This window comes from Xenopus laevis, chromosome 1L (genome assembly GCF_017654675.1).
Source record: "Xenopus laevis strain J_2021 chromosome 1L, Xenopus_laevis_v10.1, whole genome shotgun sequence".
Taxonomy (NCBI): domain Eukaryota; kingdom Metazoa; phylum Chordata; class Amphibia; order Anura; family Pipidae; genus Xenopus; species Xenopus laevis.
The window spans coordinates 3896816-3968904 of record NC_054371.1 but is presented as its reverse complement, the minus strand read 5'-3'; the positions used below and the strand labels follow the sequence as shown (position 1 = coordinate 3968904).

Sequence of the window (72089 nt, the reverse complement as noted above, 5' to 3'; positions counted from 1 at the left end):
TGCCACATTTAAACCATGGCCATCACACTATTACTTATGTAATTTTCATTGTAACCGTAAATATTTTAAATATTGTAAATAAGTATTTATGGCATTAGAAAACAAGCTCACAGGCACATCAGGCCTCTCCTTAGATTACTGGTTCTGCAGCTGTATAAGGGGACAGCGCCCCATAGGTATCCAGAAAACAATATATGACCAGCACACGAATATGTTGCAAAGTGAGGAAGAGTCTTTTGTTTATCTCAATAAACACAGTGACTTGCCCCCACTTTGCAGCATATCTGTGTTCCATCTGTTTATTGTTTTCTCTTTACAACATGACTAGTTACCAGTTAAGTTGGAGATCTCCCCCTCTGAGCATCTGGCACAGTCATAGCAGCAGGGCGGCGCTCTTTCCCTTGTGACTTTTCTGTAGCCGGGAGGACATTTTGGAGAACACTGGGACTTTAGAATCTACAAATCAGAATACAAATAGTGTTACCTGTATTATTGAGTATTCAGTTCTTTGTATTTAAACATTCAAAAAGTAGGTTCAGGGGTTCATTTTAATTTTTGTTCATCAAGTTTAAACTTAAAAACATTTTACTCCTTAACACCTTAAACATTTGGAATTACATGCTTCCAATCACAATGGCTTCACCGAACTTATAGTATTTAGGTAGCTGTTAACTAAAATTCATTTTGGTTTTGAAAATATGATGAAGTTACAATGGTACAATGAATCATATTTCTGCAAGTTACATAATTGGAAATGTTAATAAGTTGCTAGGGTAATGATAGCAGCAGTCCTGTATAGTGAAGGCTACACACATTGGGGTGAGTAAGCAATCACGCAGTAAACATGGATTAGCTCCATACAACTTTACATTTCCTGCTCTATGCAAATTGACCTGAGCAGAAGATCCCTAGCGAAGTTTTGCTACACAGAAGTTCTAGCGTATCTTCACTATCAAATTCTTGTATTGCCGAAGTAACACTAGCGAAAAGTCGCCAGCACTCGGTGCCCGCGACGAAACTCCGCATTTTAGTGAATTAGCATAGTCTGAGAGAATTTTCGCCTTACAAAGTGTTGTGCTGGGTGCAAAGTGAACGCTGGCGACTTTTCGCCGGTTAGTATATCCGCCCCTCTGTAATTTGGAGCTTTCTGGATGATGGATCCCATACCTGTACAACTATGACTGGATGACAGGCACAGGTCTGACAACAAGTGGGAGATAAGATTTTCTCAAGTAATAGTTTTTAGTCAATTTTAATACATTTCTTTTTACTTTAAAATGTATCTTTACTAATGATTTGTAGTTTACTAGTTTGGGTTAATAATAAATTGTTACTGATCTTATATTTGTGAAAAAGTATGCATTCAGTAGAACACACATGAAGTAGTAACTAACCATGAGGCATGCACATTTATATGTTTTTACTTTTAAAGGGATGTCCTAGCTGTCCTACAGTATATTTTCCATACAGTGTATCATATCTAATACAACTCCTTTGGACTTGCTGGTAGTTTAAAGGGAGTAAGAAGTAAAAGTGTTTAAAATACATGTCAGACTTCAGTATAAAAATAAAAACTGGGTAAATAGACTGTGCAAAAAAAAAAAATCTAATATAGTTAGTTAGCCAAAAATGTAATATATAAAGGCTGGAGTGACTGGATGTGTAACATAATAGCCAGAACACTACTTCCTGCTTTTCATGTCTCGTATTGGTTATCAGTAAGTAACCAATCAGAATAGAGGGGGGCACATGGGTCATAGCTATTTGCTTTTGAATATGTCACTAAGGATCAATTGCAAACTCACTGAACAATTATGTCCCATGTGGCCCCCCTTAAAGCCGCTGACAAAACTGAGAGTTAGAGATGTGCAAAGCAGGAAGTTGGATTCTCTTCTGGTAGACATCCAGTCAATCCAACCATTATACATTACATTTTTGTCTGACTAATTATATTAGAAACAGTTTGCACAGCCTATCTATTTTCCCAGTTTTTACTTTTACAATGAACTGTTCATTTAAAATATACATTTTTCAGAACTTCTCTCCTAGAAACCTTCATCGTTATGTACTTGAAATGAAACCAAAAAAGAAGTGTGTCCATATGAAAGAAATTCATGGCATTTGTTATAAAACCAACAAAAAAGCTATAAACGGTGTAAAATATGTAATCAGAGTCTCTTTTAGTTAAATGCACATTAAGAAGCCTCTATATTTATGTGACCATTTGTCCTTAATTTCTATTGAGTTAGGGTTCCTAACTTCCTTACAATCATTTGCTACAAGTCTGGTGCTCTGATTGGCACAACTCACCACAAAAATTGGAATTATTTCCATGTTAAGTGTGACAGTAGCTCCAGGGTTCCCCAGCACTTATAGGGGCACTTACATATGAGCTGAAGAGGCAAAACAGAGGAAATGGCACCTATACAGAAATGAAATGTAAAAGATGATTTGACTGATTAGATAAGGAGCCAATTGTATACAAATTGCCATTCCAGTGTTCAGAATTACAAATGTATATGAGGTAATGGCACAACTATCATTGTGTCAGGAGCACTCCCAGCACTTTGTCACTGCCAGGTTCAAAATGGTGACAGTCATGGTTGTGGCATCATTATATCATCATGTGAGCCCTTAAAATCAGAGAACCTTGAAATTCAGTAAACATAGATACCAAGATAGATGCCAAGATAGATGCCTGATCTTAATTATAAGTTCCTGTAGTTCACTTATTTATAGTCTGTAACGTTTTATCATTAGTTACTCATGCAGTTTCAATACAATATCATTGTGGAGGAAATGTGATGTTGCTGATGAGTAATTTTATAACAATTTCAATTTAATCAGCTATAATGCTGATGATGTCATTTTCCATTAATTTTGCATGAAGAATGGCATCCAAACACCTTAGTTGATGGGACCCCTAGTTGGTTGAGTTTCTGTTTCTTTTTAGCATAATACAGTAATACATTTGCTCTTCAAAATGTTTTTCTTTAATCCTAAACAGCATATGAAATTGTTCCTACCTGGTTATTGGTGTTTTTCTTCCAAAATATGTTTTGGATATCGATCTTTAGAGAACTTCCAGAATCTGACCAAAGATATTCACCGACTGGTATTTGTTTGATTTTTGAGTTGAAATAAATAGGCCAAGTTACAATTCTGTACTTCACAGGAGATTTGTTGAGCTCATTGAAATTAATTTCTGTTCCACAAGGTTCAGTGAAGCGCACATTTCTTAGATATCGGTGTAACTGTACAATAAGATTATTACTGTTAACACCTATTTATAAACCACCAACATAATCCACAGTTTGGAACAAGAATGTTATAGAACAAACATACAAATACATTGAAGTGGGTACAGCTCATTAGAGCTTACAGTTAATAAACTATACTGAGATATATAAGATGTGAATTAATATTCTCTCTACAATGGAGTGTGACAGGATAGAACAAGAATGAGATTCTCATGAATGAAGCTTTGTGCACTTACGTCTGAGATTGTGTGAAGAATTGTAATACCTTTTTAATGTGCGTTGTGCACATTACAGTAGATATAAATAAAAATATTATGATGTTTGGGTTCTCTGATCCTTTTAATATCTGTGGAAATTACAGATCTCATTTACTGCTGAGATAGTTCTCATCCTCACAGGCCAAACATAGACTTGATTCAGTTTTCCTGTTTGGTTTATTTAACTCATGGAATAACAATAATCATACATTTTTCTTGATTAAAACAAGGAAAACATATGTGTGTACATGTGCATTTATTTTTGTTTTGTTTTCTCAAATGACAGAAGTGGCAAAACGTTTTTTTTTTATAAGAAGAAACAGTAACTCAGTGTAACTTCAAGCAGGTATGTGCCTGTGTTTGAGAGCCGGGCCAGACCAAGCAGGCACCCTAGGTAACCTGCCTGGCCACAGCACTGGCAGAGTTGTGTGCATGAGCAAGTTGGCGCACATCGGCGTGCACAGAAGAGCAAACCGGCATGCACACCTGCGCGGAAGCGCAAATTGGAGTCTGCACATTTGCGGTAGCGCACGAAGATGCCAAAATGCCACACATAGTCGGGAGAGAGGGGATTGGAGTGTGCGCATGCGTGGTAGCGCACGAAGATGATGAAATGCCACACTAAGTTGGGGAGAGAGGGGACTGGACATGGGTAAGGCGACGGAGCAGGTATGTGCCTGGCGCCCCCCCCAGCTTTGTGCCCTAGACATGTGCCTACTCTGCCTACCCCTAGTTCCGACACTGCTGTGTTTTATTTACCGCAGGATTGTCCATAAGATGGGGCACTTGTTTAAGTCAATACAATATACAAATATGAAACATTTGAAATGATTCAAAGACCAACCTACTAAAACCAATATGGACTGGTTCACCAGCAATCTGAATATCAATAAGCCACACGTGTGATCATGCTTAATGGATGCACACTTTGTGTATATTGATACCAGTCATTATAGGTACTTGTGCCTAAAGGTGCTTCTTATACCTCTGTGTAGTTGTGCTAAGCATTAATGTGTCAACAAGTCTTCTCTGAAGAATAACATACAAGCAAGTCTATTGACACCAGGGAACACTGGGGCTGTAACAACTCTAAGCATGGAGGTAATGCCAAGATTTCCACAATCTAAGATTTCTAAGATAATATGCACACACATGCCAAAATAATTACATATTCATGGTATTTTAACACTGGAAATGGAGTAATTCCCAAACTGTGTCCTATACACAAAAACACCACAGACAAAATTGCATTCAATTTGCATATATGCATAATGAAGTAAATGTGCCAGACAACACACTAAAAAACTCATTATGTCCTATGGGAAAAAGAGAAGACGATTTTTATCCAAAATATGCACTTTGCACATGGTGATGCATTTGAAAATAACTATTTTCCTTTTTGAAAGTGTCCGAGCCTCTGTTGGTTCCACTCAATCCAGTAAAGTAAAATACCCCACTCATTATCTTTTATGTTTCTCCTCTGCTTTCTAAGCTGCACCAACTTGCATAGACTTTCTGGTCACAGAGAGATCACCCCAAGCCCAACCCCTTTTTCACAGACGAGGACCAATGAGTCCCAACATCTGTACTGGCTTATCAATAAATTAATTAATAAAGCGCTTGTTTTATTTACCATTTGTTCTGCCTCATAGAGCATTTTTTGACCTTATTGCAATTATTTTTAGAAAATGTCATAGAAATGTGTTTCTGATTTTTATGAATCATATTTGTTACCTGTTTTCTGTGAATGTATTTGTGGATATCTTTATTATAGGATTTTCCAGATGAGGAGAGCATGAGATGTTCTGCATGTGCCAATCCGGTTGCTGCTCTGTACACTTGGTAATTAGGATTGTGTGACCAAAATGGTATTTTTAAACTAGAACAATTATAAAAAACTGTTCCATAAACCTGCTGAAATAAATCATCCTTCTCTTTATCATGTGTCACACATCTATATGAAAATAAAAATAGGTCTTTAAATAAAATGTCTTCTTTAACAGTCAATTCATAGGGTATGGATTCATTTCTCTCATAACACCAGTTGTTTTCATTATAGAAAAGGAGACTGCCATTAAATAGCAGGTAGGAATAAATGTGCAGCCACGTTTGTGGAATGACCAGAGTCTTGTCTTTTATCATTGTCTCTACAAGGGAAATTAAAGATTCAGTAGGAAAAAGCCTCCCACACAAGACAACAATCTCTGCAGTAGATGTTTGTATCCTTTCTAATGTTCTTATATTTGTGTTTGTATCTTCAGTTAGAGTCCCAATGAAGTCAACACATGCTCCATGTTTATTGATCTCATTCCTGAGGTTCTTACTCTCTCTCTCTCCATGGTCATCACCAGGTGCCAGAATGACCACCCAGGTCCAACCCAGACGTTCCACCAGTTCTGCTATAGCAATGTGCTGAACATCATCATTTAGTCCTGTACTAAAATGGTATGGATATAGTGTTCTGTCATTCAGTACTGGGTCTGTGGCCCCATAACTGATCTGAAACATAGGAACATGGCTTTAAAATATTACAGAGACAAATATAAAGAAAAGCCAATTTTGAAAAATTAACAAAATATACCTAATTCTCTTAATCTATTGTGAATAATGACCTGATATTTCTATATAATATGAGGCAGTATGGTGCCTGTGTGGGTAGCGAACCCCCCCCCGAAAACAATAATAAATAGTCTTTCTAAAAACAATGCTAATTGTTTATTGTAATTAAAAGGACTAAGCAACTGTCAACCCATTTGTATCCCATACTTCATGAATACTTAACTTTGAAGTGATTCAGACATTAAAATGGTGGAAAATTTTTAACTTTTTCACAAAAGTATAAAGCCCCAAGAGCTTAAGAAAAACCATGGGAGTTGAAACACCTTGAATAACCAATTTGACTGAACTGTGCCCCCATATCTGTAAACTACAACATCAGGAAAGCAAATTAAATCAAGCAGCTCCAGGCAGTATTTTTAAACTGCAATGTGTTTATTTAGCAGTGTTGCTAGTGAAAATACTGGAGTACATGTAATTAACAATACTATCTAATAAGTTATCTTACCTGTGAGAATCCATATGAGCTCAGAAATTGTGCTAATGGCAAGGTTGTAACAAGTGACCGATCTGCAATAAAACCAATAACTTTTCCATAGTCTCCACAGGAGTAATTAGGAACCATTTCCCCTGGACCTGATAATATCTGCAGTATATTACGTATAGCAAGACTTGGCTCCATACATGAATCATATACTTGATATCCCACAGTGATGTTGGGCAGCAGATCAGGGTTCTTGTTGATATCATCAATGGCCAACAACAAGGAAATTATGTCCTGGTAGTAATTGGGATTAGGACTGGGAAAATATTGTGTTTGTTAATGTGGAATTATGTAGAAAGAATTTCCAAACTGTGCCAAATTATCTACTGATTAACTGTAAACCCCAATAATGACCTTGGGAAGACTAGTGACTAGCAATTCCATTTAAATGATTAAAGCCACCTACAATCTTGATGATTTATTAAAATTTTCAATTACATGAAAATGTTGTACATGTAGAATTCCTCGTGAAATTCATTTGTAAACAGGAAAGTTTTATTTGATTTGTTGATAAATTAGCATTGCTGATTAAACTATATTTTAAATATGTTAAACAAAAAAAAGTTAAATAAAGGGGGATCAACAATTACATTGTAACCGAGTACCTCCAAAAACGTATTTAAATTCTTTTTAGGAGAAAGAAGGATAAATATGTTGAGAACACAGAACCTGCTGTTAAGAGATTAGATAGGTGTGGATTGAAATGCATATCTGGTTTATTTAGAAGTGGAAGAATTAAATGTTCTTTAAAAGCTGTATATCAAGCAAGTAACTCATGGGTAAATAAAATAAACATCCTGTAGCTCTTGAGTTTTATACTTTATGGATCTTTTAATTGAACATAGAATAGAACATGGTGCCCCGATAGCCAAGGTTTATTGACAATATATTCCTGTTACGATAGGGGCCTTTATCAGACCTTCAGGCATTTATGGATACGCAATAGTTATAATATATTATTTATATGCATATATGAAAAGATACAGACAATTAAAAAACAGAAAATGAATTTGTTGAATAATTCCAGAAGAGTTATATGGGAAGTCTACATCAACCAGTTCTATTCTGTGGGCAGGTAGTATACATATATGTACAGACTTATCTATACATTCACATATATAAACTATATACCAAGACCTGTGCTATAAATGTAGATCAAGAAATCATCCAAGCACATCTTAAAGGGGTTAATAGAATCTGCCCACAAAACATAATCCGTCAGGGCATTCCATAATCTCACTGATTCTGTGCAGAGGAAACTTTTCAAGCTGAAAGAGGAAATGTCCTTCTCAAACCATCCTCAACTCATTCACCTACATGAACTATTTTAAGATATCAGATTTTAAGGAAAACAGTAAAATATCAACTTAGCAAGTCTGTGGAGGCAACTTCGTCACATACAGTCTGAGATATGATGGACTCAAACCCAAACCACAGCACTAACCTTGAAGAAACTAGGAGAGAAACTTCAGAATCTAAATTATGATGATATATGTATTTTCTAATGTGATTCTTCCTTAATGATGTTGATTAGTGCCTTAGAGTGAAAACTCCCATCTTATTCATAATAAATGGCTTATCAAAGCCACACCCAAAAAACTATTGATATTCAAATTCTATAAACTAATTAACAGTCCCTTTACTACCCAAGGATATTAACACTCATATTTGCAAAAATGGGAAGATATTAATTGGAAAGGGAATTACAAGGAAGGATTCAAATCTGGTGCAATGGAAGGGTGGTCACTTTAACCTAACAAAAAGAATACGCATTGTGGGGGTTCACTCGCTGGTAGGCTGCAAAAGAGGCAACTTTACACACCAGGATCAGATTTAGGGCTTCCTGCCCGCATTTATTTTTCAGCGGTTCAAAAACTTCCACTCGCAGGTGGAAGGTAACCTTCTGATTAATACAAAATAAATGCTTTGCTTTCCTTCTCACTAAGCAATCCAGCAGTCTTTCTCTCACACACATTCAGCAATGCTGCTCAACATCAGGTGTATTAAATAGGCCTAAGGCCTTTTGAAAAACCTGGCCTACGGATTTGGGAATCCGTCCCTCCCTACTCTTGCGGATTCCCAGTAAGACCAGTCCCGGATGATCAATTACAAAAACCTTGCAGAGAGACATAGTGTTTCTCTGCTAACAGCACTACTGGTCTCACCTCAGTAACAATATCTGAGAATCCGTGGCCCAACATACATTCCATCAATCACTTTTCCCCAGGAAACTGGGGACCTTTTTGTCACCATACCACAGCATGTCTAAAAATACTAATGCTTGGGTGCATCACCACAGTCAGATAGATTATGTTATTTCAAGATATTTCACAAGCATGTTGACTATACAAAACATTTAAAAAGTAATGCTTATTACATCTGTTTCATTATTCTCTTTTCTAAAATTAACAAAAAATGTAAGGGCGTGATTTACTAATATTTTTCCAACAAATTGTATTTTTTCTCTAAATTTATTAAGTGTAGAAACTATGGCAACTCTAACACTAAACTTCACTAAGTAAAAGTAGTCAAGGTCCCATAGAATTTAATGGGAGCTGGCCAGATCCTTTTGGACCTTTTGTTTGTCCATTCAGACTTTTAGAGGATTTTTTACTAGTAATTATCTCATGCTCAACTTTTAAGAGGTTTTAGAGACATTTGTATGTTTTAGTGCATCATTCAGCATTTTTTTGCCATTCATATGGATATTTTAATAACTTTCATGGCATTTTTGGTTTAGAGACATATTGGGTTATGTAATGAAAGGCACTAAGTTTGCACAGGAGCAGTTGCCCATTACAACTAATCAGCAGGTACAATTTAATAGCCACCTGTTTAAAAGCAAACATCTTATTGGTTGCTATGGGCTACTGCTCCTGGGCAAACTTAGTGCCTTTTATTACATATACTGGATAGATTTTATTTGTGGTTTCAAAAAGCTCCAATATCACTAAAATTCAACCTCAAATAAATAGGCCTTCACATTACAAAAATATTGCATTGGGTGAGGCCACATTGGCATTTAAATGCAGTCCTTGCCTAGTGGGCAAAAGAGGGCAACTGCTTATCTGATTGTTAGCTCCTGGGCCAATGATCAGACTAGCCTAATTTAGTCCATATTGGCTACAGATTAACTTGTTTGGTGATCATGCTAAATCTTTAAAGGAGAAGGAAAGTCTAAATCCATGTAACTGACTGGGGGAATACTTGATGTTACCCTGGTATAAGTTTTAAAAATGTCTATGTATAACATTACTGCACAGCTCAGCGCATGTAGTGCTTTTCAAAGAGCTCCACATGACAGAGAAATGTGCTAAAACTACTTTAAATAAAATAAATATATTAAAATAATAAACACACACACACACACATATATATATATATCTTGTGGAATACAGATGAACTTTTACCTTATACAGAGAGGAATATATTTTCCAGTGATATCTGGTATATAATACACCATCCTGTGTACAGATTGGACTCCTCCAATGATGATGTCTCCATTCTGAAAGTATTTGTATTCATACTTAGGCTTGGTGAGGTGAATACGACACTGTAAGTCTGACCCACTCAGCTCAGTACTGCAGGGTGTTACCCATATCACTGCCAGGCAGAATATCACTCTCAGTTGAACCAATGAAAGATCTCTGGTTATAGACCATGAAACACTTCTCATTTCTTTTGTACAGAGACACAATCATTACATTTTTTCTCAAGTACTGATACATCTATTGCTCTTATCTTTGAGAGTGGACTGTACATCAGTCTCCTTATATATATTCTCTGTCTGGTGATATTTCTCTTGAGCTCTATGTAGAACCTGCAATTAAACTATTCCTAACCCCCCACATGTCCATTTATGTTTCCTACAAATAAACTCTGTAGTTGTCTCATTTTGATATATTATTAAAATTTTCTATTTTATTTCCTAACTATAATAAATATCAATTTCTGAAACAGACTTTTATTACATTATTTTATTCTTAACTTATAAAACATCCAGTACTAAAGTAATTTCTATTGTTAAGAGAACACATGATATGGAAAAATAATTATACTAAAAATGAAGTGATATACCAAAATCTGAAAAAGTTTTTAATCATGAAAATTAAATCTACAGATAATGTGCATCTTCTCTATAATGTCCATGCAAATCATACTTGTGTATCAGTGACGTTACATTTACTTTCATCCATGTTACTGCCTCTCAGTACCCATTTCTCTTTATTATTATTATTACTACATTATTTTACAATGTGATATGATGCTATTGATCTATTGGTGCCTGTAAAGTGCCCACAGGTAGGGATGTAGCGAACCGCCGCCGATGTGTTCGCGAACGCCGTTCGCGAACACCGGCATAATTTGCGAACTGTTCGCGAACTGTTCGCGAACTTCGATCATCCGAAAATCGTTCGATTCGAACGATCGAAGGATTTTAATCGTTCGATCGAACGATTTTCGTTCGAATCGAACGAAAATCGTTCGATTTTAGCGATCGAATGGTCGAATGGGCGACCGATTTTGACGCGAACGCCTATTGGCGAACGTCGCGCGACGTTCGCGAACTTGCGGCGGACGCGAACAGTCGAAGTTCGCGCGAACTAGTTCGCCGGCGAACAGTTCGCTACATCCCTACCCACAGGGAATAAGGGAGCAGTCTATGCAACAAGTCGTTCAAGAGTCTACAACTCCCATTTGTAATAAAAGGCATCAAGCTTAATTTTAGAACCTCAAATCAGCTGTGCATCAAACCCCATTCATTTAATATACTCGCATGAACAGAAGGATTAAATCATCTGCATATTTGGATCAATTATTTTCTCTAATAACTTGTGGCTTTCTTTTTATTTCTCTAAAACTCTGAAAATTCAGGATTTATAAAGTGTAAAAACATTATACAAAATGTTAAACTTCCTATAGAAGTCAATGGGAGCTGCACTGATCCTATTTGTCGTTTTTTAGCAATTCAGGCAAGAAAAACTTGAATGTTTAGAGGTTTTCATACATTTTCGATCTTTCAGCATTTTATTTCATTTGTGCTTTATACTGTATATTCAGATATTTTAATAGACTACATGGCATTTGTGGTTTTAGAGAAAATATGTTTATTTGTGGTTTGAAAAACCTCTAAAATGAGAATGTTGATAAATCGGTCTCCCCTTTCTTCCCAAAAGTCTCCATTTAAATATCAATGGTAACAGCCTTATCTTGTTCCAATTTTTTTTATAGCAACTGGTAGTGATAAAGTTCCTTTGACTCAAATTGTAACTGTTGGGTTTTAATATACTGTATGTTGTGTATGAATAATAAACAATGAATAATAAGCTTTTTACAATTTGGGTATTGTGATTATGTGTGATCCTGGCTTTTTGTGTTTTTGTGGTTTCCAAATGTATTTACCAAGTGTGCTATATAGTTTTTCAGATGTGACATTTGTTCACTAGGAACTTTATGTTGTAAAATCATCTGTGTGGGGGGCTTCCCTTATGTTAGTTATTGTATTATGTGTAATATATTTAGTGTGTAATTTCAAATTCAAGGAATTTTTAATTTTATCTTTAATTCCATCTTTATAAAAGATCTCCTCACTGATTTCTCCAAGATCACACATAAAATGGGACCTACCACCCAGTCTCACAGTTTCCATGGTATATGTTCTAATGATGTATATCATCCAGGATTAAAAAAATTAACATTTTATTATTAACATTTTATTATGTGGGCTTGTGTATTGGGATTCACATCCCAAAACACAATCACCTGACACGTTTCATGCCTCTTTTTGTCACTTCATCAAAGGTAGAGTTATGACCCTCCATGTACCTTCATAACAGTGTACAAACATGATTAAAAACAGCCAATATAATCAAATACATGTTCACCACAGCATCTACTCAAAAATTGCACTCACCGTGTACCAGCATTAAGGGGTCGATTTATGATTGTTGAGCCTTTAGTTCAAGCCAAAAGTCTTAGTAGACTTTGTAGAAACAGTAAGGTGCAAAATGTGCGATAACAAAGCACCAAAAAACACAATCACAAATATTCTTGTACAATTTTTAAGGAACAAAATATGGCAAATTGTGCCCCAAATTGTACATTAATTGCAAGTTAATGAGCCCTATATTTTGTATTATAATACAAATGCGATCACATCCCTCTCTCAGGTTTTTATCATTTTTATCCTATTAATACATTTTACAAATCCAACACTTTAGCCATTTCAGTATATTTTTCATAAGAAGAGAAAAAGACTTTGAAACAAATGTAACCCTTAAAATTGAAGAGAAAAAAAATCTGAATTATCTAGGACCACCTGTTCACAGATTATGCCAAAGACTGAACTCTAAAGTGAACTCTAAAGTGGGAAAATGGAAAATGAGATATGTATCATGTAGGAAAAATGAGTTCGGCAAAAATGGTACAACATCCCAAAGTGCTATGTATTATTTCACAGTCCCCATCACACAACTAAAGATTTGAATAGCCATCTACAAGCTCTAAAGGAGAACTAACCCCCCCACAAAAGCCCCTATCCACAGCCATAAAATGAGCCCCCTCTCTGCTCCCTCCCCCACAGAGTCCATTTCAGTGAACAGTATCTCTCATAATTAAGCTGACTTATACAAGCAGAAATGCAGGGCAGAGACGATCAGTTGGGAGACATGGAGTTTGCTGGCGCATGTGCAGTTGAAGATACTCCAGGATTATCTTTATTTTTGCTTGTGCAGGTCAGCTTTACTATGAGAGACACTATTCATTGAAAAATACTCTGCAGGGGGGAGCAGAGAGGGGCTTGATTTGATGGCTGTGGATGGGGACTTTTGTCTTGGGGGTTTGATCTCCTTTAACAACTGTATCTAATTGGTAGGACATATATGTAGACTTTAGGAAAAAGAATAACCTAGAAAACTGCACCACCCCATTCGGTATTCCATGATTCCCACAAACAAAATTAAATTAAAACTTAACAGTTCAGTAAAATTTGCACTTTACTAAATTTGCAGAGTAACGACTGTTCACCAGAGTCAAAAGTCGCCTGCTGATAGAGTGTGAAGGAACACTAGCGACGGTCTCATTGCCAGCGAATTGTCCTCTATGTCTATGCGATGCCCCTGAGGCTGAGATTTCTGGCAAATTGTTGCTGCCCCACAGCAAATTATTTTTCAGGCCCCTATAATGTCTAGTTGATTTGTTTCACCAATATTTATTGAAATTGTATATGAATTGTATATTAGTTAGGCCCCTGGCGACGGTCACTTCACCCTTTAGTAAATCTGCCCCTAGTGTTTGTTGTTAATTCACTGAAGGGAAATGAAGAGTTAAAGATTGTCAGTTCCTTCAGTGGATCAGTCTGTGCCGGGAGTACTGGGAGTCCTCACTCTTTATACAGAAGAAATAGAAAAGGGAATTATATGTGTGTAACTCCCCAGGGGTCGCACTATTATCAGTTACTTTTGTCATAAAAATTACTTTTGTCATAACTTCTCCTGAAACTTTTCTTTAGAAAATAACAGTCTGGCAACTCCCGTGGGAACCGCTCCCCAAAGTCATTCCAACAGCAGCAGTGACTTACGGATCAGTTTCTCTGCACAATCCTGCAGGGACGGCCTGTAACACAGATGTAACACCTATTTGGGTTAATTCAGCAGCTAGTGCACTAGAGCATGGGTTACACGTGACTCTAACACTTCAGGTTAGGGCTTTCGCTATATGGAAGATTAAAGGTGTGGTGTAGTGTAACTACAACTCCCACAGGCTACTGTGCAATAACAAAAGACTTGGGCGCCAGGAGTTCTTGCAGTAAAACAGAACAAGGTTTATTACTGTGCACGAGGTAAGTGACATCAGGTTTGTACTCAGGCAGGAGTTGAGGCAACAGCATATAGAGAGGTCACACAGATCTGCAGGCAGCTCACCTAGAGCAGACACAGACATTTCTCACAGAGGAAAGGTCTCCATTAGGCATTTGCAGAATTCACACACATTCCCTCCTGGAAGTTGTCAGGAAGCAGCTTGTACCCTACAGTCCCTCTTCACTGAGGTCCCTGACTGGAGGCAACACACAGAGCCTCTGGGAAGCTCCTCCCTTACTGCAAATCCTTGTTGGAGCTTCAGCTGCTCTTTCTCTCTCACCTCTCTGCCTTTCTCTCCTAGAGAGACTATGACAAGTCTGCCCTAGTGCAACTATTCCTCATTCACGGGGTTACCTGCTCCCCGACTTGGACACATGACTTCTTCTGGCCTATTGCACTCAGTCCCCCTGAGCACATCCAGCTGGATCAGCCTCCAGAAGAGAAAGAGGAAGAGGCCACTCCCTACACTCACTATAGTGCAGTGTAGCAGGAAGTTGTCACACCTCGCCTGGCAGAAAACTCGAAGAAAAAGGTGGGGCCTTAAAGCTGCAAGGCAAATTAACCCATAGGGGCCCCTACACAGACTTTCTCATTCAGACGGAAAGTTCTTTGTCTTTCTTTCTAAATCAATCTCCTCATTGTGTTATGTGATACAGTAATTAAAGGGAATCTGTCGTCATTTAAAAATTTTTTTTTTTTTTTGCATTTTTATAAAAAACACACATCCATAAACACTGTCTGGCAAATAAAATGTTAATCCACAAATCCATGCATAAGTTATTTTAGTTTGTATTTTGTCATGGGGGCTTCCATTTTTGCTCATTACACATTCATCGTGTGCTGCTCTAACAGCAGGCGCAGCATTACCTGTGTGCTTGGAGGCAGCCCCTCTGTAATGAAAAGCCAGGTCCCTGCACTACCACATGAGAATCTAGCCCCTCCCCTCTCTGCCCATGTGATGTTTGGAGGAGAGAGGTCACATGGTTTGCAGGGAACCAATTCCTTTCACTTTCCTACGTCCTGCTCTACAGCTGCACTAGCTCCTCCCACAGACACTATCAAAGCTCCTCCCCTTCTGTAAGTTTGTTCTCTGCTTTCCTTTGGAGGGGGGAACTTTCTCTCCTTGTTGCCTTCCTAGTTAGTTTTACTGGTTACTAGATGAGCTAAAGGAGCTGTGAGTTCCCTCTGCTAATATCCACCTCACACACACTGCGCTCCTTTCCTGCCTGCAATACTTCTTTTTTACTTAACTACTTACTGCCTCCTTTCTCAACAGCTATTTTAACCCTTCCTAGACTTCCTCCTAAGTTTTCCTGGTTTTCAAGTATGTCCTCCTTATTTTATCCTTTTTTTCTATTCCCTGCCATCAGTCCTGGGAGTGGACTCCTGCGTTTCTGTAATTCATTTTTGTGTAAACAAATATAATAAACTATCTGTATAAAATATTTTTTCCAGTGCCCAAAATGAATTGTGTGTGTGTGTATATATATATATATATATTTATTTTTGAAACGTAAGTGGGGCAGTGATCACAGGACTATCTTATTTCAGTCCTTCTGAAGTGGTGTCAGTGGGAGCTTATCTTGATTCCTGCCTATTGTACAATTGCTCAGCAGACAAGGCTCTATTTACATTACAGCAGCTTGTAGGAGGGAGGGGTAATGACATCACTCCAACTTGCAGTGCAGCAGTAAAGTGTGCCTGAAGTTTATCAGAGCACAAGTCACATGACCTGAGGGCAGCTGGGAAATGTCAAAATGTCTAGCCCCATAGCAAATTTTAAAATTAGATATAAAAAAATCCATTTCTTGTTTTGAAAAACGGATTTCAATGCAGGATTCTGCTGTAGTAGCACTATTAACTGATACATTTTGTAAAAAACATGTTTTTCCACGACAGTATCCCTTTAACCAATCAGATCCAGCTAAAATCATTTATATTACACGTTACATCCACAAAGTACTGATATATGCATTAGCCCAATATTTCCCAAAATATAATGTGAGTATTAAACCAGCCGTGTCTATTTACTAATGTGAGTATTACCCCCAATGTTATGTGAGTGAGTATTAACCCAGTCCTGCCCAATACATAATGCGAGTATTACCCCAGCCCTGATGTTTTGAAAATGTTTCTTAAAGTCTCTGCTTCATTCAGTGTGTGCTTAATGCAAGGATTACATGTGGTAATCCATGGTAATCCAATTTTATTGATTGATTGTGTAGTTCTCACTGTAACACTACTGTTACCTTTAAAAAAAAAGAAAGCATTTACTTCAACATTAATGTATCAGAGTATCCAACAAACACATAGGGTAACAATGAAATTAATGCATATATGTGACTTAAATTATGAATAGAGATTAAATCTCTTCAATCAGTCTTGATGTAGATCACCTTGGCCTTCTTGTCAACCGTCTTGTTGAACATGGTTCCTCATTTTCCTGAGGCCCACCATCTCTCTTTGTGGGACTGAGACATCTGTGTCTTTTCCTATAGGAAATTGTTCAGTTTCTTGGAGTGGTGGAGTACACTCAGATGTTCCATTATTTGTCGAAGACATGCCCAATGGAAAGGGAACCATTGTGGGTTATGCTGTGGTGTCCATCACGGGTGGCTGTGCGCAGTGACCTGGTACAGAATGGGGTTGTATGTAGATGAGATTTTGTTATGTCTCTTTTGTAAGACAACCACAGTATCATCCTTTTGGGCAGAAGAATATTGAGCTTGGCGTCTTTGATCCGCATAGTGTTTCATTTTCTCTTTATTTTAGAAGTCTGTGTTTCTTATGTATGAGTCTCTTTGTGGTTGAGTACGTGTACCAGTAATCTCTAGAGTCAAGTGAAAGTTGGTCTGTTGAAGATAAGTTGTGCTGGAGATATATTAGTTGTTGAGTGGAGTGTGTTTCTGTAGTTATGCAAGAACATGTAAAGTGTCTGTTTTAGGGGGATTTGCTCCAGTTGGGCAGCTGGTCAATGCTACAGAATGGGTTAGACAGAGTGCTGGCAATTTCTTTCTGTGTTTTGTGTAAAAATGTTAGCCAAATATTGCTTATAGCTGCCATTCAGCATTTAAAACAGGGAATGATTTATAGGTGGGGCTTAAAAGCTCCTTGTTTTCTCACTAGAGCCTCTGAGTTAAGGATAATTGTTGGTCTTATGAGTCACACTGTTTGCTGGGGGACTTTAAATGCACTACATACATAGAATGCTAATGGACAGTTTAGTTCTCATGTACAATGAGGAGCCTTAATGTGACACGTGAGCTTACATATTTTGGCCAAAGAGTGGTACTAACACCTCATTTTTAGAAAAAATAATTATTTTTAAACTGCGTGCTGGGAATTTTTTTCTTTCTGTTTATATACAAATATTGGCTTTTTATCTTTTATAGCAGCTGGTCAACTCCAGAATGTGGGTTAGACCGAGTGCTGGTGATTTCTTTCTGTGTTCAGTCTTAACTCTTTTACCTAGACTCTAGGTGGAATTGTTGAAGAGTGATCACGAATCTCTAAACAATTCCATTGATCTTTGGTCAGAGTGGAGTTATTTTCCTTTTTGTTTGAATCCAAGGTATCTAGCAAATTGTTGAAATATACTGTATATGCATTGCATCTAGGACCATTATCTGTCCTGAGGTATGCCATTGGCTTAGAAGATACTGTCCATAGAAGGAAGTAAACTGACAGCTGATGTTGATAAAATAAATGAAATTTTTGGATAGCATGATTATGCGTCCATGACCACAAGCATATACTGACTATTTGAAAGTCGACCATAAATGTCTATTGCAATTTCATCTCATACATTAGATGGCAGCTGAGACATTTCTAGTGTTTCAGACTTGGAAGAGTTGGTTATCAGCTGGCATTTAGAACAGTGTTTTATTGTATTTTCAACACACTGATGCATGCTGGGGAACAAAGATGGAATTCATGTTTCCAATGGTTTGGAGAAGGCACATATGAACTACAAGTTTAGGTCCCTTGAGAACAAGATAGTGCTTAGTGATGGAGAGTTCCCCTCTGATAGTAGTGAAGGACTTTGGTTTACTATTATCTACTTCAGGATCTGAAAATGTGGCTCTCTGAATTTCAAGCCACTTGTGTTTTTTAATTACATAGTTACATAGTTACATAGTTAAATTGGGTTGAAAAAAGACAAAGTCCATCAAGTTCAACCCCTCCAAATGAAAACCCAGCATCCATACACACACCCCTTCCTACTTTTAATTAAATTCTATATACCCATATCTATACTAACTATAGAGTTTAGTATCACAATAGCCTTTGTATTATGTCTGTCCAAAAAATCATCCAAGCCATTCTTATAGTCATTAACTGAATCAGCCATCACAACATCACCCGGCAGTGCATTCCCCAACCTCACTGTCCTGACTGTGATGAACCCCCTACATTGCTTCAAATAAAAGTTATTTTCTTCTAGTCTAAAGGGGTGGCCTCTGGTACGTGATCCACTTTATAGGTAAAAAGGTCCCCTGCTATTTGTCTATAATGTCCTCTAATGTACTTGTAAAGTCTAATCCTGTCCCCTCACAAGTGTCTTTTTTCCAGAGAAAACAACCCCAACCTTGTCAGTCTCCCCTCATAATTTAACTCTTCCCTCCCTCTAACCAGTTTAGTTGCACTTAGTCTCTGCACTCTCTCCAGCTCATTTATATCCCTCTTAAGGACTGGAGTCCAAAACTGCCCCCATACTCCAGATGAGGCCTCACCAGGGACCTATAAAGAGACAGAATTATGTTTTCATCCCTTGAGTTAATGCCCTTTTTTATACAAGAACTTTATTTGCTTTAGTAGCCACAGAATGACACTGCCCAGAATTAGACAACGTGTTATCTACAAAGACCCCTAGATCCTTCTCATTTAAGGAAACTCCCAACACACTGACATTTAGGGGCTGATTCACTAACTTCGAATGGAATAGATGGTGGCTCAGAGTACTTTGATAAATGTTTCCAATAAAGTTTTAATCTAAAGAGGTAGGACTATTAGATGCTAGTCAAGTTTTAAGTGATTTGTTGCTGGATTTTCAGAGAACACATAAAGCAGTGTTACAAAGATGTGATATAATTGATTATTAACTGTTGGTGCATAATAATGGGTGACAGGATTTTGAAGGAATGTGTTGCCTTAACTTGAATGACCACTCTAAGGGACTGATTCACTAACTTCAAGTGAAGGATTCGAAGTAAAAAAACTTAAAATTTCGAAGGTTTTTTGGGCTACTTCGACCATCGAATTGGCTACTTCGACCTTCGACTCCAACTATGACTTCGAATCAAAGGATTCGAAGTCAAAATCTTTTGACTATTCGACCATTCAACCATTCGATAGTCGAAGTACTGTCTCTTTAAAAAAAACTTCGACCCCCTAGTTCGCCATCTAAAAGCTACCGAAGTCAATGTTAGCCTATGGGGAAGGTCCCCATAGGCTTGGCTAACTTTTTTTGATCGAAGGATATTCCTTCGATCGTTGGATTTAAATCCTTCGAATCATTCGATTCAAAGGATTTAATGGTTCGATCGAAGGAATAATACTTCAATCGTTCGATCGAACTATCTGCGCTAAATCCTTCGACTTTGATATTCGAAGTTGAAGGATTTCAATTCCTAGTCGAATACCGAGGGTTAATTAACCCTCGATATTGGACCCTTAGTGAATCAGCCCCTAAGTAGATACAAACAAGGGTGGTTGATTCATTATTTGAAAGGTTACCTGACTTTGGGGAGTTAAGATACGTTTTTGGAATTTGTATTTGTATATTTATCCTATTGCTCATACTTATGTGGTGTATGCCAGCCCTGTCATATATATTCAGGGAATGTTCTATTAATATCCAAGCAATGCCTGTCTCTTATAATGGCAGCCCACTAATGTCTAATAATAGCCAAGAAAATGTGTCTACTATGACAAGTCAATAATGCCTGTGTATAATAACTGTCATACTCAAGATACTTATTTCCAAACACATTATCCACAGCCAACAGGTGGAATAAGAGAAGTTTTTGTATAACAATAATAATAACCAAAACATGTTTTGTCATGTGTATTACCTAGAGCAAAGGGATGAATGTAATGAGAGAAGTTTTATCAAGAGAGTCAAGAGTCAAGTCAAGAGTGAGTTTATTGTCATTTCATCCATATACGTTTGTAACTACTTTCCTCTAGGACCATGGTGCTACACACAACATAGATGTACCAGACAACAGACAAAGTGCAAAAACATGCAACTCCTGCAAGACAGGACAGCACAGTGTCCTGATGTCTTGGGGTAATACTTTGTTAAAATAACTTATATATGTTTGAGGCAGCTCTATAATAAAGAAACTTTTCAACTTAATTTGTCAATGACCAAATATTGTAAGGACTCCTATTACTTCTTAATATGTTTTTGACTTCTAAAATATCTTATAGAATCCTCCTTCATTATAGCCGGGGGCAGAATATGTACAAATAACCAATAAGATGAGATCTCTGCTTCGTGTGTTGGAAACCTGGCCAACTCCTGATGAGCACCTGGGAAGTAAGATCTGTTATTGACCAAGTGGTTTAATCTCTGAGCTCATTTTTTATTTGAGCAAATAATAACAGCGTCCCTATTTTGATGGCTGAGACCTCTCTTGTGGAGTAAACTAGCTTGCTGCCCAGAGCCCTTGGTTTCCACTTGTGACTTCTCTGTCAACTGAAATGGGATCTCCCAGTCGCTTGGTACAGATGATGATGCGGACTCAAACATTGATGCATTCTTGATTATTTTACTGATTGTATTGCTGATTGAAAAGGTTGTGTATTCTTAATTGTTTTACTAACTTTATTGGGAATAAAGTTTGCTTAATATACTAGGGGGCACTTTTACTAAGGGTCAAATTTCGAAGTTAAAAAACTAAATTTGAGTACTTCGATAGTCAAAGTATTTTTTCCAGCGAAAACTGACATTTCTGATCAAAGTAAAATTATACGATCGAACAATGTAACCCTTCGATCGAAGGAATAGCGCCTTTGATTCGAAGGTTTTGGTCATTGCGTATAGTTGAAGAGGATCGAAGTGAACCTTGCACCACTTGTATTTGAATCAATCGATTCAAAGTTTTATGTCCCACTTCCTTTCTGCCATTTTTTTCACACAGGAAGCCCTCCAGTGGCATTTTCAGACTGATTGCGCACTTGCTATTTAGACTTCACAGGTGGAGGAGGTGTCTGAAGGCAGGCTTGGACATTTTCCAAAAAAATAGCTGCAAGGAGGAGGATTGAGGAGAAGGAGGAGGGGGGATGTCTCTACAGCCCTGGGGAGGTGCCAACGGTGGCTGGAGCACACACTACGTGGGATCTTAGTCGTTGCAGGAGGGGGAAAGAGGAGGGCACAGGCTGGGGTGTCACTGGGAGGGCTTCCTGGGGGGAGGAAGAGGAGGAGGAAGAGAGTGGGGAGTCCCTTAGGGGAGGGGAAGAGAGTAGGTCAGGTGGGGGGTCCCATAGTGGGGGTGAGAGTAAGGCAGGAGAGTCCTGTAGCGGGGGTGAGAGTAGGGCAGGGGGGTCCCATAGAGAGGGGGAGCATAGTGCAGGGGGGTCCCATAGAGAGGAGGAGCGTAGGGTCCCAAAGAGAGGGGGAATGTAGGGCAGGGGGGACTCAGAGGGGAGGAGCATAAGGCAGGGGGGACCCATAGATGGGAGGAGAGTAGGGCAGGGGGGTCCTGTAGAGGGAGGGAGGAGTGTAGGGCAGGGGGGCAAGAGCGTAATGTAGGGAGGGTGTCCCCCAGCCCACGCAGTGAGTCCCCCAGGGCACGATGCATGTCTAACTCACCATCTGGGGCATGCACCATTTCACGCACCCCACTCAGGGCTCAGAGAGGCTCCCCATGGAGGAGACCATGGAGGCTGCCCAGCAGTGAGGTGGAGATGGAGGCACGACCAACTGCCTCAAAGAGGAGAGAGAAGAAGGATGACAAAGGAGAGGAGGGCCCCACCACCAAAATGGCCCAAAGATTTACCAGTGACAAGAATGGAGCACTGGTGGACGAGGTGGTAGCGCAATGGGATGTGCTGTTTGGGTGTCGGTCCCATCGTATCAGGGCTATCAGATGCCAACAACTCTGGCAGCAGGTAACCGACAAAGTGAACACTGTGGGCGCTTTACACAGGGATCGCCCCACTATATACAAGTTATTTAAGTGACCTGAAGTGTTGGCTAAGGGCAAAGCTGGTGACCAGGAGAGCTAAAGCCCAGAAGACCAGCGAAGGATGTGTCCCTCCATTCAGACTGAAACCCTATGAGTGCTGGCTTCTGGACATTTTGGGCAAAAAGGGCTGTGAAGGACTGGACACAGACTGGAGAATAAGTTGACTTTTATAGAAACAAATATCTGACTCCTTTTTTTCCACATTCCCATCATTTAGATAAATGTCTAATTTCCCCTTTAGCATTTCACTTCTTTGCTAAAATATTGCTCCTGTTTTTCATTAGAGGAGTTTCTTGTGCTTTTCTTTACAACTTTGCTGTTTGTTCATTACTAGTTATTTACGTGCAGCGGTAACATAGACAAAATGGCAGCCATTTCTTTATTAACCATTTCTCCACTATACCACAAATGTTTAGAAACTGCATTAAAGGGGTGGTTCACCTTTACATTAACTTTTAAGTATATAATAGAATGGCCAAGTTTAAGCAACTTTTCAGTTGGCCTTCATTGTTTATTTAGTATATTTTTAAAATGAAATGACTTTTGTCTAAAAAAAAAAAAGTTTTCATAGCTACAGACTGGCGTGAAATTTCCACTCTAATGTTGTGTTTATGTCACCCCCCCTCAAACAAAAACACCACCCCCAATCTAACTTGGAACCTTTTCTAACCTTTTGTTTGTGGGTTATGCACATGTCCAATATATATATATATATTTATATTTGATTTTTCTTGTAGGTCGTGCTGCTGCAGAAATTGGGGTACCACCACAGGAGGAAGGACGGTTACTGGGTGATCAACCTGCGGCACAACCGGGGCTCGTCAACGCGATGGTGGCTGCCATGAAACTTCATCAGCAGCGCTGCCAGGAACTCTGGATGAGGCGGTGGATGGCCCAAATCCATGCTGACATTCAGCAGACCCGGATGACCATCCATCGTGGATTCCAGGACCTGGTAGCAGCCATGGCAGCCCAGCCTCACGGACCAGGGGGCTCTGCTGAGGGTGAAGTCCCTGGTCCACCTGCTGCTCCCCCTCCACCCCCTGAAGCTCCTCAACATCGGAGGGAAAGGGGGCATGGAAGGGGACACGGTCCAGCTCCAGTCTGTGTCATTTTCCAACTGACACTGGCCTCTTTGCCTATTTTCTCCTGGTAACAAACTTTGCCCTATTGACGCTTCAGGTATCACTTTGTCCGTTACCCAGCAATGGGACTGACTCCCAAACAACACATCCCATTGTTTACACTGTGCTCCATTCTCATCACTGAGGGGTGCCATTTTAAGATTTATTGGCACCCTTTCCATAAACATCTGGAAAAGCACTTCAAAACATCTAAGTGCATTTGCTCTAACATATGTATATACGTATGGTGTTATCAGCACCAAGGTGTGCCATATCTAACACCCATTGGCGCTCTTTCCATTAACATCTGGAAAAGCACTTACAAACATCAACAAGTGAATTTGCTCTAACATATTTCTATGGCGATGCTGCAGTGTTGCCCAACACATTCACTTGGCCAAAAAATTTCACATGTAAGGGTCAATGAATTCCAATCATTGCAAGCATATGACTACACTTTTTATTGTGTAAGGTAACTTGTGCTAATCAAGCTCTGTATGTTTGTGTTTTACATGTTATGTGCATTCATGTAACAATGGCCTGTGTTCTGCAACTGTCAAAGTGAAAACAGTGTACCTTATACTTTGCACTATGAAGTATTGTTGGCTACCTATGGCCTACATTGGCTACCCAGCACTCCTAATATGTGCTATTGCCTACTACTACCTCCTCCTGCTCCACCACCTCCTCCGCCTGTGGTACTTAAATAGCAAGTCAGAGATATATGATATGCCTTAAAGGAGTGATCCCCAACCAGTAGCTCGTGAGCAACAAGTTGCTCTCCAACCCCTTGGATGTTGCTCCTAGTGGCCTCAAAGCAGGTGCTTATTTTTGAATTCCAGGCTTGGAGGCAAGTTTTGGTTGTATAAAAACCAGTTGTACTGCTAAACAGAGCCTCAATGTAGGTTGACAATCCACATAGGGGCTACTAAATGGCCAATCACAGGCACTTATTTGGCACCCAGGAACAGTTTTCATGCTTGTATTGCTCCTCAACTCCTTTTACTTCTGAATGTTGCTCACGAGTTCTAAAGGTTGGGGATCCCTGCCTTAAAGGCACAAAGTGTTGGTTGTTACTTTGCACTATAAAGTATTGTTGGCTACCTATGGCCTACTTTGGCTACCCAGCACTCATAATATGTGCTATTGCCTACTACTACCTCCTCCTCCTCCACCACCTCCTCCACCTGTGGTACTTAAATAGCAAGTCAGAGGTATATGATATGCCTTAAAGGCACAAAGCATTGCTTTTTACATTGAACTTTCAACTATTCCAACAAATTACCTGGCCAGCATTAACCTCATATGTGCTGATACTTTCAAACATCCCATATTGTCATATATTGACAAGTGTCATTTGTAAATCATATTCATTGTTATATTCTTGTTTTGTACACAGGGCTACTCAAAGCCAAACCTTTTTTCCTGGCCACTCCATGTCAGCATTACTATGGGTTATCTGCCCTGCCCCCTACTAGACAAGTCCCTCCCCAATCAAATAAAAATCCCACAGCCTCCTTAACCCCTCGTCTTTTTCTTTTTGTCCTGTTTTTTCTCTTACGGACAGCAGGGGCAGCTAGCAGAAGTCCATATCCAATACGTGTAAAGATTGGGGGAAAGAAGCCTGAGGGTTATTCATTCAGTAAAAACTGTTGCATGAAGCCCCCTCAGATATGAGTTTTAAAAATCGCATAGAAAGGCGATTCCTGGTTGATGGTTTGGCAGATCGTCAGAGGGATTTGCAGAGTATACGGCTTGTTAGCTCCAGTTCGGTCGCCAGTTTCCAAAATGGCGCTTAGACGGAGGAGCAGAATGATGATGTCATCCAGCGCGACAAATTTCCGGTAATAGTCTTGTGAATTGGCGCGTGTATTCAGTACTGGCGACTATTCTTTTAGCAGACAGGAGGAAAGGTATGGCGACTATTTTTGCTGATGTGCTTGAGGTACTCAGGCTGCTGAGCAGGGTCTTTTTCACTTATGGAGGATCTTGTTAGCTTTAATGCCTTTTCTAATGTTTTTTATTGCCAGAGAAAAGGTTGTTCGTTATCTCTTGCCGTGTGCTCTGCAGCCTTATTCCTGCCAGTTGCCCTTTTTGCTTGGTATGTAATGTTTTGTTTTTCAATTTAAAATCGCATATTGCTATATATATATATATATATTTTATATATATATTTTTTGGTGCTTGATTTTCTCTCTCTTTCTCTCCCTCTTCTTTGTTCTTTCTGTGTAGCTTGCCCTGTAGAGATGACGGAGGTACAAGGCAAGAAAAGAAAATCCTCTTCTTCACTGCAGACTTGTACAGGATGTTTTGAAACGCCACTTCCTGGAAAGAAATTCTGTCGATCTTGTTTTCGTCTTCTTGGGGGGAGTTCCAGTCCCTGCAGAGAGACGCCACTCAGGTCAGAGTTTTCAGTGCCGAGAGAAGAGGAGCACACCTTTTCATCGTCAGAGGATGAGAATGTAATAGAGGCTAATGTTTCAGACATATTTTCGGATGAGGATGAAGAAGAAGGAGAATCATCATCTTTTGATCTTTCATTAGTGCATCCATTGATTAAAGCAGTAAAGTTAGTTTTGGGAGTAGAAGACTCCGAAGAGTCTCAGAAAAAATCTAAAGTACTTCCATCTTCATCAAAGCCAAAGGATTTTTTTCCTCTTTTTTCAGAAGTATCAGAGTTAATAACTACAGAGTGGGGAAAGGCAGCAAAGAAGATATCATTCTCCTCTTTGGCTACGAGATTTGCAAAGCTTTATCCTTTCAAAGAACAAGATACTAAAAGCTGGGATTCGGCGCCAGCAGTTGATTCGCCAGTGATACATTTGGCAAAGAAGACAGTGCTGCCAATAGATGATTCGTCAGTCCTAAAGGATCCTATGGATAGAAGGATTGAGTCCGAGTTACGAAAAGCGTATCAAGTAGCGGGAGCTTCCTGTAAGCCAGCAGTAGCGCTAGTGTGTGTAGCTAAGGCAGTGTCCCTCTGGATTGATAGTTTGGATAAAACTGTGACAGAGGGATCCGATAATGTGGAGATAAGTACAGGCTTGGCAGAATTGAAGATGGCCGTTGGATTCATGTCAGAAGCAGCGGTGGACCTCACACGTCTAGCTTCCAGGTCGATGGCGGTGTCTGTTTCGGCGAGACGGGCTCTTTGGCTTAGGGCATGGGGTGTGGATACGGCCTCAAAAATGAGTCTCTGCAATCTACCTTATGTAGGCGGAAGCCTGTATGGTCCGAAATTGGAGGAAGTAATTGCCAAGGCGACAGGAGGAAAAAGCTGTTTTCTTCCGCAGCAATGGAAGAAACCAAAGCAGCCATTTAAAGGTTTTCTTTTTCGAGGCTCAGGAAGAGCAAGAGCTTCCTTCGGGGGCTCTAGATATTTTTTCAAAGATACAGCCAGACAGTCATGGAGAGGAAGTCAGTCTTCGGCTAGCAGAGGAGGAAGATTTAAGCAGTCGCCCTCTGTTAAGAAACCTTCCTGACAATTATCCGACCGAGAATGTAACAGTCGGGGCAAGGCTTTCAAGGTTTATTCACATTTGGGAGGGTACAATTACAGACCAGTGGGTCTTGGCAGTCTTAAGAAGAGGGTACAGAATAGAATTTCTTTCAATCCCTTCCCAAGACAGATTTTTTGTTTCACCGATTCCTCGGTGTCAAGAAAAGAGAGGTGCATTGGAGGAATACGTGCAAATGCTTCTGGAACAAGAGCTAATTGTTCCAGTTCCCTGTTTAGAGAGAGAAAGAGGAATTTACTCTCTCCTTTTTTTAGTAAGAAAGGCCTCAGGAGGATGGAGGCCAGTACTCGATCTCAAGAAGCTGAATGCCTTGGTGCGAATACAAAAGTTCAAAATGGAGTCTATAAATACAATTATTGCCACAGTGCAGCAGGGAGATTGGCTCATGTCCATCGATTTAAAAGATGCATATCTGCACATTCCTGTGGAAAGGAGTCATCAGCGTTTTCTACGCTTTGCGGTTGGTCACAGGCATTTTCAGTTTCGGGCGTTGCCGTTCGGCCTTTCCACGTCTCCCCGAACGTTTACCAAAGTATTGATAACTTTAATTGCCGAACTGAGGAAGCAAGGTTTGGCTATTTGGCATTATCTCGACGATATTCTCATTGCCGCCAAGTCTCCAGAACTATTGATGTTACACAAACAGAGAGCAGTTTCTTTTCTACAGTCTCACGGTTGGCTAATAAACTGGGAAAAAAGTCAACTGCAACCATCCCAATCGTTACAGTATCTGGGAGCCCTTTTCGACACAAAGAAAAATCGAGTCAGTTTGCCTTCCCAAAAGGTGGAACGCTTAGTACAGTCGGTCAACAGTTTCTACTTGCAGGAGGTGGTGTCAGCCAGACGGTTCATGTCACTTCCAGGTCTCATGGCAGCTTCTCTTCCGATGACCAGGTGGGCGCATTTCCATATGCGGGAAGCGCAGCATCATTTTCTGGCTCACTGGAATCATTGGAACATGGATTGGAATCAGCAGATTCAGCTGTCTACAGAGCTCAAGAACAGTCTTCAGTGGTGGAAGAACCCCAAGAATTTGAAAAAGGGTTTTCCTCTTTCCGAGATAGAATGGAAAATTCTGTCAACAGATGCTTCCTCACAAGGCTGGGGAGCTCTTCTGGGGGGCAAGTTAGCTCAAGGCTCCTGGAAACAGAAAGATTTCAAAAAGCATGCAAATGTTTTGGAAATCAGAGCGATATATCAGGCCTTGTTGATATTTGCGTCACAAATCCAGGGAGAAGCAATAAAAGTGAAAGTAGACAATGCTACAGCAGTGGCTTATGTGAAAAGGCAAGGGGGGACGAAAAGTTCTCGTCTCATGAAGGAAGTGACTCCGATTTTGCTTTGGGCAGAGGAGAATTTGGAACATCTGACAGCAGTACATGTTCCAGGCGTGGATTATCTCAGCAGAACCATGTTGTCAAAGCATGAGTGGAGGATTCATCCACAAGTTTTTCAACTGCTGGTCAGAAAATGGGGTCTGCCAGATATGGATCTTATGACATCCCCAGAAAATGCTCATCTTCCAGTCTTCTTCACAAGGAGGTTTTGTCCGGCAGCCCTAGGGGTGGATGCTCTCCTACAATCATGGCAATATCACCTTGCTTACATTTTCCCTCCGATTCCTCTTCTCCTTCGAGTTCTAAAAAAGATTATCCAGGAGCAGGTGGAAGTAATCTTAATAGCTCCGCACTGGCCGTGGCATCCGTGGTTCCCATTGTTGAGGAGATTGGCGATAGAGGAACCATGGCCACTTCCACCAAGGAAGGATTTGCTGTTGCAGGGGCCGGTGTTACATCCGGATCCTTTTTCCCTTCATTTGATGGCATGGAGGCTGAGCACGAGAAATACTTAGCGCTAGGTTTTTCCGAATCAGTGGTGACTACGTTACTAAAGGCAAGAAAACATTCTACGTCGGCCACCTATTACAAGTTCTGGGAAAGATTTCTGCTTTGGCAGAAACAGAAGGGAATTCCTTTTCTTCCACCACCATTGTCCCAGATTCTAGATTTCCTGCAGGAAGGGTTAACGAAGGGGCTGCAGTACAGAACTCTAAAAGTTCAAGTGGCAGCTTTATCAGCTATGACAGAGATTCAGTGGGCAAAAGATCCGTTGGTAAAACGTTTCTTTACAGCAACCTTAAAGATTTGCCCTCCAAAGAGGGTTTTTTCACCTCCCTGGGATCTTCCGTTGGAAGAGGCATCATTGTGGATGGTGACATTAAAAACTGTTTATCTGATAGCTATTGTTTCGGCAGCCAGAGTAAGTCTGCTTCAAGCTTTTTCAATAAAGGATCAAGACATTGCAAAGACAAGACAAAGTTGTCTTAAGGCCTCATGATGCCTTTATTCCAAAAGTGGCTTCACTTTTTCATTTGACACGGGAAACAGTATTACCTGTTCTTCAAAAGGATTCTGTTGATTCTGGGGTTTCCCGAAAATTGGATCCAGTAAGGATGTTAAATCATTATCTGACATTGACACAGTCTGTGAGAAAGACTGATAGGCTGTTTGTAATCCCAGCAGGAGCCCGAAAAGGGGAGTCACCAGCAAAGTCTACGATTGCTAGATGGATTGTGATCCTGATTCAGAAGGCGTACAATTTGCAGGGCAAACAGGCACCAGTAGGGCTTAAAGCACATTCAACAAGGGCTGTAGCAGCTTCCTGGGCAGCAGAAGGGGATGTGTCAAAGTCAATGATCTGTGCGGACCTTCTTCAAATTCTACCAGTTGGATGTTAGGGGGGCTTCCCAGCCTACTTTTGCATCTGCAGTGTTGCGGGCTAATTCTGTTGATTAAAACTCTTTGTTTGAATCCCTCCCTGTTTGTTTTATTGCTTTGGTATGTCCCATAGTAATGCTGACATGGAGTGGCCAGGAAAAAGAGAAATTTCCTATCATACTTACCGAAAATTTATTTTCCTGGCCACTCTTCATGTCAGCAGACCCACCCATCAGAACTGAATTATAAAGACGAGGGGGTAAGGAGGCTGTGGGATTTTTATTTGATTTTGGAGGGACTTGTCTAGTAGGGGGCAGGGCAGATAACCCATAGTAATGCTGACATGAAGAGTGGCCAGGAAAATAAATTTTCAGTAATCATGATAGGAAATTTCTCTTTTTTGTCTTCTTTAATTTGTTAACTTGCCCAGCATGGACACTGGGGTGCATTATGAATCTCATGCAAGAAATGCTTGCCCGTAACTCACTAAACCTTTTGTAAAGCTCTGGCCTTTAGTTCTCAATTGGGGCTGCTATATATTGAAATGAATGTTGAGACCACATTCCTCCTGTGTGTTACAACTAGGCTTCATGTTTAATTGGTTGTACAAATGCTTATGTGGTGTTCAACAAACAAACAAACTTTTGTCACAAATCCATATTGTTATTTTATTCTTATAAAAATGTTTGAGATTTTGAACAAGATTTTGTCAGTAAACCCACAAAACCAAAAACTGTTTTTTTACTTTTGCTAAGGTGGTTTCCAAAAATGCAATACACATGGATAATGTCATTTGAAACACACAGAGCAGGTACATCATTCTCAGGGTAAATACCTAACCCCCTTTCTCTGTGGTTGGTTAGCCCTCCATCTGCCAATATACCCCACAATCCTGGAGTTGAAGATCCTCATCAATATCTTTTGTGAGGTGAGGCTGCACTGCAACATGACAAACACAATGCTGAGGTGCAAAACCAATAAAGGAAAGCACCCCAGTGACTGAGAGGCATCGTAAGTGCAATTTTATCAACAACTTGGTAGGGGACATTCCTTCCCTTCCTAATTAGTTAATTGATTAACACACTTCCAGCCTCAAAGTCAGTCAGGTGCCATTAATTACAATCCCTGCCAAAATCACTTAATTGAAGTAAAGTCCCAAGAAGCATAATGTGTGTATTGTTACAAGATTGTAGCTGGTCTATGCCAAATACATGCACATTCTTTTACAGGAATCTTTCAAATGGCTTTATAGAAAATATAACATATAACTTACCCACAAGCCAGCCCTCAGGCATTTGTTGTTGGGTGAAGAGGTGATTGGGAGCTGAGTGAGGAGGATAGTCCTGGACACTTCCAGGAAACACAGATTGCTGTCTTAGGAGCGCTTACAATGTTAGTGCTCCTGTTGATGGGGAGGTGGTGTGTGATCAATAGATGAATACAATCAATGTGTCATAAGTAATTAGGGAATTGTCCTGCTTCAATGTTATCCACTCTCCCTGGGTTGAGGGTAACATAATGAGCCTAGGTGATGGCCTTTTTTAAAGTAAAATAGCATCAGGTATAGGTTTTTATTGCTAATCCAATGTTTTCCCAGCATTCCATGGACCCATTAACCATTTACTACGGCAGGTCAAAGTTGGGGAATAAATAATGTTTAAAAAAAAATTCGAGTGAAGATTGATAAATTTTTATCCTTCGACATTCAAATTTGATGGTCAAAGTCGAATAGAAGGATCAAATAGTTGACGGAAAAAAACATTTTGACATTCGAAGTTTCCTACTTCGAATCGAAGTTGGACTATTCCCTAGTCGAAGTACACAAAAATAGCTTTAAGTTTTTTTACTTCGAACCTTCACTTCGACCTTTGATAAATCTGCCCCTAGGTGTGGTGTGTACATTATTCCAAGAGACTCATAGAACCACAATCAAAAGAATACTTTTTTGTATTCAAGATTACAGTATATGAGACTATCCTACTTTTCAATGAAATATACTTTTATTACATAGCAAATGGAGAGCCTAAAGATTAAAGATTATTACATATTAAAATGTATCAAATAAGTCACTTCTCTATTTATTATTCCCCAGTACATATTGCTTTGTATTCCTCTTTGGCTTAAATATAATAATGTAACATTTGGGTAGAAATATACAGAAGAGAAGGCCACAGCTTGATGAGATTATGGCAAATATTTCCACTGCCACCATGTATTTGCCTTTGGTGCTCAGATAGGCCGGGATCATTGTGATCCAAACACTGCAGAAGAGCAACATGCTGAAAGTGATGTACTTGGCCTCATTAAAACTGTCCGGTAATGTCCGAGCCAAGAAAGCTACAATGAAACTCACAGATGCCAACAATCCCATGTAGGAGAGGACAATATAGAAGGCAATGACAGAGCCCTCATTGCACTGAATGATGATTTTTCCAGGTTCAGAAAGGAGGTTCAATTCTACAAATGGTGGATAAAGGGCCAGCCAGATAGCACTAATTAGAAACTGAATTAATGAACAAATGACACCAATACAATGAGCCAGTTGTACTTTCAAACATTTTCTCCATGGACTGTCAGGCTTGGAGGCTTTGAAAGCAATACAAACCATAATTGTTTTTGCCAGGACAGAAGATATAGCTATGGAGAAACTGATCCCAAAAGAGGTTTGTCGGAGCATGCAGGTTATATCAGATGGGCGACCAAGGAACAAAAACACAGAGAGGAAGCTCAGCTTGATGGAGAAAAGGAGAATAAAGCTCAGATTGCGATTGTTGGCCTTCACTAATGGAGTGTCCCGATATGAAATAAAAATTCCTATTAAAACTATCACTAATAAAAGAGACACCACAGAGAGGACAATAAAGACCAGAGTTAGGGAATCACCTTCATATGAGAGGAACTCAGTTTGCTTCTCAATACACATGGTTTTCTCGTTATTTGGCCATTCATAGATGGGACATTTTAGACAATTTTCCATATCTGAAAATAATAAATCTGTTATCAAAGTTAGGGATTTGGTAACTTTACCTTTAAATATGACCTTTTACAATATAAGGTTAGTTTAATACTAGGGCTGAACCACTTTTTACCATCTAAGTCATATTAAAAAATGTTAGGTTCTCTCAAGGCTTTTATTGAGATTTTCTAATCCCACATAACATCCTCTACAAACAATGCAATTGCATTGAGAACAAAGTCGCCCCTAGATTCTGATATATTTTGCTACAAAAAAGTATTTTCTATGATATAACTTATGCAGATGTTCAATTTGACTGATAATCAGAAATCACACATAAGGACTGAATGGCACATGAGCATATTGCTTCCTGATGAAGGCAAGCCATGATTTTTTTGGGCCACCTTAAAAAAAATCCTTTTGGTTTTATTGGATTCCCATGACAAATGCAGAGGTTTTGCTTTCTTATCAACTGTGGTGATTTACAAGACTGATGTGATGATTTTCTCATCAATTGTTAAGTGTAATTATTGGTAAAACAATGTTTAAATGTGTGTTACCCTAGGGGAGCACTCTCTTCTTTTTATTTGTATTCAAAATGCTGTCATATATTTGTAAACCTTCTACATGAACATATTCAAGACAAAAATAGGATCTGAATTGCTAAGCACTGATCTACTGATGAATGATAATTTATTTCAATGCTGCTTTCTTACCTGATAATACAACACAACTAACCCCTCGTGAAGATTCTCCACACTGAATCCTCAGCCTTAAACCCCCTTTAGGACACTGCTTCAAATACTCAGAGGTAATATGTATGTTATAAAGAGGTGGCAGGTTATTTGATATCAATTTATTGATTGATTAATAAATAATTAGTTTGCTGTGGCTGGCCAGCCAACAATAAAACATACAACCATAAATTATTCCCTCGATTTCTTTTGCCTTAAAAACACATGATCAATTCATATTATTGTTCCTTCTTAAAAGACATGGAGTTGCAAATATTTGGAAAGAGTTTGGCTCATTTTTTGCCAATTTTAAACCATGGACCATCACACTATTACTTATGTAACTTTCATTGTAACCATAAATATTTTAAATATTGTAAATAAGTATTTATGGCATTAGAAAACAAGCTCACAGGCACATCAGGCCTCTCCTTAGATTACTGGTTCTGCAGCTGTATAAGGGGACAGCGCCCCCACAGGTATCCAGAAAACAATATATGACCAGCACAAGAATATGTTGCAAAGTGAGGAAGAGTCTTTTGTTTATCTCAATAAACACCGGGACTTGCCCCCACTTTGCAGCATATATGTGTTCTGGTTGTTTATTGTTTTCTCTTTACAATATGACTAGTTACCAGTTAAGTTGGAGATCTCCCCCTCTGAGCATCTGGCACAGTCATAGCAGCAGGGCGGCGCTCTTTCCCTTGTGACTTTTCTGTAGCCGGGAGGGCAGTTTGGAGAACACTGGGACTTCAGAATCTACAAATCAGAATAAAATTAAATAATTTACATTTTTGTTCATCAAGTTTAAATTTAAAGACATTTTACTCCTTAACATCTTGAACATTTGGAATTATATGCATAGAAATTGCTTAGCTGGTCTCTTTCCTTCTGTTGAATCTTGGGCTGATTATTGTGGGAAAACCATGAAACTCAGCCCTTATTCTTTCTTGAACCTTTCTGGACATTATCACACTGAATGTTTATGAAGGTTTTCGTGTATCCAGGGCTTGATTTACGGTATCTAGTGGTGATAATCTTGAAAACATTTCATCTAATCTGAGCGGATTCTTCACTTCAACTGAGTGGAAGGGAACTCCCCAGCATTTATAACCTTTAAGATTTATATTATCACCAACATCCAATCAAAATGGCTCCACTGAACTTACAGTATTTAAGTAGGTGTTAGATAAAACTCATTCTGGTTTGAGCAGAAATCACACATAAGGACTAAATGGCACATGGCACATATGGCTCCCTGATGAGGGCAAGCCATGATTCTTTTGGGCCACCTTAGTGAGAAGCTTCCGGTTTTGCTGGATTCCCATGACAAATTTAGAGGTAATTTGCTTTCTTATCAACTGTGGTGATTTAAAGCTGATTACTGTAACTGAGTGGGAGGGAACTCCCAAGCATTTATAACCTTTAAGATTTATATAACCACCAACATCCAACCAAAATAGCTATACTGAACTTACAGTATTTAGGTAGATGTTAGCTAAAACTCATTCTGGTTGGGAAATATGACCAAGTCACAATGGTACTATGGATCATATTTCTGCAAGTATTCAATTTGCAAGTTATATGATTGGAAGTGTTATAAATTGTTATAAATAAATTTCTGGGTTAATGATAGCAGCAGGCCTGTATAGTGAAGGCTGCACATATTGGGGTGAGTAAGATATCACACAGTAAGCAAGGATTAGCTCCTCAGGTCAAGCTCCCCAGTCTATCAATAAGAACCACCATATCTTCAACCATCTAGAAAAATCACCACTAAATATAAGAGGGGATCTGCTATTCATATTATCAGCAACATACAATGAACCTTAACATCTTTTCCCTCTTCTATTCTCAAGACTCCCTGTGATTCATGGTACAAGTATCGGAACTGTTATTGAGAATGCATGGGAGGTTTTCCTGAAAACAGATCTTTATGTAATTTGGGTCTACATACCCTAAGACTACTAGAAGATCATTTAAGCATTAATTAAACCTAATAGGCTGGTTTTGCTTCCAATAAGGATTAATTATATCTAAGTTGGGATCAAGTACAAGCGACTGTTTTATTATTACACAGAAAAAGGAAATCATTTTTAAGAATTTGAATTATTTAGATAAAATGGAGTCTATGGGGTCGATTTATTAAATGGCGAAGTGGCTAACGCTAGCAACAATTCACCAGCTTTACTGCCCACAGGGACATTGGCGATTTACTAATGGATGCAGGTGCCAATTCGCTACAGAAAGAGACAGGTGCTAGCGATCATTCGCACTATATCACCAGGGGCCTATTTGCTCTGGCGAATGGACATTACTCCACAATTTCACTAAAGTGCAGATTTTACTAAACGTTACTCATTTGCCAGAGTTGCATTCGCCACCTCAGACCAGGCAAAGTGCCTTAAAATAGTTAGATCTTCCTCAATCTTCTGTCACTTATATTATATTCTGTGACCCGAAAATGCATCAAAGTCCAAAAAACGCTGGTGTCTTTTACTTTTTTCAGCCGGATTGCCTGCAATAGACTTAACAAACTTGTTTTGGGTAACCGGTTTTCCCTATACATTTGCAAAAATATGGAACATTAATTTTACAGTGGGCACCTGTATAGGGCATTAGAATAACTCTATTGTCTTTATTAAGGTTCCCTGGACATGTGTTTTAAAAATTGTAATTTGTAAGTATATGCACCAACATTTAAAATAAAGACATTCATACAACTTTAAGGGGCCGATTCACTAACTTCGAGTGAAGGATTCGAAGTAAAAAAACTTCGAATATCGAAGTGTTTTTTGGGCTACTTCGACCATTGAATGGGCTACTTCGACCTTTGACTACGACTTCGACTTTGAATCGCATGATTCGAACTAAAAAACGTTTGACTATTCGACCATTCGATAGTCGAAGTACTGTCTCTTTAAGAAAACACTTCGACCCCCTAGTTCGCCATCTAAAACCTACCGAACTCAATGTTAGCCTATGGGGAAGGTCCCCAAAGTTTTTTTGATCAAAGGATATTCCTTCGATCGTTGGATTAAAATCCTTCGAATCGTTCGATTCGAAGGATTTAATCATTCGATCGAAGGAATAATCCTTCGATCGTTCCATCGAACTACTTGCGCTAAAATCCTTCGACTTCGATATTCGAAGTCGAAGGATTTTAATTCCCAGTGGAATATCGAGGGTTAATTAACCCTCGATATTCGACCCTTGGTGAATCGGCCCCTAAATCTCCCACCCTATGCAAATTGACCTGAGCACAAGATCCCTCACGAAGTTTGGCTAGGCAGAAAAGCTAGCACATTTTCACTATCAAATGCTCGCATTGCTGAAGTAACGCTGGGAAAAAGTCGACAGCAATCGCCGCCCGTGACTAAACTCCGCATTTTAGTGAATTAGTGTAGTCTGAGCAAATACTTGCCTGGTGAAATGTTGCGCTGGGTGCAAAGTGGACGCTGACAACTTTTTGGTTAGTAAATCTGCCCCTCTCGGAGATGGCCATTACATCATTTGGAGCTTTCTGGATAACGGGTATTTGGATAATGGACATAGCTGTACAACTATGACTAATTGACAGGTCTGACGACATGTGGGAGATACGATTTTCTCAAGTAATAGTTTTAGTCAACTTTAATACATTTCTTTTTACTTTAAAATCTATCTTTACTAATGATTTGTACTTTACTAGTTTGGATTAGTAATACATATTTACTCATTTTATATTTGTGAAAAAGTATGCATTCTGTAGCACACACACGAAGCAGTAACAAACCATGAGGCATGTACATTTTTTAATGTTTTTACTTTTAAAGGGATGTCCTGGTTGTCCTATATTTTCCATACATGGGGGTACAGTGTAATATATCTAATACAATTCCTTCAGACTTGCTGGTAGGTTAAAGGGAGTAAGAAGTAAAAGCATTTAAAATACATGTCAGACTTGTTCAATATAAAAATAAAACCTGGGTAAATACATTGAGCAAAATAAAAACAAAATGTTTCTAATATAGTTAGTTAGGCAAAAATGTAATGTATAAAGGCTGGAGTGACTGGATGTGTAACATAATAGCCAGAACACTACTTCCTGCTTTTCTTGTCTCTTATTGGTTATCAGTAAGTAACCAATCAGAATAGAGGGGAGCACATGGGTCATAGCTATTTGCTTTTGAATATGTCACTAAGGATCAATTACAAACTCACAGAACAGTAATGTCCCATGTGGGCCCCCTTATAGTCACTGACTAACTCAGAGTTAGAGAGCTGAAAAGCAGGAAGTTGGATTCTGATTAGGGATGGGCACATTTTTTCACCTTGTTTTGCTGCGAAAATGAGGCACATAGACTTTTATGGAATCGCATGTTAAAAAAAAAATGACTCCGTCAAAAAAAAATTTCACTGCGCGTCAAAAAAAAATGTTGACGCCCGTAGACTTTAATGGGCGTCAGCGACATTTCGCTGGAAGCAAATTTTTGATGAAGTGAAACTGGTCAAATTCGCCCTAGCCTAATTCTGTTCTGGTAGACATCCAGTCAATCCATTATACATTACATTTTGGCTGACTAATTATATTAGAAACAGTTTTTATTGTGCACAGCCTATCTATTTACCCAGTTTTTACTTTTACAATGAACTGTTCATTTAAAATATACATTTTTCAGAACTTCTCTCCAAGAAACCTTCATCATTCTGTATTTGCAATGAAACCAAAAAGAAGTTTGTCCGTATGCTAGAAATTCATGGAATTTACTTATTAATTTTTTATAAACCCAACAAAAAAGCTATAAAAGGTGTAAAATATGTAATCAGAGTCTCTTGTAGTTAAATGCACATTAAGTAGCCTCTACGTATATTTATGTGACCATTTGTCCTTAATTTCTATTGAGTTGTTGTTTCCTTCCTTACAATCATTTGCTACAAGTCTGGTGCTCTGATTGGCACAACTCACCACAAAAACTCTGGAATTATTTCCATGTTAAGTGTGACAGTAGCTCCAGGGTTCCCCAGCACTTATAGGGGCACTTACATATGAGCTGAAGAGTCTGGCACCAATACAGAAAACGAAGTGTAAAAGATGATTTAACTGACTAGATGAGGAGGCCAACTGTGGACAACTTACCATTCCAGAGTTCAGAATTACAAATGTATAGGAGGTTATGACAAAATTATCATTGTGTCAGGAGCATTGCCCAGCACTTTGTCACTGCCAGGTTCTAAATGGTGACACTCATGGTTGTGGCATCATTATATCATCATGTGAGTCCATAAAATCAGAGAACCTTGAAATTCAGTGTAGATGCCAACATTAATGCCTGATCTTAATTATAAGTTCCTGTACTTGACGTATTTATAGTCTGTAACGTTTTATCATTAGTTACTCATGTAGTTTCAATCCAATATCATTGGGGAGGAAATGTGATGTCGCTGATGAGTAATTTTATAACAATTTCAATTTAATCAGCTATAATGCTGATGATGTCATTTTCCATTAATTTTGCATGAAGAATGGCATCCAAACACCTTAGTTGATGGGACCCCCCAGTGGGTTGAGTTTCTGTTTCTTTTTAGCATAATAAAGTAATGCATTTATTCTTCAAAATGTTTTTCTTTAATCCTAAACAGCATATAAAATTGTTCCTACCTGGTTATTGGTGTTTTTCTTCCAAAATATGCTTTGGATATCGATCTTTAGAGAACTTCCAGAATCTGACCAAAAATATTCACCGACTGGTATTTGTTTGTTTTCTGAGTTGAAATAAATAGGCCAAGTGGAAATTCCGTACTTCACAGGAGATTTGTTGAGCTCATTGAAATTAATTTCTGTTCCACAAGGTTCAGTGAAGCGCACATTTCTTAGATATCGGTGTAACTGTACAATAAGATTACTGTATTACTGTTAACACCTATTTATGAACCACCAACACAATCCACAGTTTGGAACAAGAATGTTATAGAACAAACATACAAATACATTGAAGTGGGTACAGTTCATTGGAGTTTACAGTTAATAAACTAATATACTGATATATATAAGATGTGAGTTAATATCCTCTCTACAATGGAGTGTGACAGGATAGAACAAGAATGAGATTCTCATGAATGAAGCTTTGTGCACTTACGTCTGAGATTATGTGAAGAATTGTAATACCTTTTTAATGTGAGTTGTGCACATTACAGTAGATATAAATTAAAATATGATGTTTGGGTTCTCTGAACCTTTTAATATGTGTGGAAATTACAGATCTCATTTACTGCTGAGATAGTTCTCATCCTCACAGGACCAAACATAGACTTGATTCAGTTTTCCTGTTTGGTCTATTTAACTCATGGAATAACAATAATCATATATCTAGTATAGGTCAATCTAAAAACAACAGGACTTGCTGAGTAATCAATGAAGACGTTTCACTACTCATCCGAGCAGCTTCTTCAGTACAACTGACTGGTGTGGGAAGTTCTCGGCATATAAACTCTTCCACTAATCCATTTACAATGGCACATTGTAACTCTTCAAAGAGGTGACATCTGAAGAAACTCACAGAGGTGTTGATTCTGTGTAGTTGTAATAGGATTATCCAATGTGTCATGCAACTCCGGCGGATTCAGAACACTTCACACATTCATGCAACTCTCACAAGTAACACCTGTATCTAGGAGTCACATGACACATTGGATAATCCTATCACAACTACATAGAATCAACACCTCTGTGAGTTTCTTCAGATGTCACCTCTTTGAAGAGTGCCATTGTAAATGGATTAATGGAAGAGTTTATATGCCAAGTTATACTATGACCTGGATGAATGAAAATCTTCATAGTCAACAATAATCATAGATTTTTCTTGATTAAAACAAGGAAAACATATGTGTGTACATGTGCATTTGTTTGCACATGTAGGCACACTTTGTGTATATTGATACCAGTCATTATAGGTACTTGTGCCTAAAGGTGCTTCTTATACCTCTGTGTAGTTGTGCTAAGCATTAATGTGTCAACAAGTCTTCTCTGAAGAATAACATACAAGCAAGTCTATTGACACCAGGGAACACTGGGGCTGTAACAACTCTAAGCATGGAGGTAATGCCAAGATTTCCACAATCTAAGATTTCTAAGATAATATGCACACACATGCCAAAATAATTACATATTCATGGTATTTTAACACTGGAAATGGAGTAATTCCCAAACTGTGTCCTATACACAAAAACACCACAGACAAAATTGCATTCAATTTGCATGTATGCATAATGAAATAAATGTGCCAGACAACACACTAAAAAACTCATTATGCATTATGGGAAAAAGAGAAGACAATTTCCATCCAAAATATGCACTTTGCGCATGGTGATACATTTGTAAATAACTGTTTTTATTTTTGAAAGTGTCCGAGCCTCTGTTGGTTCCACTCAATCCAGTAAAGTAAAATACCCCACTCATTATCTTTTATGTTTCTCCTCTGCTTTCTAAGCTGCACCAACTTGCATAGACTTCCTGGTCACAGAGAGATCACCCCAAGCCCCACCCCTTTTTCACAGACGAGGACCAATGAGTCCCAACATCTGTACTGGCTTATCAATAAATTAATTAATAAAGCTCTTCTTTTATTTACCATTTATTCTGTCTCATAGAGCATTTTTTGACCTTATTGCTATTATTTTTAGAAAATGTCATAGAAATGTGTTTCTGATTTTTATCAATCATATTTGTTACCTGTTTTCTGTGAATGTATTTGTGGATATCTTTATGATGGGATTTTCCAGATGAGGAGAGCATGAGATGTTCTGCATGTGCCAATCCAGTTGCTGCTCTGTACACTTGGTAATTAGGAGTTAGTGGCCAAACTGATATTTCTAAACTGGAACAATTATTAAAAACTGTTCCATAAGCCTTCTGAAATAAATCATCCTTCTCTTTATCAAGTGTCACACATCTATGTGTAAATAAAAATAGGTCTTTAAATAAAATGTCTTCTTTAACAGTCAATTCATAGGGTATGGATTCATTTCTCTCATAACACCAGTTGTTTTCATTATAGAAAAGGAGACTGCCATTAAATAGCAAGTAGGAATAAATGTGCAGCCACGTTTGTGGAATGACCAACGTCTTGTCTTTTATCATTGTCTCTACAAGGGAAATTAAAAATTCAGTAGGAAAAAGCCTCCCACACAAGACAACAACCTCTGCAGTAGATTTTTGTATCCTTTCTAATGTTCTTATATTTGCAATTCTATCTCCAGTTAGAGTCCCAATGAAGTCAACGCAGGCTCCATGTTTATTGATCTCATTCCTGAGGTTCTTACTCTCACTCTCTCTCTCTTCGTGGTCATCACCAGGTGCCAGAATGATCACCCAGGTCCAACCCAGACGTTCCACCAGTTCTGCTATAGCAATGTGCTGAATATCATCATTTAGTCCTGTACTAAAATGGTATGGATATAGTGTTCTATCATTCAGTACTGGGTCTGTGGCCCCATAACTGATCTGAAACATAGGAACATGGATTTGAAATGTTAGAGAGACAAATATAAACAAAAGCCAATTTTGAAAAATGAAAAAAATATATCTAATGCTCTTAATCTATTGTGGATAATGACCATAATATTTCTATATAATATTGGCCAGTATGGTGCCTGTGTGGGGGTACATATGGCAAACAGCCCTTACAAAATGTAAAAACAATAATAAATAGTCTTCTAAAAACAATGCTAATTGTTTATTGTACTTAAAAGGACTAAGCAACTGTCAACCCATTTGTAACCCATACTTCATGAATACTTAACTTTGAAGTGATTCAGACATTAAAATGGTAGAAAAATTTAAACTTCTTCACAAAATTATAAAGCCCCAAGAGCTTAAGAAAAACCATGGGAGTTTAAACACCTTGAATAACCAATTTGACTGAACTGTACCCCCATATCTGTAAACTACAACATCCACATGATCACACATGGTTCATTTACCATATTCCTAACTTGGGTTGAGAGTACGTGCAGAGTAAAGAACTTCTGTTAACTCCCTCTGCTGCCTCACAGGTAATGGAATCTGCCTTGTGATGCCACCATTTTTCAGATAGAACACACTTAGACATAAGCCTTTTAGTGAAAAAACTGGAGTATATGTTATTAACAATACTATCTAATAAGCTTACTTACCTGTGTGTATCCATATGAGGTCAGAAATTGTGCTATAGGCAGGGTTGTAACAATTGACCGATCTGCAATAAAACCAATAACTTTTCCATAGTCTCCACAGGAGTAATTAGGAACCATTTCCCCTGGACCTGATAATATCTGCAGTATATTACGTATAGCAAGACTTGGCTCCATACATGAATCATATACTTGATATCCCACAGTGATGTTGGGCAGCAGATCAGGGTTCTTGTTGATATCATCAATGGCAAACAACAAGGAAATTATGTCCTGGTAGTAATTATAACTGGGACTGTGAAAATATTGTGTTTGTTAATGTGGAATTATGTAAAAAGAATTTCCAAACTGTGCCACATTATCTACTAATTAACTGTAATCCCCAATAATGACCTTGGGAAGACTAGTGACTAGCAATTCCATTTAAATGATTAAAGCCACCTACAATCTTGATGATTTATTAAAATTATGAATTGCATGAAAACGTTGTACATGTAGAATTCCTAGTGAAATTCATTTGTAAACAGGAAAGTTTTATTTGATTTGTTGACTAATTTGCATTGCTGATTAAACTATATTTTAAATATGTAAAACAAAAAAAGGTTAAACAAAGGGGGAATTCAACAATTACATTGTAACCGAGTACCTCCAATAACTTATTCAAATGCTTTTTAGGAGAAAGAAGGATAAATATGTTGGGATCACAGAACCTGCTGTTAAGAGATTAGATAGGTGTGGATTGAAATGCATATCTGGTTTATTTAGAAGTGGAAGAATTAAATGTTCTTTAAAAGCTGTATATCAAGCAAGTAACTCATGGGTAAATAAAATAAACATCCTGTAGCTCTTGAGTTTTGTACTTTATGGATCTTTTAATTGAAGGGGGACAAACATGGGGGGAGTCTTCTCCAGCAGTTGGAGACCATGGTGCCCCGATAGCCAAGGTTTATTGACAATATATTCCTGTTACGATAGGGGCCTTTATCAGACCTTCAGGCATTTATGGATACTTATGGATAAGTAGATCAATAGTTATAATATACTATTTATATGCATATATGAAAAGATTCAGACAATTTAAAAAATTAAGGTTGTTGAATAATTCCAGAAGAGTTATATGGGAAATCTACATCAACCAGTTATATTATGTGGCTATTTAGCATACATATATGTACAGACTTATCTATACATTCACATATATAAACTATATACCAAGACCTGTGCTATAAATGTAGATCAAGAAATCATCCAAGCACATCTTAAAGGGGTTAATAGAATCTGCCCACAAAACATAATCCATCAGGGCATTCCATAATCTCACTGATTCTGTGCAGAGGAAATTTTTTAAACTGAAAGAGGAAATGTCCTTCTTAAATTGTCCTCAACTCACCTACGTAAACAATTTTAAGATATCAGATTTTAAGGGGAACAGTAAAATATCAACTTAGCAAGTCTGTGGAGGTCACTTCATCACATTCAGTCTGAGATATGATGGACTCAAACCCCACCCAAAAATGAATCAGTTAAGTCACATGACTTGGGGCAGCTGGGAAACTGACAATATGTCTAGCCCTGTGTCAGATTTCAAAATTAAATATAAAAAAATCTGTTTGCTCTTTTGAGAAATGGATTTCAGTGCAGAATTCTGCTGGAGCAGTACTATTAAGTGATTCATTTTGAAATTTTTTTTTTTTCCCATGACAGTATCCCTTTAAGTGCCTTAGAGTGAAAACTCCCATCTTATTCATAATAAATGGCTTATCAAAGTCACGCCCAAAAAACTATTGATATTCAAATTCTATAAACTAATTAACAATCTACTTTACTAACTTTCTGAAGTGATTGCAAAATCAGATGCTACCATCCGGGTTTTGGGACAAGGACAATGGGGCTGGATCATTCAGTATGGGACTCCTCAATTACATCCAGCTCCAACATCCTTCTAATCTCCTCTGTCACTGCCTGGCGTTGTGCCTCGGGTATACTATAAGGTTTGACATTGACTTTAACTCCAAGTCCAGTTATAATGTCATGTTTAATAACATCAGTAAGACCAGGCTTGTCTGAGAATATTTGTCTATTCCGGATCAGAAACTCTTTCATCTCCTGCTTCTGACCTGAGACAACTTTACCTCAGGCACCTGTGGTATTTCTACCTCTACAGCTGCAGGACAGGTGGACAGCCCTTCAATGGCTTAATTGGGTTAACATGGTAGAGCTGCTCTTTTTTTCGCTTGTCTTGTTGGGACACCTTATAATTAACGTCCCCTATGCATTCTATAATCTCGTAGGGGCCTTACCATTTGGCCAGGAACTTACTTTCCACCGTAGGAACTAGGACTAACACCCTGTCCCCAGGATGGAAAGTTCAGACATGAGCCAACTTATTATATATGTGGCTTTGAGCTTGCTGGGCCTGAAGCATATGATCTCTCACAAGGGGCATTACTTTTGCAAGATGGTCCTGCATGTCTGCAACATGCTCTACCACACTTTGTGTGGGGTGGCTTCAGATTCCCATGTCTCCTTTGCCACGTCCAACAGCCCTAGTGGGTGGCGGCCATACAACTACTCAAAGGGTGAAAGCCCTGTAGAGGCCTGTGGGACTTCTCTAATGGCAAACATGAGATAGGGAAGTAAACAATCCCAATTTCTCCAATCTTTATCCACCACTTTTTTTAACATCCCCTTTAGGGTCTTGTTGAACCTTTCAACCAACCCGTCAGTTTGGGGATGATACACAGATGTGTGTAACTGTTTGAGTTGGAGAAACCTGCACAATTCCTTCATCGCCCTAGACATGATCCTGTAAGGATCTCTTTTGGAATTCCTGTGAGGGTGAACATGTGGAACAGCTCTCGGGCTATGGTATTTGAAGAGGTGTTCCTTAAGGGGACTACTGACTAGCGTAGTCCATGACTACCAAAATATACTGATGCCCCCTAGAAGATTTTATTAGTGGCCCTACCAAGTCCATGGCAATACGCTCAAATGGGATTTCGATTACAGGCAACGGGACTAATGGACTGCAAGAATGGGGCATTGGGGCCGATTTCTGACACTCTGGGCAGGATTCACAGTAGTTCTTTATATCTGCATGTACCCCCGGCCAAAAGAATTGCTGCAGCATTCAGTCTTTGGTTTTCTGATACGCTAGGTGGCCACCTAGTGGATGACAATGGGCCAGATTGAGAACTATTCTCCTATATGGCTGCGGGACCACTAGCTGTTCCACAATCTCTCCTTGAACCTTATCCACATGGTAAAGCAAGTCATTTTGTACAGCAAGATGGGGAAATACACATATTGGGCACAACTTGTTTGGTGAGCATGCTAAATCTTTAAAGGAGAAGGAAAGTCTAAATCCACGTAACTGACTGTGGGATACTTGATGTTACCCTGGTATAAGTTTTAAAAATGTCTATGTATAACATTACTGCACAGCTCAGCGCATATAGTGCTTTTCAAAGGGCTCCATGTGACAGAGAAATGTGCTAAAACTTCTTTAAATAAAATAATTAAATATATTAAATTAATAAACACACACACACACATATATTGGACAATACATATGGACTCTTACCTTATACAAAGAGGAATATGTTTTCCATTGATATCTGGTATATAATACACCCCAGTGTGTACAGATTGGACTCCTCCAATGATGATGTCTCCATCCTGAAAGTATTTGTATTCATACTTAGGCTTGGTGAGGTGAATACGGCACTGTAAGTCTGACCCACTCTGCCCAGTATTGCAGGGTATTACCCATATCACTGTCAGGCAGAATATCACACTCAGTTGAACCAGTGAAAGATCTCTGGTTATAGACCATGAAACACTTATCATTTCTTTTGTACAGAGACACAGTCATTACAGTTTTTTCTCAAGTACTTGCTCTTATCTTTGAGAGTGGACTGTACATCAGTCTCCTTATATATATTCTTTACCTGGTGATATTTCTCTTGTGCTCTATGTAGAACCTGCAATTAAACTATTCCTAACCTCCCCAATGTCCATTTATGTTTTCTACAAATAAACTCTGTAATTGTCTCATTTTGATATATTATTAAAATTATTTTCTATTTTATTTCCTAACTATAATAAATATCAATTTATGAAACAGACTTTTTTTTATTTATTTATTTTTCACACCAACAGCGAATAATTTGCCCTCAATGGGCCATGACATTTTTCACAGTTACAGAAGAAACAGCATGAGATGAGTTTCTGTATTACAGACATATAGAAAACAGAACTTTTCTTATGCATGATGTTAAAGTTTTTATCCTAGTGATACTGGCAAGTCACCATCATTCTGCTCCTTTACCATACATACATATTGTACCCTCAATTTTCAAACCTATGTACCTTCTTTGATTTTGTTTGACATCCCCTCCTCCATTGCTTCTCCAGTACCCTGTCATATTTCAAGTGTTTAACATGGCCTCTAGAGCATCCCAATTACCCCAGATCTTATTAAACTGATCCACCTTATCAAATTTGAGTGCCGTTAGATAATCTGATTCTTTCCAGTAATTCCTTTTCTGATGAGGGGGGGGGGGTCAATGCTTTCCAATTCTTTGCTATTAACCCCCTAGCCACTGCGAGTATGCAATCAACCATTTTTTCTAAAGGATTCCTTAGTTTGGGGATCCTATTACCCAGCACATACACCAATGTATTCAGATGCACTACAATCATAGCCACCTTCTCAACCCAACTTTTGACCATATCCCAAAACCGTTTCCGTTTATTATAGGTGCAAAACATGTGGAGGAGTGAGCCCCCATGTTCCCCACATCTCCAGCAACGAGAATCTGTGGTATCAGGAAATAATTTATGTAAAAGTTGTGGGGTGTGATACCATCCCATTATAACCTTATAAATATTTTCCTTAATGGTGGCACATACAGATGTCACCCTTGCGTTTTCCCAAATTTTGTCCCAAGTGGAGAGTGGGATCTCAGTTCCAAGCATTTTCTCCCAATGTACCATATATTTATGAGGGTGCTTTTCAATATCTGTTTCATTAATGATCAAATACCACCTCATGATCAGGCCCCTTTGTGTTGGGGATTGTTTACATAATTCAGTAAGAGGGTGTTTTTGTGGGAGACGTGCTGTTGGGAATATGGTTAGAGCATAATGTCTTAGCTGTATATACAAAAAGGGAGAAATTAGGCCTCCATCGTCTCTTTCTGTTATTTCCCTATATGTTCTGAGGGTACCGTCTGTTGTTTTAAATAGGGAGTAAAGATGGGTAATTTTGGGCAAGGTTAGCTGATCCTTGATAGTGGGCGACATCCCTGGTAGGAAGTCATAGTTATTGAGTAACAGGATCAGCTGGGATTTGTTAGGATGGAATCCCAAGTGAGAAGTCACCTTCTCCAACTTAAGGCTGTCTGTTTCATAGATTCTAAGTGTAAGATATGGATGGCCTGCTTACATCTTGTCCATAGGGTGCATGGGCGGGAACCCTTTTGTAAATAATTCCTCTCTATTTCCGCCCCTGTTGTCAATGGATATTCAGAGAACCACCCTGCTACTTGTTTTACTTTAGTCGCTAAGTAGTAGTGATATAAATTGGGTAGTGATAAGCCTCCCAATGTTTTAGGAGCCATCAAAACTTTTTGTCCTATTCTGTGTCTTTTATGATTCCATGCAAATTTTATGACTGCTCTTTGGAGGTCCTCTATGTTCCGCCTAGGAACCGCTATAGGTAAGGTATCATAAAGGTATAATAATCTGGGAAGCAAGTTCATTTTAATAGACGAAATGCGCCTGAACCATGAGAAACTGTACCGATTCCATTCCAGCAAGTCTTTCTTGAAATACATCCATCAACTTAGGGTAGTTGGCTGCATATAACGAACCATGATTTGGGGTTATTTTTATTCCCAAGTATGTAATGGATTTAAGTTGCCAATTGTATGGGAAATTCAATTTCAAAAGTTTAATCTGTGGGTCTGAAACATTAATAGGTAAGGCCTCCGATTTAGACTCATTTATTTTATACCCAGATAACATCCCATATGTTTCTAACGTGGCATATAGGTTTGGGAGGGACGTCTGGGGACGAGTGATAGAGAGAATAACGTCATCCGCATTCATAGCAATTTTGTATTGCGTCCCCTTTACATTAGGACATGTATGTCAGGGTTTTCCCTAATTTTTTGAGCTAAGGGCTTTATGCTAATAGCAAATAGGGCAGCCCTGTCGCGTGCCATTGTTGATGGGTATTGATTGAGACACTCTCTCCATTATTTTAAGTTTTGTTCCCAAATCTCTGTATAAGGAGTGCAGAATCACCATAAAATCCCAGTTAAGGTGGTCAAATGCTTTCTCCGCGTCTAGGCTCAGGAGTAGCATGGAGTCCCTTCTTTTGTTAGCTATATTGACCAGATCTATGATCCTCCTCGTATTATCCCCAGCCTTCCTACCCATTATAAAGCCCACTTGATCTATATGGATTAGTTTAGGAAGTAAGCTATTTAGCCTTAATGAAAGAATCTCAGTTAAAATTTTATAGTCTGAATTGAGTAAGGAAATTGGGTGATAGTTGCTACACCTGGTCAAATCCTTGCCTTCTTTCAGTATGAGTGTGATATATGATTCCTTGAATGTGGTGGGGACAATTTCCCCTCTCAGAAAACTGTTGAACATATCTAACAGATGTGGTGACAGGATTTCTTTGTAGGTCTTATAATAGCTAGAGGGAAGGCCGTCAGGGTTTTAGAGGTGGGCATTGTCTTCAGCACTTCCCATAATTCCTCCTCATCAATATCTATATTAAGAGTATGCAGCTCCAGCTCGGTAAATGTGAGTCCTCTAGGCAGGATTGAGTCCTATCAGTAGGTGGAGCTTTCTGTGCTCCTGTCCGATCCAGGTTATATAAATTATGATAATATTTACTAAACTCTTCCATAATTCTATGGGGGTTAGAGGTAGGGCCCGTAGGAGTATGGAGCACCTGCGGTGTGTTCATTGCCTTCCACTGACGCAGCTTTCTTGCTTACAGTGACTGGGAACAATTAGCTCTCTCATAGTATATTTGTTTCAAAGAGGTCAAACTTTTTTCTGCTTGGTGAATATTTAAATCTTTAATTTGGTTCCGTAATTGTATTATTTTAGCCATTCTAGCTCTAGTGGGAGTCCTAGCTTGTATCTCCTCAGCCTCCTTCAATAGGATCTCCTTCGATCGTATATTCATTTGTGTTGACTTCTTCAATGCTGCGCCCATCGAAATGCAATGACCCCTTTAACTGGTTTATGTGCCTCCCATAACACCCCTTGAGAGGATACTGACCCTTAGTTGCAAGATTAACGCTTCTGATAGTCTTATGAAGATACAGCAAGGATCCATTTCCACCTCCGAATATGCTGTTAACTTCTGGACCCAGGCTGCCGAGGTTTCCTGGAACAATGAGGCGCTTGTGGTAGCCTTCTGGAGGGAGATAAATGAGGATCTGAAAGATGCCACACTATAGAAGTGACTGCGCTCTGGGAGAGTGGTTTAATAGGCTTCTTCTATCTCAGTGTACACCCCCCCTCAGGTGTAGAGTAAATTAATTGAAATTGGAGTTACTGAGACAGTTACTGAAACAGCCAAGAATGCAGGCTTGCTGCTAATTGTGCTTTATTGCCACGACATGTTTCGGGCTCAAGGCCCTTTATCAAGTGTTATATAACACTTGATAAAGGGTCTTGAGCCGAAACATGTTGTGGCAATAAAGCACAATTAGCAGCAAGCCTGCATTCTTGGCTGTTTCTCTCAGTAACTCCAATTTCAAGAGGATCTGAAAGATAAGTTGATAACTTTGGATCTTCCTACTTCGTTCAAAGGATTGGCTTCTTTATCAAGATTGATTCCCCTGCTCCCTATTCTCCTCATGGAATAGAGTTTCCAGCTTCTGTTGCTCCTTCCTTACCTGTATGTGAGGAACCTATGCAGATTGGAGCTATACGCTTAACAGCTGAAGAAAGAACGTGTGCATTAGAAAATCTACTTCATCCAATGAACCTGTTTCTTTTTTGTACAGAAAAATAAGACAGTGTCAGACCCTGTATTGACTATCATGCTTTGAACAAGATAATGATTAAAAAACATTATCCCCTTCTGCTTATTCTGGAAATTTTCGATAGATTAGGGGAAGCCAAATTCTTTATCAAACTAGACTTATGTGGAGCCTATAACCTGATATTTATGCGCCATGGGGACTAATGGAAAACATCTTTCAACACCTGGGATGGCAATTATGAATATTTGGTCATGCTCTTTGGCCTATGCAATGCCCCAGCTCTTTTTCAAGATTTTATCAACAATGTTCTTCGGGATTTTTTGCAAACTTGTGTCGTCGTATATCTGGATGATATTCTGGTTTACTCATCCTCACTTTCCGATCATGTTACCCAAGTAAAAGAAGTTTTAATCAGATTTAGAGAGAATTGTCTGTATGCCGAGCTTGAGAAATGTGAATTTCTTTTTTGGGGTATATTATTTCTCCCTCAGGTTTGAGATTGGCCCCGTCAAGGTCACTGCTGTTTTAAACTGGCAAATTCCTCCAGGCTTGAAAGCCATACAATGATTCTTTGCCAATTTTTATCGTAAGTTCATAAAGAACTTCTCTCAGACCGTGGCTCCCATTACAGTGCTCATAAAAGAAACCATACAAGTCTTCATGGACTCCAGAAGCACAAAAAGTTTTCTGTAAAGCAGTTGTTCAGTTCAGCCCCTTTTCTCATTCATCCAGATCCTGGTCATCCATTTATTTTAGAGTTCGACGCCTTCAAGGTGGTTGTAGTTGCCATTCTCTCCCAAAGAATGGAATTTCCATGAACCCTTAATCCTTGTTCTTATTTTTCTCAAACACTTTCTCCAGCAGAAAGAATTGTGATGTGGGCAACTGCGAATTATTGTCTGTAAAGCTCATTCTTGAGGAATGGTGTCACTTGTTGGAAGGTGCAAAGGAACCTATTACTATTCTGAAAGATCACAAAAATCTAAAATATATTTCCTCTGCCAGAAGACTCAATCCTCGTATTGCTCGCTGAGCCCTTTTCTTTCCAGATTTAATTTCTTAAATTCTTATCAACTTGGTTCTAAGAATATAAAAGATGTCTCATGGAAAAGGAATCTGATCCCTCCCCACCCTGTACTATTATTCCATCTGAGTTAGTAGTGGCACCTTCTTCTCTATGCTTGTCTGAATTTTCCACTCTGGATTATCCTCCTGAATGTCCTTCTGGGAAGATTTTTATACCTCAACATATGGTCCCTCAAGACCTCAAGTTGGCCCATTCATATAAGATTTCTGGTCATCCTGGGGTTAAGAAGACTCATGAGTTTAAGCCAAGGTACTGTTGGTGGCCTTAACTTTCCAAAGATGTCAAGCTTTTTGTTTCACCCTGTTCTGTCTGTGCACAACATAAAACTCCTTGTTCCTTACCTTGTGGTCTTCTTCAACCTTTGTCTATACCTACTCAACCCTGGTCCTGGAGATTTTTCATTTGCACTGTGTTCCTCAATCTTTAGTAAATCTGCCCTTTAGACTTAGACAACTGAATTCTAAACTCTATATACAGTCTGTCACGGTCGGCACCCTAAATTCAGAACCAATGTCAAGCACAATGTTCTCGGCTCTTGCTTCCGCCTTTAACAGCCGCCTTTCACCTCGGGAAGGAGCCCTTGGATAATCGGATGCCGTCATAAGAAAGGTGCCAAGCGAAGGGTTCTGAATGAGCAAAGGGGCATGACAGTACAACAGAAGTCTTTTGGGCAGAAGGTCGCAGTACAAGGCGTCGATAGAAAAGTGTAGACAGATCAGGCCGGGTCAGGACAGGCAGAGTAGTAGAGGAGTCAAACAGGCAAGGGTCGAACCAGGAGATAAATCAGAAGGGATACGGATATAGAAGAGTCGGTTACAAGGGAGGGTCAGGATTACAAAAGTCAGAATCGTCCAAAAACAGGCAGGGGTCACAACAGATATCAGATCATCAAAGCTATACAGCACAGAGGCACCAGGAAACTCATGAGGAACAGATCCTATAATGGGTAGTGGTAAACTGTAATAGGGCTCTTTAAATATTTTCAAACTTTGCGCCATTGCGCGCTGACGTGTGCACCTATCAAAGGAGCGAAGGCACGCCGCGTATACCCTTACTGTTCTCAATCAGGAAGAAGATGACACACCTCGGGGAGGACCTGCCGACCCCTTCCCACTAGACCACCACGGTGTGTTACAAAGTCACTCTCTGACAAATGGAAAATGTTGTAGCTCTTTTTGGACTAAACCAAATCTAATTTATATTTGTGGTCTAGTTAAAAACTGTTAATCACTGGTTCCATACCCATTCACAGCTGTTACAATCCAGGACAGGTGTTAGGCTCCCTGGTCTCGGCTCTGCAAGCGTTACTTCGGCAGTGAGAGCATTTCATATCGAATTTTCGCTAGCGTTCATTTCTGCCTAGATAACTTTGTTAACACTCTTGCGCTTGGGTTAATTTGAATAATAGTCATATGGATGTCTTCAATAGTAATGTGGGTGCAAATGTTTGTCAGACAGACGAGATCTTTTAATGCCCTAGACATGAGCCCACCCTTATATAAATATGGCATGCCCCTCTAATAAGTTAACAAAATTTATTCACACATAAGTCTTTAATAGTTTGGCAATTCCGCTTTAAGAAAAGAAAAGTCACAGTGTTTTTGACAACTTTATTGCATTGTCGGCATAGAGGATATGATGTCACTGACATAAGATTGAGGAAGTTGTTGTTTCATTTTATCGATTTGCCTGGTCTGAGGTGGGGAAGGAAACTCTGGTGAAAGAGGTAAAGTTCAGTAAAATTTGCACTTTACTAAATTTGCAGAGTATCGACTTCACCAGAGTCAAAAGTCGTCTGCTGATAGAGTGTGAAGGAACACTAGCGACGGTCTCATTGCCAGCGAATTGTCCTCTATGTCTATGTGATGTCCCTGAGGCTGAGATTTCTGGCAAATTGTTGCAAATTATTTTTCAGGCCCCCATAATGTCTAGACGTTGATTTGTTTTACCAATATTTATTGAAATTGTATATGAATTAGGGCCTCATGGGTCCCCTGCAGCCGCAGTGTCTGCTTCTTCTTTAGTTACGCCCCTGGCGACGGTCACTTCACCCTTTAGTAAATCTGCCCCTAGTGTTTGTTGTTAATTCACTGAAGGGAAATGAAGAGTTAAAGATTGTCAGTTCCTTCAGTGGATCAGTCTGTGCCGGGAGTCCCGGGAGTCCTCACTCTTTATACAGAAGAAATAGAAAAGGGAATTATATGTGTGTAACTCCCCAGGGGTCGCACTATTATCAGTCACAGCGGCTTCTCCTCCCTGGAACACAATTACTCTTGTCACTTTCATAACTTCTCCTGAAACTTTTCTTTAGAAAATAACAGTCTGGCAACTCCCGTGGGAACCACTCCCCAAAGTCATTCCAACAGCTGCTGTGACTTACGGATCAGTTTCTCTGCACAATCCTGCAGGGACGGCCTGTAACACAGACTTTCTCATTCAGATGGAAAGTTCTTTGTCTTTCTTTCTCAATCAATTTCCTCATTGTGTTATGTGATACAGTAATTAACCAATCAGATCCAGCGAAAATCATTTATATTACGCATTACATCCACAAAGTACTGATATATGCATTAGCCCAATACTTCCCAAAATACAATGTGAGTATTAAACCAGCCGTGTCCATTTAATAATGTGAGTATTACCCCCAATGTTATGTGAGTATTAACTCAGTTCTGCCCAATACATAATGTATTACCCCAGCCTGATGTTTTGAAAATGGTTCTAAGAGTCTCTTATACAGTCTCTGCTTCATTCAGTTTGTGCTTAATGCAAGGATTACATGTGGTAATCCATGTTAATCCAATTTTATTGATTGTGTATAGATGAAGCCACTTTGGTTTGTGTGTTTGACACAGAATAACTAAACCAAGTTATCCCATTTATCTCATTTAACACAGAAAATTGCATCACAACATCCCATCTAATTAAAGCGTTCCCTATTATGAACAATGGTGCTTTGGTATGCTAATGAAAAGGTTAAATGCATGAAATGAGTTAAGATGACTTTAGATAACACAGTTGATTCAGTTAATCCTGAGTCATGACGCATTTAACTCACAAATCCAAGTGGCTTCATCTCTAGTTCTCCTTCCTTCCTCTGCTTTCTCGCCCATTTCATACTCACGCTCCCTGTTCCTGTATACTACCCAGCCTGCCTGTCTGCCTTAAAGGTACACTGTAACTTAAACACTCAGACACTACTGTTACCTTTAAAAAAAAAAGCATTAACTTCAACATTAATGTAGTAGAGTATCCAACAAACACATAGGGTAACACTGAAATTAAACAGATTTGCATATATGTGACAAATTATGAATAGAGATTAAATCTCTTAAATCAGTCTTGATGTTGGGCACCTTGGCCTTCTTGTCAACCATCTTGTTGAACGTGGTTCCTCATTTTCCTGAGGCCCCCCATCTCTCTTTGTGGGACAGAGACATCTGTGTCTTTTCCTCTAGGAAATTGTTCAGTTTCTTGAAGTGGCGGAGTACACTTAGATGTTCCATTCCTTGTCAAAGACATGCCCAATGGAAAGGGAACCATTGTGGGTTATGCTGTGTCTATCATGGGTGGCTGTGACCATGTTTTCTTTTTGCACAGTGACCTGGTACAGATAAGGGTTGTATGTAGATGACAGTATCATCCTTTTGGGCAGATGAATATTGAGCTTGGTGTCTTTGATCCACACAGTGTTTTAAATTTTCTCTTTATTTTAGAAGTCTGTGTTTCTTATGTATGAGTCTCTTTGTGGTTGAGTACGTGTACCAGTAATCTCTAGAGTCAAGTGAAAGTTGGTCTGTTGAAGAAAAGTTGTGCTGGAGATATATTAGTTGTTGAGTGGAGTGTGTTTCTGTAGTTATGCAAGAACATGTAAAGTGTCTGTTTTAGGGGGATTTGCTCCAGTTGGGCAGCTGGTCAATGCTACAGAATGGATTAGACAGAGTGCTGGCAATTTCTTTCTGTGTTTTGTGTATAAATTGTAGCCAAATATTGCTTATAGCTGCCATTCAGCATTTAAATCAAGGAATGATTTATAGGTGGGGCAGCTCCTTGTTTTCTAACTAGAGCCTCTGAGTTAAGGATAATTGTACTGTTGGTCTTATGACTCAGTCACACTGTCTGCTGGGGGACTTTAAATACACTACATACATAGAATGCTAATGGATAGTTTAGTGCTCATGTACAATGAGGAGCCTTGATATGACACGTGAGCTTACATATTTTTGCCAAAGTGTGGTACTAACAAATATTGGCTTTTTATCTTTTATAGCAGCCGGTCAACCCGGTTATACCAAGTGCTGGTGATTTCTTTCTGTGTTCAGTAGAAACTCTTTTACCTAGACTCTAGGTGGAACTGTTGAGATATTCATGATCATTCTAGGTGCTAGACTGATCATGAATATCTCAACAATTCCATTGGCCTTTGGCAAGAGTGGAGTTATTTTTCTGTGTTTGAATCCAAGGTATCCAGCAAATTGTTGAAATGTATGTCCATTGAATGTAGGACCATTATCTGTCTTAATTATCTGAAATAGAAGGAAGTAAACTGACAGCTGACATTGATTAAACAAATGCAATTTTTGGATAGCATGAATATGTGTCCATGACAACAAGGATATACTGACTGCTTGGAAGTGGACCATAAATGTGTATTGCAGGTTCATCTCAAATATTTGATGGAAGCTGAGACATTTATAGTGGTTCAGGCTTGGAAGAGTTGGTTATCAGCTGGCATGTAGAACAGAGTTTTATTGTATTTTCAACATACTGATGCATGCTGGGGTACCAAGATGACATTCATAAGCAATGTTTACAATGGTTTTGAGAAGACACATAGACGCTACAAGTTTAGTTCACTTGAGAACAAGATAGTCCTTAGTGATGGAGAGTTCCTCGCTGACAGTAAATAAGGACTTTAGTTAACTTATATCTACTTCAGGATCTGGAAAGTTGGCTCTCTGAATTCCATGCCAATTGTTAGTTTGAATTGTTTTTATTACTGCAGAACAGTTTTGTCTTGTTTTGTACTTGGTACCTTAAGCTATGAGGGAGATAAGATGGTAGAAAGCTTTGAAGGGATATTCAGCAAAACCAACAATTTTGGTCAGTAGTTTAGAGTAGGACATGGTTACCCATTTTGGATTCCTCTCAAATGTGTACTTTCCAAAAATATATGGTTTTGGGGGTTCAACATGTTTTTGTTAACCTCTTAAAAAACGCAGCAAATGTGTTGCTTATTCGGTAGTTGAAGTGACTTAAAGGGATACTGTCATGGGAAAAAAAAATTTTTCAAATGAATCAGTGCAGAATTCTGCACTGAAATACATTTCTCAAAAGAGCAAATGGATTTTTTTATATTCAGTTTTGAAATCTGACATGGGGCTAGACATATTGTCAATTTCCCAGCTGCCCCAAGTCATGTGACTTGTGCTCTGATAAACTTCAATCACTCTTTACTGCTGTACTGCAAGTTGGAGTGATATCACCCCCTCCCTTTTCCCCCCCAGCAGCCAAACAAAAGAACAATGGGAAGGTAACCAGATAACAGCTCCCTAACACAAGATAACAGCTGCCTGGTAGATCTAAGAACAGCACTCAATAGTAAAAACCCATGTCCCACTGAGACACATTCAGTTACATTGGGAAGGAAAAACAGCAGCCTGCCAGAAAGCATTTCTCTTCTAAAGTGCAGTCACAAGTTACATGACATGGGGCAGCTGGGAAATTGACAAAATGTCTAGCCCCCATGTCAGATTTCAAAATTGAATTTAAAAAAATCTGTTTGCTCTTTTGAGAAATGGATTTCAGTGCATAATTCTGCTGGAGCAGCACTATTAACTGATTCATTTTGAAAAAAAAATTTTCCCATGACAATATCCCTTTAATTTTGGGGTCTCTAAATGCCAGATACTTTGGTAATCCTATGCACAATGGGCATGAAACTTTTCAGCAGACCCCTAGCATTCATATTTAGACTATATATTTAGACTATATATATTTGGTACCTAATGCTATGTGGGAGATACAAACTTGCTAAATGTAAGTTTTGAGGTGATTTTTTTAAATTGTCACAATTCTTTTTAGAAACCAATACATTCCGAAAATGTTTCATGTTTAGTAATGAGGAGTAGAAAGACATAGTTACCCATTTTAGATTTAACAGAATCTGTACTTTTCAAAAATATATGGTTTCCCAAGGTAAACATATTTTTCAGGATGTATTGGCTTTGGAATCCAAAGTATGCCATATTTTACTGTAGCTCTTTGAAATTTACTGCTGGGAGTTTTTGATCTTTAGAAGTCAGAAATCTTCATAAAGCTATACTGTGCGTATCTGGTATTGCAACATTAAAGACACTTGAAGCTTTCAAAATCTGTTGAATTTTTGTGCATAAAATTTAATTATTTTTCTGGTATGAATGCCTATATTGTGAAAAATGGCAATGTTTTATTTTTTTTTGTATTTAGAGGTCTAAATCTTGTACCAGAAGTGGAATTACCCAAAAACTCAGGAAGATTTAGAAAGCTCGGGTTAAAAAAAAAACAATGTATAGTTTTCCTAGGTAATCTATAAATCCCCCCCAGAACCCTAAAATTAGAGAGCATAAAGGGGGTCATTTATAAAGTTTGCGCAGCGCATATTATTTCGCAAATGGTTGTATTGCCCATGTTTTTTCCTGAACGCTAATATATTGCACTGCTCTGCCCGTCTTTCTGTTTTTTGCGAATTCACATTGTGAATACATTTTCGCAAATGACAAGCAAATTAGACAGGTGTTTGCGCGAGCAATGTGCGAGGTTGTTGTGTGTGAAAATAGCATTGACAGTAACTTAAATTCGCACTTTGTGAAACTGTTTTGCAAATATTTTTTCCCACCACCAAAGTTGTGGTGTAATTCAGTCGCAGAGTGTGTGCATAAATATTCACAAATTTTGTGACTTTTTACATATCTAAAAGGCTCTTATAGACATTCGCATTGTAAAAATTCTGTTTGCACCACACTTATTCAGCTTTATAAATAAAACCATGTACAGGGAAAATATTGCCAGGGGCCTATCGGCTCCCAGCAGGGAGTAGTCAGGACCAAGGAGGAAGCTTAGGGTTCAAAGTCCAAGTTTGGCATCTTTTTATTTCAAATCTTTGCGCCTGATGGGTGACGTCATTGCACCAGCAATGAGACACCACTACCCATGTGGCAGCCATGGGAACCGCCATTTTGGGAGCAGCGCAGACAAAGACAGGAACACCATCGGGCGCTCCTCAGAAATATATTCACTTTGAGAACCAATCTGCCTTGTGCTAAGTTTATAAATGACCCCCAGTATGTTAAAAAAAGACCTGGAAATGAGTGCACATGAAATTCAGCTAGCACTTAAAGGGTTAAACTGATTTTCTAAAAGAGAGTGAATGTCTGTATATTACTATTTTGTCCTGTTCTTGTCAAGGTTTCACTCTTGTTTGAGGCAGTTTTTTAGAAAAGGAACTATTGAACTCAATTAGTCAATGACCGAATATGTTTATGACTCCTGTTAGTTCCTAATATGTTTTTGACTTCTGAAAGATCTCATAGAATCCTCCTTCATTATAGCCGGGGGCAGAATATGTACTAATAACCAATAAGATGAGATCTCTGCTTCGTGTGTTGGAAACCTGGCCAACTCCTGATGAGCACCTGGGAAGTAAGATCTGTTATTGACCAAGTGGTTTAATCTCTGAGCTCATTTTTATTTGAGCAAATAATAACAGGGTCCCTATTTTGATGGCTGAGACCTCTCCTGTGGAGTAAACAAGCTTGCTGCCCAGAGCCCTTGGTTTCCACTTGTGACTTCTCTGTCAACTGAAATGGGATCTCCCAGTTGGTTGATGCAGATGATGATGCGGACTCAAACGGTGATGCATTCTTGATTATTTTACTTATTTTATTGCTGATTGAAAAGGCGATGCATTCTTAATTGTTTTACTAACTTTATTGGTAATAAAGTTTGCTTAATATACTAGGTGTGGTGTGTAGATTATTTCCACTCATAGAACCGCAATCAAAAGAATACTAATTGGTATCCAATATTACAGTATATGAGACTATCCTACTTTTTATTGAAATATACTTTTATTACATAGCAAATGGAGAGCCTAAAGATTATTACATATTAAAATGTATCAAATAAGTCACTTCTCTATTTATTATTCCTCACTAAAAATTGCTTTGTATTCCTCTTTGGCTTAAATATAATAATGTAACATTTGGGTAGAAATATACAGAAGAGAAGGCCACAGCTTGAAGAGATTATGGCAAATATTTCCACTGCCACCATGTATTTGCCTTTGGTGCTCAGATAGGCCGGGATCATTGTGATCCAAACACTGCAGAAGAGCAACATGCTGAAAGTGATGTACTTGGCCTCATTAAAACTGTCCGGTAATGTCCGAGCCAAGAAAGCTACAATGAAACTACCAGACGCCAACAATCCCATGTAGGAGAGAACAATATAGAAGGCAACTACTGAGCCCTCGTTGCATTGAATGATGATTTTTCCAGGTTCAGAAAGAAGGTTCAGCTCCACAAATGGTGGAGAAAGGGTCAGCCAGATTACAGTAATTAGAGTCTGAATAAATGAACAAGTGACAATAATACGATGGGCCAGTTGTATTTTCAACCAGTTTCTCCAGGAACTATTAGGCTTGGTGGCTTTGAAAGCAATACAAACCATAATTGTTTTTGCCAGGACAGAAGACATAGCTATGGAGAAACTGATCCCAAAAGAGGTTTGTCGGAGGATGCAGGTTATATCAGATGGGCGACCAAGGAACAAAAACACAGAGAGGAAGCTCAGCTTGATGGAGAAAAGGAGAATAAAGCTCAGATTGCAATTGTTGGCCTTCACTAATGGAGTATCTCGAAATGAAATAAAGATTCCTAATATAACTGTCACTAATAAAATAGACACCACAGAGAGGACAATAAAGACCAGAGTTAGGGAATCACCTTCATATGAGAGGAACTCAGTTTGCTTCTCAATACACATGGTTTTCTCAATATTTGGCCATTTATAGATGGGACATTTTAGACAATTTTCCATATCTGCAAAGAATAATTAGGAATATAGTAACATTACCTTTAAACATGACATTTTACAATGTTAGATTAAGATTAGGGCTGAACCACTTTTTACCATCTAAATCATATTAAAAATTACAGGTTCTCTCAAGTCTTTTATTCAGATTTGCTAAGCATGTCCCCCATAATCTCCTCTAGAAATACCACTGCCTCACCCAATTATCACTTCCAAAGCATTACACAAGACATTAGCACATGGTCTTGGTTTCAAATTATTACAGATGGAGTCACTTTCTTTTGTATGTTAATCGCACTGTAACGCTAGTTAAGCGGAAGCAAGTGTGATGTGTCACAAAGCCTCATCGCGTTTAGCACATTTACTCACATGTTTCTGCCACTAGAGGCCACCAAGCACTAGGTAATGTGATTAGTTCCAGTATACAGTGCATGGTTTACCAAGAGAGATGAGAGAACAACACATAGTGTGTTGTAGTGGTGGCTTATCAGATTAAGTGCTTGTTTTTTTGACCAAGGGGTTCAGTGTTCAATCCCCGCTATATGTAACTTTTCTCCCCCTCTAATTTATATTAAAAAGTAAAACGATTTATATATCATCCTCCCTGACTGTTTCCCTCAGCCACCGCCATGTCTTTCTCCCTCTACCCGAATTTCCTTTGCCCAATGTGTCTCTCCCACTGATTTTTCATTTGTCCCTGTGTCTCTCCCTCTCTCACCTTGATTTTTTCTTTTTACTCTGTGTCCCTCTCAGCCTGATTTTTCATCTGCCCATCTGTCTCTCTCTCTCTCTCCCCCGATTTTTCTTTTTCCCCTGTGTCCCTCTCAGCCCGATTTTTCATCTGCCCTTCTGTCTCCCAGATTTTTTTATCTGCCTCTGTGTATCTCCTGCACCATGCAACATGCTATATCTTGATTGTAGTGTAGTGGTTAGGGTAGTGGTTTGAGAAATTAAAGGTCATAGGCTTGAATCCTGTCAGTACTTTTTTTTTTAAGCTCTATATCAATTAAATTATATTTTAATTATATGTAACTGAGCTAAAGAGAGAGGGACACAGGAAAATGAAAAATTGGGGGGAGAGAGGGGGTCAGAAGGGCAGATGAAAAATCAGACTGAGAGAGGGACACAGGGGATAAAGAGAAAATTGGGAGAGAGACAAACAAGGGAAAATGAAAAATCAGGGGGGGATAGTGAAAAAAATAAAGGTATTTTGGAAGTTGAACATGAAAACCGCTGGTTAGAGACAAGTGCTCTACCCACAATGCCACTGCTACTTCCATGTTTCCCTGCATGTAATGTGACCAGCTCATTTATCTTGATTCGTTACAGCACGCCAGATGTACAATTCTTTATGGCTTCATCTGTACATAAGTAACTGCATATGGTCGTATTAAGTGCAGATCATTAGGGAAACAATTCTGGAACAAAACATTTGTTTGTGCCTAATAACAAACTGAATAAAGCCCTATTTTAACATCCAGTATATATTAATTTAAGCAAAGCAAAATATATCATTTATGGGGTAAGACCAGTCTCAATAAGTTTTTAGTACTCTTATAAGGGACTATGGCTAGTGATGAGTGAATTTTTTGTTGGCATTCATCGATTCACAGTAAAAAACCACATGTAGACATTGCCAGATTTTTTTTTGAAAAACCAAGACAAAAATTAACTACAAAAAAACTCCATAGATTTTTTTGCAAGCATTCCATTGATTTTGATGCAGTTTCAGAGAGAAAAAATGTTGCCCCTAGACAAAAAAGTACCCCATGTGAGTAATCCTATGCAGATGGTCAATTTGACTGATAATCAGAAATCACACATAAAGACTAAATGGGTTCATGAGCCAAGCCATGATTCTTTTGGGCCTCCTTAGTGCGAAGCTACTCCTTTCCGGTTTTGTTGGATTCCCATGACAAATTCGGAGGTAATTTGCTTTCTTATCAACTGCTGTGATTTAAAGCTGATTACTGTAACTGTAAGTATGATTGTTTTCCCCTGAGGAAGTCACATTTGATAATTAAGCACATTGGTCTTTTCTTAATTAAAAGATTTTCTCATCAATTGTTAAATGTCATTTATGGAATAAAAATGTTTATATGGGTGTTACCCTAGTGGAGCACACTATTCTTTTTATTTGTTTTCAAAATTCTGTCATATGTTTGTAAACCTTCTACATGAACATATTCAAGACAAAGATAGGATCTGAATAGCTAAGCACTTATCTACTGATGAATGATAATTTATTTCAATGCTGCTTTCTTACCTGATAATACAACACAACTGACCCCTCATAAAGATTCTCTACACCGAATCCTCAGCCTTAAACCCCCTTTAGGGCACTCCTCCAAATACTCTGAGGTAATATTTATATTTTAAAGAGGTTGCATGTTATTTGATATTATTTTGTCTCTCCTTAGATTACTGGTGCTGCAGCTGTATAAAGGGACGGCACCGCCACAGGTATCCAGCACACAACTATGCTGCAAAGGGTGGAAGAGCCTTTTGTTTAACTCAGTAAACACAGTGACTTGCCCCCACTTTGCAGCATATCCACATTTTGGCTGTTTATTGTTTTCTCTTTACAACATGACTAGTTACCAGTTAAGTTGGAGATCTCCCCCTCTGAGCATCTGGCACAGTCATAGCAGCAGGGCGGCGCTCTTTCCCTTGTGACTTTTCTGTAGCCGGGAGGGCAGTTTGGAGAACACTGGGACTTCAGAATCTACAAATCAGAATAAAAATAGTGATAACTGTATTATTGAGTTTTCAGTTCTTTATATTTAAACATCCAAAAAGTAGGTTCAGGGGGTTAATTACAATTTCAATATGTATTATCAGTAACATACAATTAACCTTAACATCTTTACCCTCTTCTTTTCTCAAGACATTCAGTTATGTAACTTGAATCCTCAACTTGAACCAATGAGATTAATGGTACAACTATGACTGGAGAACATGTGGGAGATAAGATGTTCTCAAGTAATAGTTTTTAGTCAACTTCAATTCATTTCTTTTTACTTTAAAATCTATCTTTACTAATGATTTGTAGTTTATTAGTTTGGGTTAGTAATACATATTTACTTACTCTGTATTTGTGAGATGCATGGATTCTGTAGCACACACATGAAGTAGTAACTAACCATGATATATTTAAATGTTATATGTTTTTACTTTTAAAGGGATGTCCTGGCTGTCCTATATGTTCCAAACATGGTATTACAGTGTAGTTTATCTAATACAATTCATATGGACTATCTGGTATGTTAAAGGGAGTAAGAGGGGTGGAAAAAGCATTTCAAATTCAGGCTGAAAAGCATTTGCTCAGTATAAAAATAAAAACTGGGCAAAATAAAACATGTTTCTATTATACTTAGTTAGCCAAAAATGTAATGTGCAAATTCTGGAGTTAGAAGATGTCTCAAATAATAGCCATTGTCCAACTTCCTGCTTTTCAGCTCTCGTATTGATTATCAGTAAGTAACCAATTAGACTTGAGGGGGGGGGGCATATGAGTCATAACGGTTTGAATTTGTTGATCTGATGATCAATTGTAGAGTCACTAAACAGTTATGCCCAATGTGACCCTCCTTAAAGTTGTTGACTAGTTAACTAACTCAGAGTTAGAGAGCTGAAAAGCAGGAAGTTGTGTTCTATTCTGTTATGTTACACATCCACTCACTCCAGCCTTAATACATTATAATTTTGGCTTACCGACTACATTATAAATAGTTTTTTTTTTTTATTTTGCACAGCCTATTTACGTACCCAGGTTTTAATTTTACATTGATCTGTTCATTAAAAATATACATTTTTCAGAACTCTTTTCATAGAAATCTTCAATGTTCTGTACTTGCAATGAAACAAGTGTCTACATATGCAAGAAATTCTTAGGGAATTTGCTTATTAATTTGTTGTAAAACCAACAGAAAAGCTATAAGACAGATGTAAATTATTTTAGTTAAATGCACAGTAAGTAGCATTCATATCTATGTGGCCATTTGTCCTCATCTCTCACTCATGGTTGTTGAATCATTATGTCATCATGTGAGCCCATATAATCTAGGGATGCACCGAATCAACTATTTTGGATTTGGCCGAACCCCCGAATACTTTGCAAAAGATTTGGCCGGATACTGAACCGAATCCGAGGTGAGAAGGGGAAAACATTTTTTACTTCCTTGTTTTGTGACAGTCATGCGATTTCCCTCCCCATCCCTAATTTGCACATTATTGCAAATTAGAATTCGGATTCGGTTGGGCTGGGCAGAAGGATTCAGCCGAATCCGAATCCTGCTGAAAAAGGCCGAATCCTGGCCAAAATCCCGAACCGAATCCTGGATTAGGTGCATCCCTAATATAATCATAGAACCTTGAAATTCAATATACTGTAAGTAGATGCCAAGATAGATGCCAACGTTAATACCTGATTGCAAATCTTAATTTGTAAATTCCTGTACTTGAATTATTTATAATCTGTAATGTGTTATCACTGGTTACTCAAGCAGTTCCAATCCAATATCATCGAGGAGGAAATGTGATGTTACTGATGAGTAATTTTATAACAATTTCAATGTAATCAGCTATAATGCCGATGATGTCATTTTCCATTAAATTTGCATGAAGAATGGCATCAGAAAACGTTAATGGATGGGACCCCCAGTGGGTTGAGTTTCTGTTGTAATAAAGTAATTCATTTGCTTTTCAAAATGTTTTTCTTTGATTGTAAACAGCATATGAAATTGTTCCTACCTGGTTATTGGTGTTTTTCTTCCAAAATATGTTTTGGATATCGATCTTTAGAGAACTTCCAGAACCTGACCAAAAATATTCACCGACTGGTATTTGTTTGTTTTCTGAGTTGAAATAAATATGCCAAGTGGAAATTCCGTACGTCACAGGAGATTTGTTGAGCTCATTGAAATTAATTTCTGTTCCACAAGGTTCAGTGAAGCGCACATTTCTTAGATATCGGTGTAACTGTACGATAAGATTATTACTGTTAACACCTATTTATGAACCACCAACATAATCCAGAGTTTGGTACAAGAATGTTATAGAACAAACATACAAATACATTGAAGTGGGTACAGCTCATTAGAGCTTACAGTTAATAAAAAAAAAAATATATATATATATATATAGTGAATTAATATCCGCTTTATTATGGAGTCTGACAGAATATAAGAAGACTGTGATTCTTATGAATGAAGCTTTGTGCACTGAAGTCTTATACATATACATAAATGAAAATATTATAATGTTTGGGTTCTCTAAACCTTATAATATCAGTGGACCTAACAGCTCTCTGTGTCCATGTACTGCTGAGATAGTTCTCATCCTCACAGGCCAAACATAGACTTGATTCAGTTTTCCTGTCTGGTCTGTTTAAGTCATGGAATAACAAAAAACATTGATTTTTCTTGATTAAAACTAGGCAAAACATATGTGTGTGGATTTGTTTCTGGTGGATTTTCTCAAATGACAGAAGTGCCAATCCCGTTTTCATACGAAGAAAGTAACTGTTTTTGTTATGCCTCCAGCATTGTTTTATTGTTTGTGTTGCACCACCTAGTGATTTAGTTGTTGGTTTCTGCACATTGTTGTAAGAATGTCCTTCTTGGGCTACCATACCCTTACCATGTGACTATGTGTAACACCAGGAAATGATTAGTATAGCTGCCATCTTTACAGTGTGCACAGCTAGTTATCCTACCTAATCCAGTCTTGTTGTAGCATCATTGATAGGTATTAATAATCTCCAACCCTGGTTTATGAATGCAGACCTATATTTACTTATTTTGTACCTTTTGTGCAAGGTTATACAGGTATCTGTTTATGTGCAGATACCTCATGGCACTGCTACATCAGTTATTACCCCGGCATCTGGGCCTTACTCCTACATGGATGCCTCTCTTTTGTGCAGTGATACATGAGACTGTCTATTGTGTTTAATGTATGCTATGATATATTATACAGTTACACTAAGCACTGACATGTTCTACCTTCCTCAGTTTTACACCGTCCCCTTGTTAATAAAACTAAGGCTTTCTAATCTGGTCTCAGTGGATTAATGAAGGAAGGAGTTTAGCTACAGTACATGTCAAGCTACTCACTACTCCAGGGTAACACAAAGTGATGACAGAACAGTTTTATTTACTGCAGGGTTTTTCATAGATGAGACACTTGTTTAAGTCAATACAATATGCAAACTAAAATGATTTAAAGACCAACCTACTAAAATTAGAACAGACTGGTTCACCAGCAATCTGACTATCAATAAATCACAAGTGTGATCATGCTAAAAATGGATTCACGTGTTGTGTATATTGATACCAGTCATTACAGGTACTTGTGTCTAAAGGTGCTTTGTGTGTTTGTACTTAGTGTTACTGTTCCATCTTCTCTGATGAATAGCATGCAAATTAGCTTATTGATACCAGGGGACACTGGGACTGTCAGCATGGAGGCAATTCAAGGATTTCCACAAAACTCTATGTTAACATGCACACACATGCCAAAAAGAACATTCTCGTGGCACTGGAAATGGTCAAATTCCCAAACTGTGTCCTATACACAAAAAACACACAGAAGAAATTGCATATATACACAGGGAAAATTGTGGCAGGCACACTAGAATGTGAGAAAAAAAACCTCATTATGCATTATGGGAAAAAGACTGGATATATGCACTTTGGACATGGTGATACATTTGTATATACCTATTTTCCTTTTTGAAAGTGTCCGAGTCTCTATTGGGTCAACTTAATTCAGTAAAGTAAAATACCCCACTCATTATCTTTCATGTTTCAAGCACTGCGTATCTTGACAGCGCTATATAAATAAATGATGATGATGATGTTTCTCCGCTGCTTTCTAAGCTGCACCAACTTGCACACACTTCCTGGTCACAGAGAGCTCACTCCAAGCCCCACCCCTTTCTCACAGACGAGAACCAATCAGTCCCAACATCTGTACTGGCTTATCAATAAATACATTAATAAAGCTCTTGTTTTATTTACCATTTTTTCTGCCCCATAGATCATTTTGGGAGTAATACACCATTTTCCCAGTTACTGTATCACAGTATGAATATTTGTTATTTTTTTCTATTTCATATGAGATATGTCAAATATAAAGCACTCTATACTGGACAAACCTCATTAAACCAACCCCTGTATATGCTTATGGTGCTCTAATAATCAATAAATATAATAAAAATCCTCATACTGAATATTGTTCAAACACACATAGGGGCACATTTACCTAGGGTCGAATATCGAGGGTTAATTAATCCTCGATATTCAACTGGCGAATTGAAATCCATCGACTTCGAATATCGAAGTCGAAGGATTTAGTGCAATTCGTTCGATCAAAGGAATAATTGTTCGATCGAACAATTCGATGGATTTTAATCCATCGATTGAACGAAATTCCTTTGATCAAAAAAACGTTGTAAAGCCTATGGGGACCTTCCCCATAGACTAACATTGGCCTTGGTAGGTTTTAGGTGGCGAACTAGGGGGTCAAAGTTTTTTTTAAAGAGACAGTACTTCGACTATCGAATAGTCGAATAGTCAAACGATTTTTAGTTTGAATTGTTCGATTTGAAGTCGAAGGTCATAGTCGAAGGTCGAAGTAGCCAATTCGATGGTCGTAGTAGCCAAAAAAAACATTCAAAATTTGAAGTTTTTTCCCTCTATTTTCCTCTATTCCTTCACTCGAGCTTAGTGAATGGGCCCCATAAGGTTATTATTAAAGGGGTGTTCACCTTTAAGTTAACTCTAAGTATGTTATAAAATGGCTAATTCTAAGTAACTTTTCAGTTGTTCTACATTATTTTTTTTTATATAGTTTTTTAACTATTTGCCTTCATCTTCTGACTATTTCCAGCTTTCAAATGGGGGGGGGGTCACTGACTCCATCTAAAAACAAATGCTCTCAATGGCTGCAAATTTGTTGCTATTGCTACTTTTTATTCCTCATATTCTATTCAGGCCTCTCCTCTTCATATTCTAGTCTCTCATTCAAATCAATGCATGGTTGCTAAGGTAATTTGGACTCTAGCAACCAGATTGCTGAAATTGACAACTAGAGAGCTGCTGAATGAAAAACAAAATAACTCAAAACCACATATGATATAAAAGGAAAGCCATTTGCAAATTGTCTCAGAATATCCCTCTCTACATCATACTAACAGTTAACTCAAAGGTGAACAACCCCTTTAATGGTCTGCTTTTGATCATTTTGTTATTGGCTAGAACACTGTGGTGGTCACAATACCCCACCAATCTAGAATCCAAAAAGTTGGCTAATATGAAACCCAAAATCAAATCAAATGACATTGATAATATAATTTTCATATTCAAAATGGAACATGTCTTAATTTTCATATTTAATTTGGCGGAAGTGGAAAAATCCTGGTGTCTAAACAAATCTAAAATTGATTCGTAAATGTAGTAAATCTACAATACAAAATATCACATGTGCGACATATTCAAGACTATAGATTTACCTTCTAACCATTATTTTTTTATGAATCATATTTGTTACCTGTTTTCTGTGAATGTATTTGTGAATATCTTTATGATGGGATTTTCCAGATGAGGAGAGCATGAGATGTTCTGCATGTGCCAATCCAGTTGCTGCTCTGTACACTTGGTAATTAGGTTTGTGTGGCCAAACTGATGTTTCATAACTGGAACAATTATTAAAAACAGTTCCATAAACCTGCTGAAATAAATAATCCTTCTCTTTATCATGTGTCACACATCTGAGCATATAAAAGTATAGGTCTTTATATAAAATGTCTTCTTTAACAACCAATCCATATGAATTGTTTTCACTTCTCTCATAACACAGGTTGTTTTCAATAAAGAAAAGGAGACTGCCATTAAATAACATGTAGGAATACAACTGAAGCCACGTTTGTGGAATGACCAAGGTCTTGTCTTTTATCATTGTCTCTACAAGGGAAATTAAAGATTGAGTATGAAAAAGTCCCCCACACAAGACAACAACCTCTGCAGTAGATGTTTGTATCCTTGTTAATGTTCTTATATTTGTAATTCTATCTTCTGTTAGAGTCCCAATGAAGTCAACACATGCTCCATGTTTATTGATCTCATTCCTGAGGTTCTTACTCTCTCTTTCTCCACGATCATCACCAGGTGCCAGAATGACCACCCAGGTCCAACCCAGACGTTCCACCAGTTCAGCTATAGCAATGTGCTGAACATCATCATTTAGTCCTGTACTAAAATGATATGGATATAGTGTTCTGTCATTCAGCACTGGGTCTGTGGCCCCATAACTGATCTGAAACATAGGAACATGGCTTTGTTACATGTTACAGAAATAAATATAAACAAAAGCCATTTTTGATAAATTAGAAATATACTTAATACTCTTGATGTACTGTGGATAATGACCTAATATTTCTTAATATTATGGGGCAGTATGGTGCCTAGTGGGAAGCACCCCCTGAGTCTGTGTGGGGGTACCCACTCTAAACAACCCTTAAATATTGTAAAAACAATAATAACTAGTCTTTCTGAAGCAAATACTCATTTAAACTATTTTTTGTGGTTAAAATGACTTAACAAATGTCAACACATATGTAACCCATACTTCAAAAAATCCATACTTAACTTTGAAGTGCTTCAGACTCTACCAAGGGGGAAAGGGGGAAACTTTCTCACAAATTTATAGAGCCCCAATAGAGTTTAAAACACCTTGAATAATCATGTGTGACTGATCTGTCCCCACAAATTTGTGAACTACAACATCCACATAGTCACACATGGCCTGTTTATCTTATACTTGACTTGGGTTGAGAGAACTCACAGAGCAAAGAACTACTGATAACTCTCTCTGCCGATTCACATTAACTGTAATTAAAAACTGACTTGTGATGCCACCATTTATGAGCTACACTTAGACATAAACCTTATAATGAAAATACTGGAGTACATGTTATTAAAAATACTATTCAATAAGCAAACTTACCTGTGAGTATCCATATGAGGTCAGAAATTGTGCTATAGGTAGGGTTGTAACAATTGACCGATCTGCAATAAATGCAACAACTTTTCCATAGTCTCCACAGGAGTAATTAGGAACCATTTCCCCTGGACCTGATAATATCTGCAGTATATTACCTATAGCAAGACTTGGCTCCATACATGAATCATATACTTGATATCCCACAGTGATGTTGGGCAGCAGATCAGGGTTCTTGTTGATATCATCAATGGCAAACAACAAGGAAATTATGTCCTCATAATGATGGGGACTGGGACTGGGAAAATATTGTGCCTGTTAATGTGGAATTATGTAGTAAGAATTTCCAAACTGTGCCAATTGATTTACTGGTTAACTGTAATCCACAATAATGTCCTTGTGAAGACTAGAGACTAGTGACTAGCAATTCCATTTAAATTATTAAAGACACCCACAAGCTTGATGATTGTTATTGATGAATGTTAAGATTGTTTAAGAAATCATCCAAGCCCCTCTTAAAGGGGATAATAGAATCTGCCAATAAAACATAATCTGTCAGGGCATTCCACAATCTCACTGTCTGATTCTGTGCAGAGGAAACTTTGGGCATGGGAGAATAATCATGTTGAAAAAGGAAATGCCCTTCCTAAGCTGTCCTCAACTCCTTCACCTACTGTATGTCTATAGTTTTAAGATATCAGATTTCAAGGAGAACTTCATCATGTACAGTCTGAGATATGATGGACCAAACCACAGCACTAACCTTTGATGAAGCTAGGAGAAAAACTTCAGAATGTGATTCCTCCTTAATCATATTGATAAGTGCCTTAAAGTGAAAACTCCTATCTTATTTAAATAAATGGCTTATCAAAGTCACCCCCAAAAAAGGCTTGATATTCAAATTCTACAAAATGATTAACAATCCCTTTACTACGCTAGGATATTTTCACACTCATACTTGCAAAAATGGGAAGATATAATTGGAAAGGGAATTACAAGGAATGAAATCTGGTGAAATGCAAGTGTATTCACTTTAA

At 38.5% G+C, this 72089-nt stretch overlaps 3 protein-coding genes across 3 annotated transcripts in view; all 3 read right to left on the bottom strand.

Annotated features, from left to right (window-relative positions):
* The window catches only part of LOC108704780 (vomeronasal type-2 receptor 26), a 14862-nt gene extending 2423 nt beyond the window's left edge, over positions 1-12439 (bottom strand). Inside the window, exons 1-5 of the mRNA XM_018241452.2 lie at positions 12381-12439; positions 6582-6873; positions 5252-6016; positions 3027-3254; positions 333-456 (exon numbers count right to left, since the gene is read on the bottom strand). Coding sequence (XP_018096941.1) covers positions 333-456; positions 3027-3254; positions 5252-6016; positions 6582-6873; positions 12381-12439 — 1468 coding nt within the window. The remainder of the gene's footprint in view (positions 1-332; positions 457-3026; positions 3255-5251; positions 6017-6581; positions 6874-12380) is intronic.
* Positions 12440-32104: 19665 nt separating this feature from the next.
* On the bottom strand, positions 32105-52976 carry LOC121401497 (vomeronasal type-2 receptor 116-like). Its single transcript, XM_041586359.1, has 9 exons — positions 52751-52976; positions 50180-50317; positions 46454-46646; positions 42874-43165; positions 41823-42202; positions 41432-41651; positions 39362-39589; positions 34356-34479; positions 32105-33009 (listed from the first exon to the last, which is right to left on the bottom strand). Exons 1-9 carry the CDS (start codon positions 52974-52976, stop codon positions 32105-32107), a joined length of 2706 nt encoding a protein of 901 aa, XP_041442293.1.
* Positions 52977-56315: 3339 nt separating this feature from the next.
* On the bottom strand, positions 56316-71866 carry LOC108704781 (vomeronasal type-2 receptor 116). Its single transcript, XM_018241453.2, has 7 exons — positions 71816-71866; positions 71059-71367; positions 69604-70368; positions 63652-63775; positions 62353-62355; positions 60172-61058; positions 56316-56504 (listed from the first exon to the last, which is right to left on the bottom strand). The coding sequence occupies exons 1-7, from the start codon at positions 71864-71866 to the stop codon at positions 56316-56318; spliced, it is 2328 nt and encodes a 775-aa protein (XP_018096942.2).
* Between the last annotated feature and the right edge of the window lie 223 nt (positions 71867-72089).

Excerpts from the sequence above, each read along its gene's own strand:
- LOC121401497 (XM_041586359.1), bottom strand. The coding sequence starts at position 52,976 with ATGGCGCAAAGTTTGAAAATATTTAAAGAGCCCTATTACAGTTTACCA. Across the intron at positions 43,166-46,453 it reads CATATTCCTCTTTGTATAAG|TCCCAGTTATAATTACTACC; the intron begins GTAAGAGTCCAT and ends ATATTTTCACAG. Across the intron at positions 41,652-41,822 it reads ACAATGATAAAAGACAAGAC|ATGTGTGACACTTGATAAAG; the intron begins GTTGGTCATTCC and ends ATTTACACATAG.
- LOC108704781 (XM_018241453.2), bottom strand. The coding sequence starts at position 71,866 with ATGATTAAGGAGGAATCACATTCTGAAGTTTTTCTCCTAGCTTCATCA. Across the intron at positions 63,776-69,603 it reads AATACATTCACAGAAAACAG|ATTCTGAAGTCCCAGTGTTC; the intron begins GTAACAAATATG and ends TCTGATTTGTAG. Across the intron at positions 56,505-60,171 it reads GGAATACAAAGCAATTTTTA|ATAATTAAGACAGATAATGG; the intron begins GTGAGGAATAAT and ends CTTCTATTTCAG.